At 44.3% G+C, this 60,948-nt stretch overlaps 7 protein-coding genes and 3 pseudogenes across 7 annotated transcripts; all 10 read right to left on the bottom strand.

Annotated features, from left to right (window-relative positions):
- Positions 1 to 2,726: 2,726 nt before the first annotated feature.
- Positions 2,727 to 6,010, bottom strand: LOC123442771 (the record flags this gene model as incomplete). Its single annotated transcript, XM_045118901.1, has 3 exons — positions 4,322 to 6,010; positions 3,954 to 4,207; positions 2,727 to 3,678 (listed from the first exon to the last, which is right to left on the bottom strand). Coding segments are annotated over exons 1-3 (2,895 nt in total), but the record flags the coding sequence as incomplete, so codon positions are not given.
- A 657-nt stretch (positions 6,011 to 6,667) lies between these two features.
- On the bottom strand, positions 6,668 to 7,675 carry LOC123441140 (annotated as a pseudogene).
- A 2,716-nt stretch (positions 7,676 to 10,391) lies between these two features.
- Positions 10,392 to 11,149, bottom strand: LOC123441139 (pathogenesis-related protein PRB1-3-like). The gene has a single exon (XM_045117649.1). It carries the CDS (start codon positions 11,147 to 11,149, stop codon positions 10,649 to 10,651), a length of 501 nt encoding a protein of 166 aa, XP_044973584.1. The 3' UTR covers positions 10,392 to 10,648.
- Positions 11,150 to 14,141: 2,992 nt separating this feature from the next.
- Positions 14,142 to 14,966, bottom strand: LOC123441138 (annotated as a pseudogene).
- A 14,864-nt stretch (positions 14,967 to 29,830) lies between these two features.
- Positions 29,831 to 33,114, bottom strand: LOC123442762 (the record flags this gene model as incomplete). Its single annotated transcript, XM_045118894.1, has 3 exons — positions 31,426 to 33,114; positions 31,058 to 31,311; positions 29,831 to 30,782 (listed from the first exon to the last, which is right to left on the bottom strand). Coding segments are annotated over exons 1-3 (2,895 nt in total), but the record flags the coding sequence as incomplete, so codon positions are not given.
- Positions 33,115 to 33,771: 657 nt separating this feature from the next.
- LOC123441137 lies at positions 33,772 to 34,779 on the bottom strand (annotated as a pseudogene).
- A 2,716-nt stretch (positions 34,780 to 37,495) lies between these two features.
- Positions 37,496 to 38,323, bottom strand: LOC123441136 (pathogenesis-related protein PRB1-3-like). The gene has a single exon (XM_045117648.1). It carries the CDS (start codon positions 38,251 to 38,253, stop codon positions 37,753 to 37,755), a length of 501 nt encoding a protein of 166 aa, XP_044973583.1. The 5' UTR covers positions 38,254 to 38,323; the 3' UTR covers positions 37,496 to 37,752.
- A 2,922-nt stretch (positions 38,324 to 41,245) lies between these two features.
- LOC123441135 (pathogenesis-related protein PRB1-3-like) lies at positions 41,246 to 42,073 on the bottom strand. The gene has a single exon (XM_045117647.1). It carries the CDS (start codon positions 42,001 to 42,003, stop codon positions 41,503 to 41,505), a length of 501 nt encoding a protein of 166 aa, XP_044973582.1. The 5' UTR covers positions 42,004 to 42,073; the 3' UTR covers positions 41,246 to 41,502.
- A 2,922-nt stretch (positions 42,074 to 44,995) lies between these two features.
- On the bottom strand, positions 44,996 to 45,823 carry LOC123441133 (pathogenesis-related protein PRB1-3-like). The gene has a single exon (XM_045117646.1). It carries the CDS (start codon positions 45,751 to 45,753, stop codon positions 45,253 to 45,255), a length of 501 nt encoding a protein of 166 aa, XP_044973581.1. The 5' UTR covers positions 45,754 to 45,823; the 3' UTR covers positions 44,996 to 45,252.
- Positions 45,824 to 58,445: 12,622 nt separating this feature from the next.
- LOC123441132 (pathogenesis-related protein PRB1-3-like) lies at positions 58,446 to 58,948 on the bottom strand. The gene has a single exon (XM_045117644.1). It carries the CDS (start codon positions 58,944 to 58,946, stop codon positions 58,446 to 58,448), a length of 501 nt encoding a protein of 166 aa, XP_044973579.1. The 5' UTR covers positions 58,947 to 58,948.
- Between the last annotated feature and the right edge of the window lie 2,000 nt (positions 58,949 to 60,948).

Here is a 60,948-nt window from a genome sequence, read left to right as displayed (position 1 = left end):
CGTCTCTCTTGCTGGATCAAGAAGGCCGAGATCATCGTCGAGCTGTACGTGTGCTGAACGCGGAGGTGCCGTACGTTCGGCACTAGATCGTGGGACGGATCGCGGGAAGGTTCGTGGGACGGTTCGCGGGGCAGATCGAGGGACGTGAGGACGTTCCACTACATCAACCGCGTTCACTAACGCTTCTGCTGTGCGATCTACAAGGGTACGTAGATCGGAAATCCCCTCTCGTAGATGGACATCACCATGATAGTTCTTCGTAGAATATGTAGGATCCAATATGGGCATCCAGGTCCCGCTGTTGGATATTGACCGAGGAGTCTCTCGGTTCATGTCTACATAGTTCTCGAACCAGCAGGGTCTGCACACTTAAGGTTCGACGTTGTTTTATGCGTATTTGAGTTATATGGTTGGTTACCGAATGTTGTTCGGAGTCCCGGATGAGATCACGGACGTCACGAGGGTTTCCGGAATGGTCCGGAAACGAAGATTGATATATAGGATGACCTCATTTGATTACCGGGAGGTTTTCGGAGTTACCGGGAATGTACCGGGATGACCTCATTATATATAGGATGACCTCATTTGGTTACCGAAAGGTTTTCGTGCATTACCGGAAAAGTTTCGGGCTCATCGATAGTGTACTGGGAGTGCCGGGAGGGGTGCCGGGGACCATCAGGAGGGGTGTCACGCCCCAAGGGGTCTCATGGGCTATGGGAAGAGATAAACCAGCCCCTAGTGGGCTGGAATAAGTTCCCACTAAGGCCCATAAGGTTTGAGAAGGAAAAAACACAAGGTGGAAAGAGTTTCCACGTGGGAAGGTGGAATCCTACTCCAAGTAGGATTGGAGTAGGACTCCTCCACCTCCAATTTCGGCCAAACCTTTAGGTTTTGAGGCTGCCTCCTCCCCTCCCTCCCTCCTATATATAGTGGAGTTTTAGGGCTGATTTGAGAAAACTTTTGCCACGGCAGCCCGACCACATACCTCCACGGTTTTACCTCTAGATCGCGTTTCTGCGGAGCTCGGGCGGAGCCCTGCTGAGATTAGATCACCACCAACCTCCGGAGCGCCGTCATGCTGCCGGAGAACTCATCTACCTCTCCGTCTCTCTTGCTGGATCAAGAAGGCCGAGATCATCGTCGAGCTGTACGTGTGCTGAACGCGGAGGTGCCGTCCGTTCGACACTAGATCGGAGTGGATCGTGGGACGGATCGCGGGACGGTTCGTGGGACGGTTCGCGGGGCAGATCGAGGGACGTGAGGACGTTCCACTACATCAACCGCGTTTCTTAACGCTTCTGCTGTGCGATCTACAAGGGTACGTAGATCGGAAATCCCCTCTCGTAGATCGACATCACCATGATAGGTCTTCGTGCGCGTAGGAAAATTTTTATTTCCCATGCGACGTTCCCCAACAAGTACAATATGACCTGCTGATTTTTGTGGGTGATTGCAACTTCCTTGCTTGTTGCCATCTTGTGGCGATGAAGTCATTTTAAAGGTTTCATTAAAAAACTACATATGGATGTGCATAGACATACTTTAGAACGTAGATTCACTCATTTTGCTTCGTATATACTCATCTAATGAAATCTATAAAAAAAACTTATATTTAGGAACGGAGGGAGTAATACTAAGTGAATCAAGTATCCAACTTTTAAAGGAAAACTATTATTGACGGTGCAAGATTCATAGTGCAATTCTTCAATCCTTCTCGTGTTGCACTTGCACATAGGTTAACCGGGGCATAATTCTACCTTATATTGACAACGGATGATGGGCTCCCGGGGCATGCATGTGAATCGGACAAGAGACGGCCGGCGGCGTTGAGGGCGGGCGAGGGAGGCCGGTGATAGCGGCCGGCGGCGCCGTACGTGGGCGAGACGGGGCGGCATCGAGGGCGAGGGGCGACGGCGGGCGGCGTCGAGGGCGAGGGCGACGGCAGGCGGCGAGGGCGGCGTCGAGGGCGAGGGCGACGGCGGGCGGCGTCGAGGGCGAGGGCGACGGCGGCAGGCCTTCGGCGCGGCAGAGATCGGAGAAGACGAGATGGAGTCGACGGTTCGGGCGTTGTATTTATAGCCCCCCACCTTTAGTCGCGGTTGGGGAGGCGACCCGCGACTAAAGGGTACCCTTTAGTCGCGGTTGGGGAGGCGACCCGCGACTAAAGGGTACCCTTTAGTCGCGGTTCGCCTCCCCAACCGCGACTAAAGGGTTTTTGGCGGGTTTTTCGTTCCCGCGCGCAACGACCTTTAGTCGCGGTTGGCCAGGCCAACCGCGACTAAAGGTATTTTTCAGAATACTTTTCTTTTTCAATATCTTAAAAATACAAATAATATATCAAAAAATTCAGAAAAATAAAACTAATTCAATTCAATATGTTAAAAACACAAAAATTATATCAAAAAATTCAGAAAAATAAAACTAATTCAATTCAAAATGTTAAAAATACAAATAATATATCAAAAAATTAAGAAAAATAAAACTAATTCAATTCAAAACGTTAAAAATACAAATAATATATCAAAAAATTCAGAAAAATAAAACTAATTCAATTCAAAATCTTAAAAATACAAATAATATATCAAAAAATTAAGAAAAATAAAACTAATAATAATATATCAAATAATATATCAATTCACATGATCCATTCAACAAAGTTTGGTACAATAAATTATTACACATCATTTCTTCCCTTGTGTCCCTGCTTGCTTACGATTGTGCCGTATCCATGGAGCATCCTCATCATTTAACTTAATGCTTGGGTCGGTGTTCACTTTGAAGGGCGGAATTTCAGCAAACATATTATAATCTTCTGACATGTCTGTCTTGTCCTCCACTCCCACGATGTTTCTTTTCCCTGAAAGAACAATGTGGCGCTTTGGATCATCGCATGATGTACTGGTCGTTTTCTTATCTTTCCATTTCCTCGGTTTGCTACTCATGTCCTTCACATAGAAAACCTGAGCGACATCTTTCGCTAGGACGAATGGTTCGTCAAGGTAACCAAGATTGTTGAAATCCACCATTGTCATTCCGTATTGTTGGTCCACCTTTACCCCACCTCCTGTTAGCTTGAACCATTTGCACCGGAACAAAGGGACCTTAAAGGAGGGTCCATAGTCAAGTTCCCATATCTCCTCTATGTAACCATAATATGTGACCTTTTGCCCATTCTCGGTTGCTGCATCAAAGCGGACACCACTGTTTTGGTTGGTGCTCTTTTTATCTTGGGCGATCGTGTAAAATGTATTCCCATTTATGTCGTACCCTTGGAAAGTCGTTATAGTCGAAGATGGTGTCTTGGCCAACATGTACAGCTGATCTACAACATCATTGTCATTCATTAAATGTTTTCTCAACCAACTGCCGAAAGTCTCCATGTGGGCCTTCCTAATCCAGGATTCAGGCTTCCCCGGGTTGTCCGAGCGTAAAATATTCTTGTGTTTCTCAAAGTACGGAGCCATCAAGCTGGAATTGTTCAGTACAGTGTGGTGTGCTTCAGTCAGAGAATGGCCGTCCATACATATCGTTGATTTCCTTCCGATCGTGCCTTTTCCACTTAGTCTCCCCTCGTGCCGCGATCGAGGAAGACCAATCGGCTTAAGGTCAGGAACAAAGTCAACACAAAACTCAATTACCTCCTCATTTCCATAGCCCTTGGCGATGCTTCCTTCTGGCCTAGCACGGTTACGAACATATTTCTTTAATACTCCCATGAACCTCTCAAAGGGGAACATATTGTGTAGAAATACAGGACCGAGAATGAAAATCTCTTCGACTAGGTGAACCAAGAGGTGCGTCATAATATTGAAGAAGGATGGCGGGAACACCAACTCGAAACTGACAAGACATTGGATCACATCGTTCTGTAACTGTGGTAGAACTTCTGGATTGATTACCTTCTGAGAGATTGCATTGAGGAATGCACATAGCTTCACAATGGCTACTCGAACATTTTCCGGCAGGAGCCCCTCAAAGCAATCGGAAGCAATTGCGTCATAATCACGTGGCAGTCGTGAGACTTCAGGTTTTGGAACTTTTTCTCCGCCATGTTTATTATTCCCTTTATATTGGACGAGAATCCAGACGGGACCTTCATACTGCTCAGGCATTCAAAAAAGATGACCTTCTCTTCTTTGGTCAGAGCGTAGCTGGCACGACCTTGAAACCATTCCGGATGCCGGTCATCAGGGTCTTTCAAACGTTGCTGGTCCTGCCGTGCTTCCTTTGTATCATTTGTCTTCCCATACACGCCCAAGAAGCTTAGGAGGTTCACGCAAATATTCTTCGTAACGTGCATCACGTCGATTGCAGAGCGGACTTCTAGGACTTTCCAATATTCTAGCTCCCAGAATATAGATTTCTTCTTCCACATGGCTGCGTGCCCGTCAGCTCCCTTCGGAACTGATTGTCCGCCAGGACCCTTTCCAAAGATGACTTTCAAATCCTTGACCATATCAAATACCTCAGCACCAGTGCGTTCCACAGGCTTCGGCCGGTGATCTGCCTTGCCGTTGTAATGCTTGCCTTTCTTTCTTACTGGATGAATTTTCGGAAGAAATCGACGATGCCCAAGGTACACGTTCTTCTTACAATTTGGCAAATGTACACTTTCAGTCTCATGTAAGCAGTGCGTGCATGCATTGTATCCCTTATTTGACAGTCCCGAAAGGTTACTAAGAGCAGGCCAATCGTTGATGGTTACGAAAAGCAACGCTCGTAGGTCAAATTCCTCTTCTTTGTGCTCATCCCACACACGGACACCAGGTCTGCCCCACAGCTGTAAAAGTTCATCAACTAATGGCCTTAGGTACACATCGATGTCGTTGCCGGGTTGCTTCGGACCTTGGATGAGCACTGGCATCATAATGAACTTCCGCTTCATGCACAACCAAGGAGGAAGGTTGTAGATGCATAGAGTCACGGGCCAGGTGCTATGGCTGGAGCTCTGCTCGCCAAAAGGATTCATGCCATCTGTACTTAGACAAAATCTTATGTTCCTTGCGTCAGCTGCAAAATCTTTGAACTCTCTGTCGATCTTTCTCCATTGCGTTCCATCTGTGGTGTGTCTCAACTCCCCGTCCGACTTACGGTCCTCTTTGTGCCATCGCAACAACTTGGCATGCTCTTTGTTCCTGAACAGACGTTTCAACCGTGGTATTATAGGAGCATACCACATCACCTTGGCGGGAACCCTCTTCCTGGGTTTCTCGCCCTCAACATCGTCACCAGGGTCATCGCCTCTGATCTTATAACGCAATGCAGTGCATACCGGGCATTCATTCAAATTCTCGTATTCACCGCGGTAGAGGATGCAGTCGTTGATGCATGCATGTATCTTCAGAACCTCTAAACCTAGAGGGCAGACAACCTTCTTTGCTTCGTACGTACTGGCCGGCAACTCGTTATTCTTTGGAAACATATTCTTCAACATTTTCAGCAAGTTTTCAAATGCCGAGTCAGCTACACCTGCCTGTGCCTTCCATTTCAGCAAATCCAGTGTGCAGCCCAGCTTTTTCAGACCATCGTCGCATCCGGGGTACAACGACTTTCTGTGATCCTCTAACATGCGATCCAAATTCTCCCTCTCCTTTTCAGTTTCGCAGCGTCTCCGTGCATCAGCAATGGTCCGACCAAGATCATCAACGGTCTCATCACGTGCCTCTTCTTCACCTTCACCTTCCCCTTCACCTTCCCCTTCACCTTCAGCATCCTCCATGAAAGTATCACCGAAATGAGCAAGATAGCTTTCATCGATGAAATCATCCCCTTCTTCATCTTCTTCCATTATAACCCCTCTTTCTCCATGCTTGGTCCAACAATTATAGCTTGGCATGAAACCGTGCCGAAGCAGGTGCAGGTGAACTTCTCTTGAGGAAGAGTAACCCTTCTGATTCTTACAGTCAACACATTGACAGATAACAAAACCCTTCTGCTTGTTCGCATTAGCCACTACGAGGAAATCTTTCAAACCCGTAGTGAACTCGCGGGAGAGTCGGTTACCGTACATCCATTGCCGATTCATCTGCATTATTATAATATAAAATATATAATTAACCATCATGCATTTGTTAAACTAACTAGCTATAAACAATAGAAATTAAACAATGAACAACACACATGCATATTTTATCAATGACACACATGCATGAAAGGTTCAAGTTGCTAACCGCGATCGAGGAGGAAAAAATAAATGAGGAAAGTGTGGCTCCAACACTTCATATCATGTTTGTTTCACGCTCTTGGGGCATTTCATCAAACACCTTGTGTGCATAAGAGGAACCAAAAGCAAACCTACACCCCCTTGTGAAGCTTGTGAAGAGAAGTGGCACCCAATGGCTAAGTGAGTGTGCTGAACTGGTATATATAGGGGATGAGATTTAGTCGCGGTTGGCCTGGCCAACCGCGACTAAAGCCCCTCACGTGCACCAGCTGGCCACCGAGCGCCCTGGGCCCAGGACTTTGGTCGCGGTTCGTCTTCCGAACCGCGACTAAAGAATTCATTAGTCGCGGTTTCTACAGTTTCGCGACTTATGGGGCTGGACGGAAGCCTCTTTTTCTACCAGTGAAGCACTGACATTGTTTTTAGCCCTGTGAAATTTAAATCGAAACCTGAGTATTAAGCTTGTACTAGTTCTACTGAGAAGATCTGCTTCTCATGAAGATCTTAACAAACAGCCAACCAACTTGCTGGTATATATAGAAAATTCGGTCAAAATGCAAGAAAGCCACCATTCGTGAATGATTAAATCAGCTATGCACTATTTTGTATGCAAGCCATACGTGCTAATTTCAGAAGACAACCAGAAACAAAACATCGGAACTACACAATATCCCTGTACTAAGTATTTTTTTTGCAAGGTTGTCGCACTCGTACTAATTTCAGAGGTTCAGATATAGAAAACAGAACGACAAAAGTAAGAAAGGAAAATACTGCTTGTTGGAAGACACCTCCAAGCCGTACATGACTTGGTCTCTCGCCTGGCCAGTGTGGGTCGTCTGTTACCCACGTCCCTCGCTAGCATATGGAGATTTCCTTTCATCTTGTAATCACAGCCCCTTTTTCTCATGAACACCAGCAACAATCTTTTCTCCGGTGACGCCCAGGTCAGCACCGAGCCCCCAGCAATCAATATTTTCTCCGGCGACGCCCAGGTCAGCACCGAGCCCCCAGCAATCAATCTTTTCTCCGGCAACGCCCAGGTCAGCACCGAGCCCCCAGCAATCGCCTGCACCATCCTACGTGAATGATTAAATCAGCTATGTACTATTTTGTATGCAAACCACACCATCCAGGTAGGTGAACTTGAATCAATTAAATAAGGAACATAAGTCAGGGAAACAGAGACTTACATTGCCAGGGGCGGACCCAGGAAAAAAATTAAGAGGGGGCAAATAATTATGGCCATATTTACCAAGCAACAAGGCAAAGGCATCCACCTGAACTAAAACACGGGCATAATCACATATTTTTTCACATGATATCAGATTCTGCGCTTTTGCGACTGTTATCAGATTCTGCGCTGCAATGTCAAACATGTTTGGCTCATTAGGGAGGAGACAAGGAGGTTGTTACATCAGTTTCTCAGTGGAAATCAGGGCTCTTCCTTGTTACTACTGCTATATATGAGCTATGTATCCTGCTTTGGATCGAAGACAAGTAAGATCAAATGTAGAGATATATTTCCTTCGGCCTTACGATATCCTAGCTGTAAAGAAGAAAAAGAAGCACGAGTCGGCGTACTGCAGAGTCCTGAAGTGGAGAACAATGCCAACGCATGTCGTCTTATTCCAAACTGCGTTGTGTGAAATGAATATTCTGCCCATCAGTTTTTGTTGTCTAAGTAACTACTTCCTTTGGCATTTCTAGCTTTGCTCAGTCATTACTGAGCAATATACAATTATATGTTCCTCGCTATTCAGCAGGCGTATGCTACAGACTTTGTTCATGTTAGCGTGATCATATTGTGAACTATGTTGCTGTAAATTAAAGACTGCACTTGACGAATTCACGATGAAATGCAGGAGTTGAGCTGTCTTCAGTCCCTGCATATCAGCATTGATGTAAACTGTAAACTGATGGTATTACGGATAAGTAAATCAGTTGCTATTTCAAGCAGTTTATCAGAGAACACCTTGATTGTTTACCTCCTGGATCACATTGCTATGTAGTCGACCCTGCTTGAGATTGTCGGCGCTGCTATGGATCTGTTTCCAGCGAGCATGCTGGGGTTTGATGATCCCCGTCTCTGGTGAGTGACTCGCTGCCGGTGCCCACCACCTGAAAACCACATCTGACCAAGGAGTAGAAAAAAGAGCAGGGAATAGGGCGCCGTCGTGAGGAGCCTTCACACGCGGTCGCCAAGTGAGGCACCACTCCCTGTCGCATGGTTAGTCATATACCCCGCGTGCGGATGCCTGGGAGCCGCACGCCGTGCCTTGGTGAGCAGCTGCGAGCGCACTCCATGGTTTAGGGAGCAGCTGTCGATGCGTGTTGTTGTAGATCACCAAGGTCTCCGGCAGCCATAGAGTGCCGCCACTCCAGATCTGTCGCCACCCCGATTGTGTGCGGGCCAGGACGGATGCCTCACCGGCGTCGAGGTGGAATGAGGAGGCGCCGAAGTGGGGACGGTGGTGGCTGGAATGTGTGGATCGGGATCGGACGGGGTGATTGGGATGACCGGGAGAGATGAAGGCGTCTGCACTGACTTGCTAGGGTTTCGGGATAGAGGCGCCCGGGTGTGGGCTGGTGGACTTATGGGCTGGCTCTAAAATTTTGGTCTCTCCGCGTAAGTTACTCCCAATTTTTCTTCTCCGCGCCCATTGCTTTAGCTAGTTTTGGACTTCATTTTTTTTTTGCCTGTGGGTGGCTGTCAGTGGGCCCTATTTTGGTTTCCTGTGAGAGCAGTTCGTTGTGATTGAAATTATGGAACCTTCACATATTTAAACTAATCTATGAGGCCTTCCGATAATGTCATTATTAATCCATCATGGATTAACAGTTTTTTTTAATGAGACCATGGCATATGTCCCAAACCAACCCCCACATGCGTGAAACACACGTCAAAGAAGCAAATTGAGAATGGTGGGTGCAGAGGGGGCATATTTGAGACGACCGTGGCGAGTGAAGGTAGCGGCAGTTGGAGTATGTCGATTGAGTGGCGTCCGGTGTTTGACCGTGAGTTTTTTATCGCTCTTCTCGTAACCTCGAAAGCTCATTGTGCGCCCAAGATTTGTGTTGTCCAAGGGAAGAAGAAGGGGAAAAGACCGAAATTGACCCTCATCTCTCGAGCGGGGAGGCGCTACCTCCAAGGCTTTATCGTGGGTGAGCCCTACAAGGTAGCACGTCCCGCATGTCGGTTGGCCACAGTGTCATATCTTGGTCCTTCCAAAAACAATTGGACCCCACATATACTCTGTTCGCCCCACGGATAGGTTGATTTGACAAGTATGTGCGACACATAGACAACATTACTACACGCATGCATGACATATGTGAAATTGTAAAGTTGTCTATCCAATCACCCTTATTCAAGCCTATGACCTTATTAATTTGGTCGAGATGGACCCAAAATAATGCAATGGATAGTGTTATATGCTTTATGACCTATTGACATAGATGATACTTTGACCTTTTTGACAGAAATGGTCACAAGGGTGTACAGTTTGGACCCCCTTGGATACCGCATGACTATTTGGTATTTTCTGGTCACAGATCTATGACCAATTTACCACAATCATTATATTTTTGTCATAAACGGGCATATTTCTTGTAGTGTGTGGATTATGGGCTTATTTAATTCAGGTAGATTTTGTAGACAATCAGTAAGAACGTTCCGATTATTCTTCTGTAGGGAGAAGGTGATATGGGTCATGGAGGACTAGGACATCTCGTGCGGCCATGGTCATTCTGGTGTTTGAGTTGTTGTCCTATTCAGGGTTGAAATTATTTTCTTGGTCCAAGCAGAACTTGTAATAGTGTAACCGTCTTATTTTGGGATATTTGATTTTTAACTTGCACCTTGATTAAGTAGAAATTTTCATGAGAGTTGTGCTCTATTAATATAGTAGTATATTGTTATTTGCTATGTTATCCATATTATTGCCCATAAATCAGCGCATTGCATGTGAAAAAATTCGGGCATAGTTGCTAAACAACCTTCGATAAGCATCACTACAAGGCCACTAAAATATTTTCTCAGTTTCGTTGAAGTTTGTTATTTCATTTTGAAAACACATTGCTGAAATCAGATTATTTAAAATATAAGATACATGTAGGTTTTGTTCTCTAGAACACAAACATGTTGCTTGAACTTAAGGTCTACGTGATATTGTGCTTGTTCTTTTCTCGTTCCAACTATACTAGAGACCCATCCAGAGCAAAGCCCGGATACAACCAGAATAAGAAGCTCAAATACAAGAAATCAAAGACGAATCACAAGTTACAAGACAAATACGAAAACAATCAAAGCCCGGAACGATACAGGAGTGAAGGGAGGAGGGTTTCTGGACACACACACATATCGGTGACATCAATCGACCGATAATTAGTTCCCAGCCCTAGAAGTATCCCTTAATTATTTATTTATGCAGCACGGTGCTATGTGCATGCATGCATACATAGCCGCATGCATACTTGATACGTAGCCTAGTATGGAATCTGCCCAACCATGTGCGGTGGACTGTAGCCGCAGATGACAAACACACCGGCATTGCCGTCACAGACGACAGCGCCGCAACCGATGGTCTTCGTGTCCCTCCACACCAAATTCAGGTATTCACCGCACGACTCACCCGTAGGTGCGGAGCAAGTGTTGGTGGCGTGGTCGTAGTACTGCTTCCCGGACGCCCAATAAATCACTGCGTCTATCGCATTCCATTCGGTACCAGGGGCCCGAAAGATGTTCTCTCCGTATGGACCGCCCTCCGGAGAGAGTATTGGCTGGCAGTCGGCGCGGCGCTTCTCCGCGAATGACTGCGCGTACGCCGCCACTATGGGGTCCCACGTCACCGGCCCCACACCGACGGCGGCGCGCACTTCGTTGTGGGCATTCACCATGTAGTCAGCGTCGTCATTCTGGGCGGTGACGATCATGGCGGACGTGAGGGCTAAGAGGAGTGCTGCAGCTAGCTTTGGAGAGTACTCCATCACTAATGCTGCCTTAGGGAATGAAGGAAAGAAGTGCGTGTGTGTAATGATGGATGAGATTTGCTGTCACCGTGAGTTGTGTATTTATACTAGTGCACAAGCTAGCTCGATGGGTTGCTTTAGCTAATCTTAGAGCCATTATTATTCTCCTTTCAGTAGGGAAACAAGAATATCCACTTATACGTACGGGGAAAATTCCAATACATGTGCTTGTGCGAAAAATTCAAGCCACTCAGGAAGCGGAGACCTCAGTTGTTCGAAATAAATAAATAAACGGAGACTTCATCAGTTTGAAAAAAGTAACTAACCTGTCGTGACACCGTGGATTATTATCTTTTCCGGCAGCTGATTTGTTCTGGCGCGCGGTAGGTGTGATAAAACAATATCGACTTTCCCGGTTGAAAACTTAAAGCTAATCAGTAAGCGTAGACTTCACCATGTCGTCAAAAATAAGCCAAGACCTCACCCGGTCATAAAAAAAATAAGTAGAGCCCTCATTAATTTATAAAAAGTAACCAACATGCTATGTCACCCTGAATGCTGCGTCAAGCCCTGCTGTAGAAAAAGCATCGATTCATGGAAGCATAAATAAGCAAAGCAGTGCCTATTACACATGGTATGCCACATAACGATATTCCGAGCAGATGTAGCTTCTCAAGAGGCAGCCTGTATAGCAGCAAATCGTGCCCTATTTGAAGCAGCAATACGTACTAGATTGAATATACCAATCATGTCTGCATCCAATTGAATTAATTAACGATTTCTTTCAAGTCGTAGGGACATTGGAGAAAGAGAGAGCTGGGGTCGCCAAACATGAGAGGTCGATCCTAGGTTTAGTGATACTAGATGACCAGTTTCGTCAATTGGCCCAAATGGCGGAGTTACTCAAAAAGAAATGAATGGTAATCTATTCCCAAGATTATCGACTTCAAAAATAAGAAATTGTGATAATCACAATATACATTTTAGGTGGTGAATTATCGATATATTTATTCCATGTAAGAACTAAAGCCAATCAGTAAGCGGAGACCTCATTAGGTTGTATGAAATAAGCACAGACCTCACCGGATCGCAAAAATCAGCAAAGACATCATCCCTTTGAAAAAGCAAGCAACGTGTTGTGTCACTGTGCATGCCACGCAAAGTTACCAGAATCGCGATTCTGAATTGGATCGGAGCTCCGTTGCTAGGATCGTGAATCATAGAATCTTAACTATTAGGATCGTAGAAACTTAGATTCTATGAGCAAAATCGTAGAATCGGAGGGGCTAGTTTGGATCGTAAGATCGTAAGATTCTAAGACTTGAGTCACGATTCTGACAACCTTGATGCCGCGTGAGGCCCCTGCTATAGGAAAAGCATCGATTCATGGATTCTTACAAAAGAAAATAAGTGCCTATTACACACAGCACACCACACAACGACCTTCCGAGCATATGTGGATTATCTTCTCAAGATGGAGGCTGTGTCGCGGCAGATCATTCCCTTTGTTTGAAGCAGCAGTGCATACTTGAATGACGATACCCATCATTTATACATCCAATTGAATTAATTCACGATTTCGCTCTAGTGGAAGAGACATGGGGGAAAGAGAGTTGCGGTCGCCAAACGTGAGGGCGAGATCCTAGCTTTAATGATACGAAATGACCCGTTGCGCCAATTGGCGCTAATGGTGGAGTTAGGTCAAAGAAATGTATGGTAATCTATTCCTAAAATCATTGACTTCAAAAATAAATAAGCGACGTCGTCGTAATATATGCTCTAGGTGGTGAGGTATTAACATAACTATTCCAAGTAAAACATTGAAGCCATTCACTAAACGGACACCTCACCAGGTCGTATAAAATAAGCGAAGACCTCACCGGATGGTTAACAATAAGCGGAGACCTCATCGGAATGAAAAAAAGTACCCACCTTGTTGTTTCACCATGGATGCCGCGCCAGGCCATGCAGTAGAAAAAACATCGGTTTATGGATGCATAAATGAGCAAACCAATGCATGGTATACACGATACGCCAAACAACGACCTTCCGAGCAGATGTGGATTAGCTTCTCAAGAGGCAGCCAGTGTCGCAACATATCATGTCCTCTGTTTGAAAAAACAATACTTACTAAAACGAATATACCCATCACGTATGCATCGAACTGAATTAACTCTGGATTTCGCTCAAGTGGAAGATACAAGGGAGAAATAGAGTGGGGGTTTCCAAAGATGAGGGGGCGATACCTCGTAGCTTTAGTGATACTAGATGACCAGTTCCGCCAATTATTGCAAATGATGGAGTTACGCTAGAAGAAATGCACGGTAATCTATTCCCAAGATCATTGACTTCAAAAATAAAAAAGCCTGATCATGTAATATACGTTTTAGGTTGTGGATTATGCGCTTATTTAATTCAGGTAAAAATTGTAGACAATCAGTAAGAACGTTCCGGTTATTCTTGTGTAGGAAGGAGAAGGTGATATGGGTCATGGAGGACTAGGACATCTCGTGCATCCATGGTCATTATGGTGTTTGAGTTGTTGTCCTATTCAGGGTTGAAATTATTTTCTTGTTCCAAGCAGAACTTGTAATAGTGTAACCGTCTTATTTTGGGACATTTGATTTTTAACTTGCACCTTGATTAAGTAGAACTTTTTATGAGAGTTGTGCTCTATTAATATAGTAGTATATTATTATTTGCTATGTTATCCATATTATTGCCCATAAATATCAGCGCATTTCATGTGAAAAAATTCGGGCATCGTTGCTAAACAACCTTCGATAAGCATCACTACAAGGCCACTAAAATATTTTCTCAGTTTCGTTGAAGTTTGTTATTTCATTTTGAAAACACATTGCTGAAATCAGATTATTTAAAATATAAGATACATGTAGGTTTTGTTCTCTAGAACACAAACATGTTGCTTGAACTTAAGGTCTACGTGATATTGTGCTTGTTCTTTTCTCGTTCCAACTATACTAGAGACCCATCAAGAGCAAAGCCCGGATACAACCAGAATAAGAAGCTCAAATACAAGAAATCAAAGACGAATCACAAGTTACAAGACAAATACGAAAACAATCAAAGCCCGGAACGATACAGGAGTGAAGGGAGGAGGGTTTCTGGACACACACATATCGGTGACATCAATCGACCGATAATTAGTTCCCAGCCCTAGAAGTATCCCTTAATTATTTATTTATGCAGCACGGTGCTATGTGCATGCATGCATACATAGCCGCATGCATACTTGATACGTAGCCTAGTATGGAATCTGCCCAACCATGTGCGGTGGACTATAGCCGCAGATGACAAACACACCGGCATTGCCGTCACAGACGACAGCGCCGCAACCGATGGTCTTCGTGTCCCTCCACACCAAATTCAGGTATTCACCGCACGACTCACCCGTAGGTGCGGAGCAAGTGTTGGTGGCATGGTCGTAGTACTGCTTCCCGGACGCCCAATAAATCACTGCGTCTATCGCATTCCATTCGGTACCAGGGGCCGAAAGATGTTCTCTCGGTATGGACCGCCCTCCGGAGAGAGTATTGGCTGGCAGTCGGCGCGGCGCTTCTCCGCGAATGACTGCGCGTACGCCGCCACTATGGGGTCCCACGTCACCGGCCCCACACCGACGGCGGCGCGCACTTCGTTGTGGGCATTCACCATGTAGTCAGCGTCGTCATTCTGGGCGGTGACGATCATGGCGGACGTGAGGGCTAAGAGCAGTGCTGCAGCTAGCTTTGGAGAGTACTCCATCACTAATGCTGCCTTAGGGAATGAAGGAAAGAAGTGCGTGTGTGTAATGATGGATGAGATTTGCTGTCACCGTGAGTTGTGTATTTATACTAGTGCACAAGCTAGCTCGATGGGTTGCTTTAGCTAATCTTAGAGCCATTATTATTCTCCTTTCAGTAGGGAAACAAGAATATCCACTTATACGTACGGGGAAAATTCCAATACATGTGCTTGTGCGAAAAATTCAAGCCACTCAGGAAGCGGAGACCTCAGTTGTTCGAAATAAATAAATAAACGGAGACTTCATCAGTTTGAAAAAAGTAACTAACCTGTCGTGACACCGTGGATTATTATCTTTTCCGGCAGCTGATTTGTTCTGGCGCGCGGTAGGTGTGATAAAACAATATCGACTTTCCCGGTTGAAAACTTAAAGCTAATCAGTAAGCGTAGACTTCACCATGTCGTCAAAAATAAGCCAAGACCTCACCCGGTCATAAAAAAAATAAGTAGAGCCCTCATTAATTTATAAAAAGTAACCAACATGCTATGTCACCCTGAATGCTGCGTCAAGCCCTGCTGTAGAAAAAGCATCGATTCATGGAAGCATAAATAAGCAAAGCAGTGCCTATTACACATGGTATGCCACATAACGATATTCCGAGCAGATGTAGCTTCTCAAGAGGCAGCCTGTATAGCAGCAAATCGTGCCCTATTTGAAGCAGCAATACGTACTAGATTGAATATACCAATCATGTCTGCATCCAATTGAATTAATTAACGATTTCTTTCAAGTCGTAGGGACATTGGAGAAAGAGAGAGCTGGGGTCGCCAAACATGAGAGGTCGATCCTAGGTTTAGTGATACTAGATGACCAGTTTCGTCAATTGGCCCAAATGGCGGAGTTACTCAAAAAGAAATGAATGGTAATCTATTCCCAAGATTATCGACTTCAAAAATAAGAAATTGTGATAATCAGAATATACATTTTAAGTGGTGAATTATCGATATATTTATTCCATGTAAGAACTAAAGCCAATCAGTAAGCGGAGACCTCATTAGGTTGTATAAAATAAGCAGAGACCTCACCGGATCGCAAAAATTAGCAAAGACATCATCGCTTTGAAAAAGCAAGCAACATGTTGTGTCACTGTGCATTCTGCGTGATGCCCTGCTGTAGGAAAAGCATCGATTCATGGATGCATACAAAAACAAACAAGTGCCTATTACACACAGCACACCACACAACGACCTTCTGAGCATATGTGGATTATCTTCTCAAGAGGCAGCCTGTGTCGCAGCAGATCATGCCCTCTATTTGAAGCAGCAGTGCATACTTGAATGACTATACCCATCATTTATACATCCAATGGAATTAATTCACATTTCACTCAGGTGGAAGAGACATGGGCGAAAGAGAGTTGGGGTCGCCAAACGTGAGGGCAAGATCCTAGCTTTAATGATACGAAATGACCCGTTGCGCCATTTGGCGCAAATGGTAGAGTTACGTCAGAGAAATTTATGGTAATCTATTCCTAAGATCATTGACTTCAAAAATAAATAAGCGAGATCTTCGTATTATATGCTCTAGGTGGTGAGGTATTAACACTACACCACAACACTAATGCAACGGCATGTAAACTGCCCTGAGAAACCACTTTAAGGGGCACACTATCTGTCGGGGAAGTATTTCTCCCGGCAGGCAGAACCGCCACGAGAACGGCTGCCGGGGATCACTTCTCCCGGCAGATAAAGTATTCCCGGCAGTCCCACTGCCCTAGTACATTTATTTGCCGGCAGTTTCTATTCTCTCGGCAGATTAGGCAAGACACGTGGACTACCAGTTACTGACAGTCTAACTGCCGGCAGAAGAGTGTTGACCCGGTAGTTATTTTGCCAGCATGTACATTTCACTACCTAATTGTTCTGGGCATCCCCAATGTAATATCCATTTAGTATGTTCAGTCAGCAGCACAACCATAATATCAGGCCTATGCCAGCCAGCAGCACAACCATAATATCAGGCCTCATCCAGAAATAATATACATATATGTTTTGCCAGCATGTACATAACACTTCAATCAAAATAATATCAGGCCTCATCAGAACCTTAAAACGTCATTGGATAAACATAACAACCATAATATACATATAAGGAGGTTGTGCCACAAAAGGTACATCACATATATGTTTTAAAATGTGTCACACAACCAACAAAATGAAATAGTGCGACAAATGGAGAAATACATGTTTCTGGGTGTGCCACACAACCAAAATGAGCATATGGCTTATCGACCAGCAAAATGAGCGGAGCAAGTGTGTCTAGGTTTCACAAACTAAACAAGCATATTACATAAAACTATTGTAGTTCTTCCAAATCTTCAGGAGCTTGAAAATCTTCCAAATCTTCATCAACTTGTGCACCTTTGGGAAACCTGCAACAGATAGGATACTCAATAGCAGTGGCGGAGCTTGAAAGGAAAAGTTGGGCGGGCCAAATAAAAGAAGAGCACAAAATATTTCAAATGCTGAAGCATATATATGCTGGACTCATTTGAAGCGATTCTGTCATCAGACTCGAAAACAAATCAATTCTTCTCTGAGTGTCATGGTGCGATTTTTTCATCTAATTAGAAAATTAATTAAGCATATGCATGACTAGCGAGTAGGTGTGGCGCTGCTTTCAAGCTGCTACATGCTCGAGAGCAAGACCTTGGAGGCTTTCAGGCTTTGGATATAATAATATATGAGATGGCTGGTTGTCAGTGGACTATAGATTATTTTTTGGAGGGAAGTCAGTGGACTGTAGATGGGCTGACAACCGAAACATACTAGCAAATCTGTAGAAATCTATAGAAATCCTGGGCAACCAAGAGAAACATGTATATTACCTCCTTAGCCTGCTTGTGGTCGCATTCCTGCTTTTTCCATGGACTTGTCCACTTCCAACTGCATACATGGAAGCAAAGCTTTTTCAGCAATCAACCATCATAGTCATTGGTAGGTTTAATCATAAGAAAATAAGAACAAAATCTCACATGCTTGTATGGCCATGCGATACATCGCCCTTGAGCTTGCCCCATGGTGGTCATGTTCCCAACACCACGAGGTAGTATAGCATCCCTTTTTATTACATAGTTCACGGCAACCTCACAATATTCAGAGCCAAGCTCCTGACCACCTACCTCTTTTCTCCGATCAATTGACAGAATGGTTGCTTTTGCCACTGGGATACTATGATCTCGATAAACATTATACAGGATCACATCCTTTCCTTTCCGAGTAAGCATGAAAAAGAACTCAGATAAGCGAAAGTGTCTTTGTCATCCTAAATAAAAAAGAGCAACAAAATATAATCAAAGTACAATATGACCTGCTGATTTTTGTGTGTGATTGCAACTTCCTTGCTTGTTTCCATCTTGTGGCGATGAAGTACCACATCCTTAGTTTGTTGTGTGAGCCATGTTGCCTTCTTCTTTTGCAAAGTGGTTGCTTCCTTCTCTTGCAGCACCTCATGTTGAGCGGTACTAGAAAGTACAAAGTTTTTCTGAGTGGATGGTCTTAACTTATTTTGCAAGAGTGCTTATTGAGCCTTCTTATGCAAAATGGTTGCTTCTTTCTCTTGCCGCACCTCATGGTTGCGGGTGGCAGATTCTGCACTCTCTTCATGCTCATACTCCCCTTCATGTTCATACCCCCCTTCATATCCATACCCACCTCCATATCCACCTTCATATCCATCTTTATGTTGATATCCACCTCCATATCCATCTTTATGTCGATATCCACCTCCATATCCACTTTCATATCCATCTTCATGTCGATATCCACTTCCATGGGCACCTTCATATCGATAGCCACCACCATGGCCACCTCCATATCCATATCCAGAGTGAGACAAGTCATACTCTTGATTGAACTGAATATTTTGCTGCACTTTTGATTGTAACGGTCTCCTCATTTGTTGAAGTTCATCCTTCAGAGTTGTAACTACTGTTTGGAAATTATTCTCCATTTGATGTTGGACTATAAATATGCTCTACGGGTATTTCCGAAGGTGTTCGTTGAGTTAGTATGGATCGAGGCTGGGATTTGTCACTCCGTGTGACGGAGAGGTATCTAGGGGCCCACTCGGTAATACAACATCACACACAAGCCTTGCAAGCAATGTAACTTAGTGTAAGTTGCAGGATCTGGTATTACGGAACGAGTAAAGAGACTTGCCAGTAAACGAGATTGAAATAGGTATGCGGATACTGATGATCGAATCTCGAGCAAGTAACATACCGAAGGACAAAGGGAATGACATACGGGATTATATGAATCCTTGGCACTGAGGTTCAAACGATAAGATCTTCGTAGAATATGTAGGATCCAATATGGGCATCCAGGTCCCGCTGTTGGATATTGACCGAGGAGTCACTCGGGTCATGTCTACATAGTTCTCGAACCCGCAGGGTCTGCACACTTAAGGTTCGACGTTGTTTTATGCGTATTTGAGTTATATGGTTGGTTACCGAATGTTGTTCGGAGTCCCGAATGAGATCACGGACATCATGAGGGTTTCCGAAATGGTCCGGAAACGAAGATTGATAATAGGATGACCTCATTTGATTACCGGAAGGTGTTCGGAGTTACCGGGAATGACGAATGGGTTCCGGATGTTCACCGGGGGGGGGGGGGGGGGGAGCCCATCCCGGGGAAGCCCATATGCCTTGGGGGTGGCGCACCAGCCCTTGGTGGGCTGGTGGGACAGCCCAAGAAGGCCCTATGCGCCATAGATAGAAAATCAAAGAGAAAAGGAAAAAAGGAGGTGTGAAGGAAGAGAAGGACTCCACCTTCCAATCCTTGTTGGACTAGGATTGGAGGAGGACTCCTCCTCCCCTTGGTGCGCAACCCTTGGGGCTCCTTGAGCCTCGAGGCAAGCCTCCCCTCCCTCCTCCTATATATATGGAGCTATTATGGCTGATTTGAGACAACTTTTTCAAGGCAGCCCGACCACATACCTCCACGGTTTTACCTCTAGATCGCGTTTCTGCGGAGCTCGGACGGAGCCCTGCTGAGATTAGATCACCACCAACCTCCGGAGCGCTGTCACGCTGCCGAAGAACTCATCTACCTCTCCGTCTCTCTTGCTGGATCAAGAAGGCCGAGATCATCGTCGAGCTGTACGTGTGCTGAACGCGGAGGTGCCGTCCGTTCGGCACTAGATCGTGGGACGGATCGCGGGAAGGTTCGTGGGACGGTTCGCGGGGCAGATCGAGGGACGTGAGGACGTTCCACTACATCAACCGCGTTCACTAACGCTTCTGCTGTGCGATCTACAAGGGTACGTAGATCGGAAATCCCCTCTCGTAGATGGACATCACCATGATAGGTCTTCGTGCGCGTAGGAAAATTTTTGTTTCCCATGCGACGTTCCCCAAACAGTGGCATCATGAGCTAGGTTCATGCGTAGATGTAATCTCGATTAGAACACAAAAGTTTTTGTGGGCGGTAATGTGCGTCTTGCTGCCCTCCTTAGTCTTTTCTTGATTCCGCAGTATTGTTGGACCGAAGCGGCTCGGACCGACATTACTCGTACGCTTACGAGAGACTGGTTTCATCGCTACGAGTAACTCCGTTGCTCAAAGATGACTGGCGGGTGTCGGTTTCTCCAACTTTAGTTGAATCGGAATTGACCGAGGAGGTCCTTGGATGAGGTTAAATAGCAATTCATTTATCTCCGTTGTGGTGTTTGCGTAAGTAAGATGCGATCCTACTAGATACCCATGGTCACCACGTAAAACATGCAACAACAATTAGAGGACGTCTAACTTGTTTTTGCAGGGTAAGCTTGTGATGTGATATGGCCAAAGGTATAATGTGATATATTGGATGTGTGAGATGATCATGTTGTAATAGATAATATCGACTTGCACGTCGATGGTACGGCAACCGGCAGGATCCATAGGGTTGTCTTTAAACTAACGTTTGTGCTTGCAGATGCGTTTACTATATTGCTAGGATGTAGCTTTAGTAGTAATAGCATGAGTAGCACGACAACCCCGATGGCGACACGTTGATGGAGATCATGGTGTGGCTCCGGTGACAAAGAAGATCATGCCGGTGCTTTGGTGATGGAGATCAAGAAGCACGTGATGATGGCCATATCATGTCACTTATGAATTGCATGTGATGTTAATCCTTTTATGCACCTTATTTGGCTTAGAACGACGGTAGCATTATGAGCTGATCTCTCACTAAAATTTCATGACAAAATTGTGTTCTCCCCGACTGTGCACCGTTGCTACAGTTCGTCGTTTCGAGACACCACGTGATGATCGGGTGTGATAGACTCAACGTTCACATACAACGGGTGCAAAACAGTTGCACACGCGGAACACTCGGGTTAAGCTTGACGAGCCTAGCATGTGCAGACATGGCCTCGGAACACATGAGACCGAAAGATCGATCATGAATCATATAGTTGATATGATTAGCATAGGGATGCTTACCACTGAAACTATACTCAACTCACGTGATGATCGGAGTTGAGCTAGTGTAAGTGGGTCATGAACCACTCAAATGACTAGAGAGATGTATTTTTTGAGTGGGAGTTTAGCAAGTAATTTGATTAAGTTAAACTCTAATTATCTTGAACATAGTCTAAATCCACTTTGAATATATTTGTGTTGTAGATCATGGCTCACGCGACAGTCACCCTGAATTTTAATATGTTCCTAGAGAAAGCTAAGTTGAAAGATGATGGAAGCAACTTTGTAGACTGGGCTCGTAATCTTAAGTTGATCCTACAAGCTGGGAAGAAGGATTATGTCCTTAATGCTGCGCTAGGAGATGAACCACCCGCTACGGCTGACCAAGATGTTAAGAACGCTTGGTTAACACGTAAGGAGGACTACTCAGTAGTTCAATGTGCAGTCTTGTATGGCTTAGAGCCAGGACTTCAACATCGCTTTGAGCGTCATGGAGCATATGATATGTTCCAGGAGTTGAAGTTTATCTTTCAGAAGAACGCCCGGATCGAGAGGTATGAGACCTCCGATAAATTCTATACTTGCAAGATGGAGGAGATTTCGTCTGTCAGTGAACATGTGCTCAAAATGTCTAGGTACTCAAACCGTCTAGCTGAGCTGGGGATTGAACTCCCGCAAGAGGCTATCACTGACAGAATTCTTCAATCACTGCCGCCAAGCTATAAGGGCTTTGTGTTGAACTACAACATGCAAGGGATGAACAAGTCACCCGGCGAGTTGTTTGCGATGCTGAAAGTCGCAGAGTCTGAACTCCGTAAAGAGCATCAGGAGTTGATGGTGAATAAGACCACTAGTTTCAAGAGAAACGGCAAAGGGAAGAAGGGTAATTTAAAGAAGAGCGGCAAGCCTATTGCCAATCCGACGAAGAAACCCAAAGCTGGACCTAAGCCTGAAACAGAGTGCTACTATTGCAAGGGTATGGGTCACTGGAAGCGCAACTGCCCCAAGTATCTGGCTGATAAGAAGGCGGCCAAAGAAAAATCAGGTATATTTGATATACATGTTATTGATGTGTACTTAACCAGCTCTTGTAGTAGTGCCTGGGTATTCGATACCAGTTCTGTTGCTCATATTTGCAACTCGAAACAGCAACTGCGGAATAAGCGAAGGCTGGCAAAAGATGAAGTGACGATGCGCGTGGGAAATGGTTCCAAGGTTGATGCAATCGCCGTCGGCACAGTTTCACTTCAGTTACCATCAGGATTAGTTATGAACTTGAATAATTGTTATTTAGTGCCAACGTTGAGCATGAACATTATATCTGGATCTTGTTTATTGCGAGACAGTTACTCGTTTAAGTCAGAGAATAATTGTTGTTCTATTTCTATGAGTAATATCTTTTATGGTCATGCACCCAATGTGAGAGGATTGTTCATATTGAATCTTGATAGTGATAACACACATATACATAACACTGAGACCAAAAGAGTAAGAGTTAACAATGATAGCGCCATGTTTTATGGCACTGTCACTTAGGTCATATTGGTGTAAAGCGCATGAAGCAACTCCATACCGATGGACTTTTGGAGTGACTTGACTTTGATTCACTTGACACGTGCGAACCATGCCTCATGGGCAACATGACTAAAACTCCGTTCTCCGGAACAATGGAGCGTGCAAGTGACTTGTTGGAAATCATACATACCGATGTGTGTGGTCCGATGAGCGTGGAGGCACGCGGCGGATATCGTTATGTTTTCACCTTCACTGACGATTTGAGTAGATATGGTTATGTCTACTTAATGAAGCACAAGTCTGAAACATTTGAAAAGTTCAAGCAATTTCAGAGTGAAGTTGAAAATCATCGTAACAAGAAGATCAAGTTCCTACGGTCTGATCGTGGGGGTGAATATCTGAGTTTCGAGTTTGGTGCTCACTTAAGACAATGTGGAATTGTTTCACAGTTGACACCGCTTGGAACACCACAGCGTAATGGTGTGTCCGAACGTTGTAATCGTACTTTATTAGAGATGGTGCGATCTATGATGTCTCTTACCGATTTGCCGTTATCGTTTTGGGGTTATGCATTAGACACAGCTGCATTCACTTTAAATAGGGCACCATCAAAATCCGTTGAGACGACACCATACGAACTGTGGTATGGCAAAAGGCCAAAGTTGTCATTTCTTAAAGTTTCGGGATGTGATGCTTATGTCAAAAAGCTTCAGCCTGAAAAGTTGGAACCCAAAGCGGAAAAGTGCATCTTCATAGGTTACCCAAAAGAGACAGTTGGGTACACCTTCTATCTCAAATCCGAGGGCAAAGTGTTTGTTGCTAAAAACGGAGATTTTCTCGAGAAGGAGTTTCTCTCGAGAGAATTGAGTGGGAGGAAGATAGAACTTGATGAGGTTGTCGAACCTCTCATCCCTCTGGATGGTGGCGCGGGGCAAGGGGAAACCCCTGTCGTTGCGACACCGGTTGAGGAGGAAGTTAATGATGATGATCATGAAACTCCGGTTCAAATTCCTATCGAACCACACAGGTCGACGAGACCACGTGCTGCTCCAGAGTGGTACGGTAATCCCATTTTGTCAATCATGTTGTTAGACAACAATGAACCTGCAAATTATGAAGAAGCAATGGTGGGCCCAGATTCCAACAAATGGCTGGAGGCCATGAAGTCCGAGATAGGATCCATGTATGAAAATAAAGTGTGGACTTTGGAAGTACTACCTGAGGGCCGCAAGACTATTCAGAACAAATGGATCTTTAAGAAGAAGACGGATGCTGACGGTAATGTGACCGTTTATAAAGCTCGACTTGTGGCAAACGGTTTTTCACAAGTTCAAGGAGTTGACTACGATGAGACATTCTCACCCGTAGCGATGCTTAAGTTCATCAGAATCATGTTAGCAATACCTGCTTTTTCGATTATGAAATCTGGCAGATGGATGTCAAAACGGTGTTCCTTAACGATTTCCTTAAGGAAGAGTTGTATATGATGCAACCCGAAGGTTTTGTCGATCCTAAAAATGCTAACAAGGTATGCAAGTTCCAGCGATCCATTTATGGACTGGTGCAAGCATCTCGGAGTTGGAATAAACACTTTGATGAGGTGATCAAAGCATTTGGGTGTATACAAGTGGTTGGAGAATCTTGTATTTACAAGAAAGTGAGTGGGAGCTCTGTGGCGTTTCTAATATTATATGTGGATGACATATTGCTGATTGGAAACAACGTAGAGTTTTTGGAGAGCATAAAGGATTACTTGAATAAAAGTTTCTCTATGAAGGACCTGGGAGAAGCTGCTTACATTCTAGGCATTAAGATCTATAGGGATAGATCGAAACGCCTGATAGGACTTTCACAAAGCACATACCTTGATAAAGTTTTGAAAAGGTTCAAAATGGAACAGTCCAAGAAGGGGTTCTTGCCAGTTTTACAAGGTACGAGATTGAGTAAGACCCAGTGCCCAGCAACTGATAAAGATAGAGAGGATATGAGCACCGTCCCCTATGCTTCAGCCATAGGATCTATCATGTATGCAATGTTGTGCACTAGACCGGACGTTAGCCTGGCCATAAGTATGGCAGGCAGGTTCCAGAGTAATCCAGGAGTGGATCACTGGACGGCGGTCAAGAATATCCTGAAGTACCTGAAAAGGACTAAGGAGATGTTTCTCGTGTATGGAGGTGACGAAGAGCTCGCCGTAAAGGGTTACGTCGATGCAAGCTTTGACACAGATCCGGATGACTCTAAGTCGCAGACCGGATACGTATTTATTCTTAATGGGGGTGCGGTAAGCTGGTGCAGTTCCAAGCAAAGCGTCGTAGCTGATTCTACATGTGAAGCGGAGTACATGGCTGCCTCGGAGGCGGCTAAGGAAGGTGTCTGGATGAAGCAGTTCATGACGGATCTTGGAGTGGTGCCAAGCGCACTGAATCCAATAACCTTGTTCTGTGACAACACGGGTGCCATTGCCTTAGCAAAGGAACCACGGTTTCACAAGAAGACCAGACACATCAAACGACGCTTCAACCTCATCCTCGACTACGTTGAATGGCAGGACATAAATATACGCAAAGTGCACACGGATCTGAATGTAGCGGACCCGCTGACTAAACCTCTTCCATGGCCAAAACATGATCAACACGAGAACTGTATGGGTGTTAGATTTATTACAATGTAATTCGCATGGTGATGTGAGGGCTAGATTATTGACTCTAGTGCAAGTGGGAGACTGTTGGAATTATGCCCTAGAGGCAATAATAAATATAGTTATTATTATAATTCCTGTATCAAGATAATCGTTTATTATCCATGCTATAATTGTATTGAATGAAGACTCATTTACATGTGTGGATACATAGACAAAACACCGTCCCTAGCAAGCCTCTAGTTGGCTAGCCAGTTGATCAAAGATAGTCAGTGTCTTCTGATTATGAACAAGGCGTTGTTGCTTGATAACTGGATCACGTCATTAGGAGAATCACGTGATGGACTAGACCCAAACTAATAGACGTAGCATGTTGATCGTGTCATTTTGTTGCTACTGTTTTCTGCGTGTCAAGTATTTATTCCTATGACCATGAGATCATATAACTCACTGACACCGGAGGAATGCTTTGTGTGTATCAAACGTCGCAACGTAACTGGGTGACTATAAAGATGCTCTACAGGTATCTCCGAAGGTGTTAGTTGAGTTAGTACGGATCAAGACTGGGATTTGTCACTCCGTGTGAACGGAGAGGTATCTCGGGGCCCACTCGGTAATACAACATCACACACAAGCCTTGCAAGCAATGTAACTTAGTGTAAGTTGCGGGATCTTGTATTACGGAACGAGTAAAGAGACTTGCCGGTAAACGAGGTTGAAATAGGTATACGGATACTGACGATCGAATCTCGGGCAAGTAACATACCGAAGGACAAAGGGAATGACATACGGGATTATATGAATCCTTGGCACTGAGGTTCAAACGATAAGATCTTCGTAGAATATGTAGGATCCAATATGGGCATCGAGGTCCCGCTGTTGGATATTGACCGAGGAGTCACTCGGGTCATGTCTACATAGTTCTCGAACCCGCAGGGTCTGCACACTTAAGGTTCGACGTTGTTTTATGCGTATTTGAGTTATATGGTTGGTTACCGAATGTTGTTCGGAGTCCCGAATGAGATCACGGACGTCATGAGGGTTTCCGAAATGGTCCGGAAACGAAGATTGATAATAGGATGACCTCATTTGATTACCGGAAGGTGTTCGGAGTTACCGGGAATGACGAATGGGTTCCGGATGTTCACCGGGGGGGGGGGGGGAAGCCCATCCCGAGGAAGCCCATATGCCTTGGGGGTGGCGCACCAGCCCTTGGTGGGCTGGTGGGACAGCCCAAGAAGGCCCTATGCGACATAGATAGAAAATCAAAGAGAAAAGGAAAAAAGGAGGTGGGAAGGAAGAGAAGGACTCCACCTTCCAATCCTTGTTGGACTAGGATTGGAGGAGGACTCCTCCTCCCCTTGGTGCGCAACCCTTGGGGCTCCTTGAGCCTCGAGGCAAGCCTCCCCTCCCTCCTCCTATATATATGGAGCTATTATGGCTGATTTGAGACAACTTTTTCAAGGCAGCCCGACCACATACCTCCACGGTTTTACCTCTAGATCGCGTTTCTGCGGAGCTCGGGCGGAGCCCTGCTGAGATTAGATCACCACCAACCTCCGGAGCGCTGTCACGCTGCCGGAGAACTCATCTACCTCTCCGTCTCTCTTGCTGGATCAAGAAGGCCGAGATCATCGTCGAGCTGTACGTGTGCTGAACGCGGAGGTGCCGTACGTTCGGCACTAGATCGTGGGACGGATCGCGGGAAGGTTCGTGGGACGGTTCGCGGGGCAGATCGAGGGACGTGAGGACGTTCCACTACATCAACCGCGTTCACTAACGCTTCTGCTGTGCGATCTACAAGGGTACGTAGATCGGAAATCCCCTCTCGTAGATGGACATCACCATGATAGTTCTTCGTAGAATATGTAGGATCCAATATGGGCATCCAGGTCCCGCTGTTGGATATTGACCGAGGAGTCTCTCGGTTCATGTCTACATAGTTCTCGAACCAGCAGGGTCTGCACACTTAAGGTTCGACGTTGTTTTATGCGTATTTGAGTTATATGGTTGGTTACCGAATGTTGTTCGGAGTCCCGGATGAGATCACGGACGTCACGAGGGTTTCCGGAATGGTCCGGAAACGAAGATTGATATATAGGATGACCTCATTTGATTACCGGGAGGTTTTCGGAGTTACCGGGAATGTACCGGGATGACCTCATTATATATAGGATGACCTCATTTGGTTACCGAAAGGTTTTCGTGCATTACCGGAAAAGTTTCGGGCTCATCGATAGTGTACTGGGAGTGCCGGGAGGGGTGCCGGGGACCATCAGGAGGGGTGTCACGCCCCAAGGGGTCTCATGGGCTATGGGAAGAGATAAACCAGCCCCTAGTGGGCTGGAATAAGTTCCCACTAAGGCCCATAAGGTTTGAGAAGGAAAAAACACAAGGTGGAAAGAGTTTCCACGTGGGAAGGTGGAATCCTACTCCAAGTAGGATTGGAGTAGGACTCCTCCACCTCCAATTTCGGCCAAACCTTTAGGTTTTGAGGCTGCCTCCTCCCCTCCCTCCCTCCTATATATAGTGGAGTTTTAGGGCTGATTTGAGAAAACTTTTGCCACGGCAGCCCGACCACATACCTCCACGGTTTTACCTCTAGATCGCGTTTCTGCGGAGCTCGGGCGGAGCCCTGCTGAGATTAGATCACCACCAACCTCCGGAGCGCCGTCATGCTGCCGGAGAACTCATCTACCTCTCCGTCTCTCTTGCTGGATCAAGAAGGCCGAGATCATCGTCGAGCTGTACGTGTGCTGAACGCGGAGGTGCCGTCCGTTCGACACTAGATCGGAGTGGATCGTGGGACGGATCGCGGGACGGTTCGTGGGACGGTTCGCGGGGCAGATCGAGGGACGTGAGGACGTTCCACTACATCAACCGCGTTTCTTAACGCTTCTGCTGTGCGATCTACAAGGGTACGTAGATCGGAAATCCCCTCTCGTAGATCGACATCACCATGATAGGTCTTCGTGCGCGTAGGAAAATTTTTATTTCCCATGCGACGTTCCCCAACAAGTACAATATGACCTGCTGATTTTTGTGGGTGATTGCAACTTCCTTGCTTGTTGCCATCTTGTGGCGATGAAGTCATTTTAAAGGTTTCATTAAAAAACTACATATGGATGTGCATAGACATACTTTAGAACGTAGATTCACTCATTTTGCTTCGTATATACTCATCTAATGAAATCTATAAAAAAAACTTATATTTAGGAACGGAGGGAGTAATACTAAGTGAATCAAGTATCCAACTTTTAAAGGAAAACTATTATTGACGGTGCAAGATTCATAGTGCAATTCTTCAATCCTTCTCGTGTTGCACTTGCACATAGGTTAACCGGGGCATAATTCTACCTTATATTGACAACGGATGATGGGCTCCCGGGGCATGCATGTGAATCGGACAAGAGACGGCCGGCGGCGTTGAGGGCGGGCGAGGGAGGCCGGTGATAGCGGCCGGCGGCGCCGTACGTGGGCGAGACGGGGCGGCATCGAGGGCGAGGGGCGACGGCGGGCGGCGTCGAGGGCGAGGGCGACGGCAGGCGGCGAGGGCGGCGTCGAGGGCGAGGGCGACGGCGGGCGGCGTCGAGGGCGAGGGCGACGGCGGCAGGCCTTCGGCGCGGCAGAGATCGGAGAAGACGAGATGGAGTCGACGGTTCGGGCGTTGTATTTATAGCCCCCCACCTTTAGTCGCGGTTGGGGAGGCGACCCGCGACTAAAGGGTACCCTTTAGTCGCGGTTGGGGAGGCGACCCGCGACTAAAGGGTACCCTTTAGTCGCGGTTCGCCTCCCCAACCGCGACTAAAGGGTTTTTGGCGGGTTTTTCGTTCCCGCGCGCAACGACCTTTAGTCGCGGTTGGCCAGGCCAACCGCGACTAAAGGTATTTTTCAGAATACTTTTCTTTTTCAATATCTTAAAAATACAAATAATATATCAAAAAATTCAGAAAAATAAAACTAATTCAATTCAATATGTTAAAAACACAAAAATTATATCAAAAAATTCAGAAAAATAAAACTAATTCAATTCAAAATGTTAAAAATACAAATAATATATCAAAAAATTAAGAAAAATAAAACTAATTCAATTCAAAACGTTAAAAATACAAATAATATATCAAAAAATTCAGAAAAATAAAACTAATTCAATTCAAAATCTTAAAAATACAAATAATATATCAAAAAATTAAGAAAAATAAAACTAATAATAATATATCAAATAATATATCAATTCACATGATCCATTCAACAAAGTTTGGTACAATAAATTATTACACATCATTTCTTCCCTTGTGTCCCTGCTTGCTTACGATTGTGCCGTATCCATGGAGCATCCTCATCATTTAACTTAATGCTTGGGTCGGTGTTCACTTTGAAGGGCGGAATTTCAGCAAACATATTATAATCTTCTGACATGTCTGTCTTGTCCTCCACTCCCACGATGTTTCTTTTCCCTGAAAGAACAATGTGGCGCTTTGGATCATCGCATGATGTACTGGTCGTTTTCTTATCTTTCCATTTCCTCGGTTTGCTACTCATGTCCTTCACATAGAAAACCTGAGCGACATCTTTCGCTAGGACGAATGGTTCGTCAAGGTAACCAAGATTGTTGAAATCCACCATTGTCATTCCGTATTGTTGGTCCACCTTTACCCCACCTCCTGTTAGCTTGAACCATTTGCACCGGAACAAAGGGACCTTAAAGGAGGGTCCATAGTCAAGTTCCCATATCTCCTCTATGTAACCATAATATGTGACCTTTTGCCCATTCTCGGTTGCTGCATCAAAGCGGACACCACTGTTTTGGTTGGTGCTCTTTTTATCTTGGGCGATCGTGTAAAATGTATTCCCATTTATGTCGTACCCTTGGAAAGTCGTTATAGTCGAAGATGGTGTCTTGGCCAACATGTACAGCTGATCTACAACATCATTGTCATTCATTAAATGTTTTCTCAACCAACTGCCGAAAGTCTCCATGTGGGCCTTCCTAATCCAGGATTCAGGCTTCCCCGGGTTGTCCGAGCGTAAAATATTCTTGTGTTTCTCAAAGTACGGAGCCATCAAGCTGGAATTGTTCAGTACAGTGTGGTGTGCTTCAGTCAGAGAATGGCCGTCCATACATATCGTTGATTTCCTTCCGATCGTGCCTTTTCCACTTAGTCTCCCCTCGTGCCGCGATCGAGGAAGACCAATCGGCTTAAGGTCAGGAACAAAGTCAACACAAAACTCAATTACCTCCTCATTTCCATAGCCCTTGGCGATGCTTCCTTCTGGCCTAGCACGGTTACGAACATATTTCTTTAATACTCCCATGAACCTCTCAAAGGGGAACATATTGTGTAGAAATACAGGACCGAGAATGAAAATCTCTTCGACTAGGTGAACCAAGAGGTGCGTCATAATATTGAAGAAGGATGGCGGGAACACCAACTCGAAACTGACAAGACATTGGATCACATCGTTCTGTAACTGTGGTAGAACTTCTGGATTGATTACCTTCTGAGAGATTGCATTGAGGAATGCACATAGCTTCACAATGGCTACTCGAACATTTTCCGGCAGGAGCCCCTCAAAGCAATCGGAAGCAATTGCGTCATAATCACGTGGCAGTCGTGAGACTTCAGGTTTTGGAACTTTTTCTCCGCCATGTTTATTATTCCCTTTATATTGGACGAGAATCCAGACGGGACCTTCATACTGCTCAGGCATTCAAAAAAGATGACCTTCTCTTCTTTGGTCAGAGCGTAGCTGGCACGACCTTGAAACCATTCCGGATGCCGGTCATCAGGGTCTTTCAAACGTTGCTGGTCCTGCCGTGCTTCCTTTGTATCATTTGTCTTCCCATACACGCCCAAGAAGCTTAGGAGGTTCACGCAAATATTCTTCGTAACGTGCATCACGTCGATTGCAGAGCGGACTTCTAGGACTTTCCAATATTCTAGCTCCCAGAATATAGATTTCTTCTTCCACATGGCTGCGTGCCCGTCAGCTCCCTTCGGAACTGATTGTCCGCCAGGACCCTTTCCAAAGATGACTTTCAAATCCTTGACCATATCAAATACCTCAGCACCAGTGCGTTCCACAGGCTTCGGCCGGTGATCTGCCTTGCCGTTGTAATGCTTGCCTTTCTTTCTTACTGGATGAATTTTCGGAAGAAATCGACGATGCCCAAGGTACACGTTCTTCTTACAATTTGGCAAATGTACACTTTCAGTCTCATGTAAGCAGTGCGTGCATGCATTGTATCCCTTATTTGACAGTCCCGAAAGGTTACTAAGAGCAGGCCAATCGTTGATGGTTACGAAAAGCAACGCTCGTAGGTCAAATTCCTCTTCTTTGTGCTCATCCCACACACGGACACCAGGTCTGCCCCACAGCTGTAAAAGTTCATCAACTAATGGCCTTAGGTACACATCGATGTCGTTGCCGGGTTGCTTCGGACCTTGGATGAGCACTGGCATCATAATGAACTTCCGCTTCATGCACAACCAAGGAGGAAGGTTGTAGATGCATAGAGTCACGGGCCAGGTGCTATGGCTGGAGCTCTGCTCGCCAAAAGGATTCATGCCATCTGTACTTAGACAAAATCTTATGTTCCTTGCGTCAGCTGCAAAATCTTTGAACTCTCTGTCGATCTTTCTCCATTGCGTTCCATCTGTGGTGTGTCTCAACTCCCCGTCCGACTTACGGTCCTCTTTGTGCCATCGCAACAACTTGGCATGCTCTTTGTTCCTGAACAGACGTTTCAACCGTGGTATTATAGGAGCATACCACATCACCTTGGCGGGAACCCTCTTCCTGGGTTTCTCGCCCTCAACATCGTCACCAGGGTCATCGCCTCTGATCTTATAACGCAATGCAGTGCATACCGGGCATTCATTCAAATTCTCGTATTCACCGCGGTAGAGGATGCAGTCGTTGATGCATGCATGTATCTTCAGAACCTCTAAACCTAGAGGGCAGACAACCTTCTTTGCTTCGTACGTACTGGCCGGCAACTCGTTATTCTTTGGAAACATATTCTTCAACATTTTCAGCAAGTTTTCAAATGCCGAGTCAGCTACACCTGCCTGTGCCTTCCATTTCAGCAAATCCAGTGTGCAGCCCAGCTTTTTCAGACCATCGTCGCATCCGGGGTACAACGACTTTCTGTGATCCTCTAACATGCGATCCAAATTCTCCCTCTCCTTTTCAGTTTCGCAGCGTCTCCGTGCATCAGCAATGGTCCGACCAAGATCATCAACGGTCTCATCACGTGCCTCTTCTTCACCTTCACCTTCCCCTTCACCTTCCCCTTCACCTTCAGCATCCTCCATGAAAGTATCACCGAAATGAGCAAGATAGCTTTCATCGATGAAATCATCCCCTTCTTCATCTTCTTCCATTATAACCCCTCTTTCTCCATGCTTGGTCCAACAATTATAGCTTGGCATGAAACCGTGCCGAAGCAGGTGCAGGTGAACTTCTCTTGAGGAAGAGTAACCCTTCTGATTCTTACAGTCAACACATTGACAGATAACAAAACCCTTCTGCTTGTTCGCATTAGCCACTACGAGGAAATCTTTCAAACCCGTAGTGAACTCGCGGGAGAGTCGGTTACCGTACATCCATTGCCGATTCATCTGCATTATTATAATATAAAATATATAATTAACCATCATGCATTTGTTAAACTAACTAGCTATAAACAATAGAAATTAAACAATGAACAACACACATGCATATTTTATCAATGACACACATGCATGAAAGGTTCAAGTTGCTAACCGCGATCGAGGAGGAAAAAATAAATGAGGAAAGTGTGGCTCCAACACTTCATATCATGTTTGTTTCACGCTCTTGGGGCATTTCATCAAACACCTTGTGTGCATAAGAGGAACCAAAAGCAAACCTACACCCCCTTGTGAAGCTTGTGAAGAGAAGTGGCACCCAATGGCTAAGTGAGTGTGCTGAACTGGTATATATAGGGGATGAGATTTAGTCGCGGTTGGCCTGGCCAACCGCGACTAAAGCCCCTCACGTGCACCAGCTGGCCACCGAGCGCCCTGGGCCCAGGACTTTGGTCGCGGTTCGTCTTCCGAACCGCGACTAAAGAATTCATTAGTCGCGGTTTCTACAGTTTCGCGACTTATGGGGCTGGACGGAAGCCTCTTTTTCTACCAGTGAAGCACTGACATTGTTTTTAGCCCTGTGAAATTTAAATCGAAACCTGAGTATTAAGCTTGTACTAGTTCTACTGAGAAGATCTGCTTCTCATGAAGATCTTAACAAACAGCCAACCAACTTGCTGGTATATATAGAAAATTCGGTCAAAATGCAAGAAAGCCACCATTCGTGAATGATTAAATCAGCTATGCACTATTTTGTATGCAAGCCATACGTGCTAATTTCAGAAGACAACCAGAAACAAAACATCGGAACTACACAATATCCCTGTACTAAGTATTTTTTTTGCAAGGTTGTCGCACTCGTACTAATTTCAGAGGTTCAGATATAGAAAACAGAACGACAAAAGTAAGAAAGGAAAATACTGCTTGTTGGAAGACACCTCCAAGCCGTACATGACTTGGTCTCTCGCCTGGCCAGTGTGGGTCGTCTGTTACCCACGTCCCTCGCTAGCATATGGAGATTTCCTTTCATCTTGTAATCACAGCCCCTTTTTCTCATGAACACCAGCAACAATCTTTTCTCCGGTGACGCCCAGGTCAGCACCGAGCCCCCAGCAATCAATATTTTCTCCGGCGACGCCCAGGTCAGCACCGAGCCCCCAGCAATCAATCTTTTCTCCGGCAACGCCCAGGTCAGCACCGAGCCCCCAGCAATCGCCTGCACCATCCTACGTGAATGATTAAATCAGCTATGTACTATTTTGTATGCAAACCACACCATCCAGGTAGGTGAACTTGAATCAATTAAATAAGGAACATAAGTCAGGGAAACAGAGACTTACATTGCCAGGGGCGGACCCAGGAAAAAAATTAAGAGGGGGCAAATAATTATGGCCATATTTACCAAGCAACAAGGCAAAGGCATCCACCTGAACTAAAACACGGGCATAATCACATATTTTTTCACATGATATCAGATTCTGCGCTTTTGCGACTGTTATCAGATTCTGCGCTGCAATGTCAAACATGTTTGGCTCATTAGGGAGGAGACAAGGAGGTTGTTACATCAGTTTCTCAGTGGAAATCAGGGCTCTTCCTTGTTACTACTGCTATATATGAGCTATGTATCCTGCTTTGGATCGAAGACAAGTAAGATCAAATGTAGAGATATATTTCCTTCGGCCTTACGATATCCTAGCTGTAAAGAAGAAAAAGAAGCACGAGTCGGCGTACTGCAGAGTCCTGAAGTGGAGAACAATGCCAACGCATGTCGTCTTATTCCAAACTGCGTTGTGTGAAATGAATATTCTGCCCATCAGTTTTTGTTGTCTAAGTAACTACTTCCTTTGGCATTTCTAGCTTTGCTCAGTCATTACTGAGCAATATACAATTATATGTTCCTCGCTATTCAGCAGGCGTATGCTACAGACTTTGTTCATGTTAGCGTGATCATATTGTGAACTATGTTGCTGTAAATTAAAGACTGCACTTGACGAATTCACGATGAAATGCAGGAGTTGAGCTGTCTTCAGTCCCTGCATATCAGCATTGATGTAAACTGTAAACTGATGGTATTACGGATAAGTAAATCAGTTGCTATTTCAAGCAGTTTATCAGAGAACACCTTGATTGTTTACCTCCTGGATCACATTGCTATGTAGTCGACCCTGCTTGAGATTGTCGGCGCTGCTATGGATCTGTTTCCAGCGAGCATGCTGGGGTTTGATGATCCCCGTCTCTGGTGAGTGACTCGCTGCCGGTGCCCACCACCTGAAAACCACATCTGACCAAGGAGTAGAAAAAAGAGCAGGGAATAGGGCGCCGTCGTGAGGAGCCTTCACACGCGGTCGCCAAGTGAGGCACCACTCCCTGTCGCATGGTTAGTCATATACCCCGCGTGCGGATGCCTGGGAGCCGCACGCCGTGCCTTGGTGAGCAGCTGCGAGCGCACTCCATGGTTTAGGGAGCAGCTGTCGATGCGTGTTGTTGTAGATCACCAAGGTCTCCGGCAGCCATAGAGTGCCGCCACTCCAGATCTGTCGCCACCCCGATTGTGTGCGGGCCAGGACGGATGCCTCACCGGCGTCGAGGTGGAATGAGGAGGCGCCGAAGTGGGGACGGTGGTGGCTGGAATGTGTGGATCGGGATCGGACGGGGTGATTGGGATGACCGGGAGAGATGAAGGCGTCTGCACTGACTTGCTAGGGTTTCGGGATAGAGGCGCCCGGGTGTGGGCTGGTGGACTTATGGGCTGGCTCTAAAATTTTGGTCTCTCCGCGTAAGTTACTCCCAATTTTTCTTCTCCGCGCCCATTGCTTTAGCTAGTTTTGGACTTCATTTTTTTTTTGCCTGTGGGTGGCTGTCAGTGGGCCCTATTTTGGTTTCCTGTGAGAGCAGTTCGTTGTGATTGAAATTATGGAACCTTCACATATTTAAACTAATCTATGAGGCCTTCCGATAATGTCATTATTAATCCATCATGGATTAACAGTTTTTTTTAATGAGACCATGGCATATGTCCCAAACCAACCCCCACATGCGTGAAACACACGTCAAAGAAGCAAATTGAGAATGGTGGGTGCAGAGGGGGCATATTTGAGACGACCGTGGCGAGTGAAGGTAGCGGCAGTTGGAGTATGTCGATTGAGTGGCGTCCGGTGTTTGACCGTGAGTTTTTTATCGCTCTTCTCGTAACCTCGAAAGCTCATTGTGCGCCCAAGATTTGTGTTGTCCAAGGGAAGAAGAAGGGGAAAAGACCGAAATTGACCCTCATCTCTCGAGCGGGGAGGCGCTACCTCCAAGGCTTTATCGTGGGTGAGCCCTACAAGGTAGCACGTCCCGCATGTCGGTTGGCCACAGTGTCATATCTTGGTCCTTCCAAAAACAATTGGACCCCACATATACTCTGTTCGCCCCACGGATAGGTTGATTTGACAAGTATGTGCGACACATAGACAACATTACTACACGCATGCATGACATATGTGAAATTGTAAAGTTGTCTATCCAATCACCCTTATTCAAGCCTATGACCTTATTAATTTGGTCGAGATGGACCCAAAATAATGCAATGGATAGTGTTATATGCTTTATGACCTATTGACATAGATGATACTTTGACCTTTTTGACAGAAATGGTCACAAGGGTGTACAGTTTGGACCCCCTTGGATACCGCATGACTATTTGGTATTTTCTGGTCACAGATCTATGACCAATTTACCACAATCATTATATTTTTGTCATAAACGGGCATATTTCTTGTAGTGTGTGGATTATGGGCTTATTTAATTCAGGTAGATTTTGTAGACAATCAGTAAGAACGTTCCGATTATTCTTCTGTAGGGAGAAGGTGATATGGGTCATGGAGGACTAGGACATCTCGTGCGGCCATGGTCATTCTGGTGTTTGAGTTGTTGTCCTATTCAGGGTTGAAATTATTTTCTTGGTCCAAGCAGAACTTGTAATAGTGTAACCGTCTTATTTTGGGATATTTGATTTTTAACTTGCACCTTGATTAAGTAGAAATTTTCATGAGAGTTGTGCTCTATTAATATAGTAGTATATTGTTATTTGCTATGTTATCCATATTATTGCCCATAAATCAGCGCATTGCATGTGAAAAAATTCGGGCATAGTTGCTAAACAACCTTCGATAAGCATCACTACAAGGCCACTAAAATATTTTCTCAGTTTCGTTGAAGTTTGTTATTTCATTTTGAAAACACATTGCTGAAATCAGATTATTTAAAATATAAGATACATGTAGGTTTTGTTCTCTAGAACACAAACATGTTGCTTGAACTTAAGGTCTACGTGATATTGTGCTTGTTCTTTTCTCGTTCCAACTATACTAGAGACCCATCCAGAGCAAAGCCCGGATACAACCAGAATAAGAAGCTCAAATACAAGAAATCAAAGACGAATCACAAGTTACAAGACAAATACGAAAACAATCAAAGCCCGGAACGATACAGGAGTGAAGGGAGGAGGGTTTCTGGACACACACACATATCGGTGACATCAATCGACCGATAATTAGTTCCCAGCCCTAGAAGTATCCCTTAATTATTTATTTATGCAGCACGGTGCTATGTGCATGCATGCATACATAGCCGCATGCATACTTGATACGTAGCCTAGTATGGAATCTGCCCAACCATGTGCGGTGGACTGTAGCCGCAGATGACAAACACACCGGCATTGCCGTCACAGACGACAGCGCCGCAACCGATGGTCTTCGTGTCCCTCCACACCAAATTCAGGTATTCACCGCACGACTCACCCGTAGGTGCGGAGCAAGTGTTGGTGGCGTGGTCGTAGTACTGCTTCCCGGACGCCCAATAAATCACTGCGTCTATCGCATTCCATTCGGTACCAGGGGCTCGAAAGATGTTCTCTCCGTATGGACCGCCCTCCGGAGAGAGTATTGGCTGGCAGTCGGCGCGGCGCTTCTCCGCGAATGACTGCGCGTACGCCGCCACTATGGGGTCCCACGTCACCGGCCCCACACCGACGGCGGCGCGCACTTCGTTGTGGGCATTCACCATGTAGTCAGCGTCGTCATTCTGGGCGGTGACGATCATGGCGGACGTGAGGGCTAAGAGCAGTGCTGCAGCTAGCTTTGGAGAGTACTCCATCACTAATGCTGCCTTAGGGAATGAAGGAAAGAAGTGCGTGTGTGTAATGATGGATGAGATTTGCTGTCACCGTGAGTTGTGTATTTATACTAGTGCACAAGCTAGCTCGATGGGTTGCTTTAGCTAATCTTAGAGCCATTATTATTCTCCTTTCAGTAGGGAAACAAGAATATCCACTTATACGTACGGGGAAAATTCCAATACATGTGCTTGTGCGAAAAATTCAAGCCACTCAGGAAGCGGAGACCTCAGTTGTTCGAAATAAATAAATAAACGGAGACTTCATCAGTTTGAAAAAAGTAACTAACCTGTCGTGACACCGTGGATTATTATCTTTTCCGGCAGCTGATTTGTTCTGGCGCGCGGTAGGTGTGATAAAACAATATCGACTTTCCCGGTTGAAAACTTAAAGCTAATCAGTAAGCGTAGACTTCACCATGTCGTCAAAAATAAGCCAAGACCTCACCCGGTCATAAAAAAAATAAGTAGAGCCCTCATTAATTTATAAAAAGTAACCAACATGCTATGTCACCCTGAATGCTGCGTCAAGCCCTGCTGTAGAAAAAGCATCGATTCATGGAAGCATAAATAAGCAAAGCAGTGCCTATTACACATGGTATGCCACATAACGATATTCCGAGCAGATGTAGCTTCTCAAGAGGCAGCCTGTATAGCAGCAAATCGTGCCCTATTTGAAGCAGCAATACGTACTAGATTGAATATACCAATCATGTCTGCATCCAATTGAATTAATTAACGATTTCTTTCAAGTCGTAGGGACATTGGAGAAAGAGAGAGCTGGGGTCGCCAAACATGAGAGGTCGATCCTAGGTTTAGTGATACTAGATGACCAGTTTCGTCAATTGGCCCAAATGGCGGAGTTACTCAAAAAGAAATGAATGGTAATCTATTCCCAAGATTATCGACTTCAAAAATAAGAAATTGTGATAATCACAATATACATTTTAGGTGGTGAATTATCGATATATTTATTCCATGTAAGAACTAAAGCCAATCAGTAAGCGGAGACCTCATTAGGTTGTATGAAATAAGCACAGACCTCACCGGATCGCAAAAATCAGCAAAGACATCATCCCTTTGAAAAAGCAAGCAACATGTTGTGTCACTGTGCATGCCACGCAAAGTTACCAGAATCGCGATTCTGAATCGGATCGGAGCTCCGTTGCTAGGATCGTGAATCATAGAATCTTAACTATTAGGATCGTAGAAACTTAGATTCTATGAGCAAAATCGTAGAATCGGAGGGGCTAGTTTGGATCGTAAGATCGTAAGATTCTAAGACTTGAGTCACGATTCTGACAACCTTGATGCCGCGTGAGGCCCCTGCTATAGGAAAAGCATCGATTCATGGATTCATACAAAAGAAAATAAGTGCCTATTACACACAGCACACCACACAACGACCTTCCGAGCATATGTGGATTATCTTCTCAAGATGGAGGCTATGTCGCGGCAGATCATTCCCTTTGTTTGAAGCAGCAGTGCATACTTGAATGACGATACCCATCATTTATACATCCAATTGAATTAATTCACGATTTCGCTCTAGTGGAAGAGACATGGGGGAAAGAGAGTTGGGGTCGCCAAACGTGAGGGCGAGATCCTAGCTTTAATGATACGAAATGACCCGTTGCGCCAATTGGCGCTAATGGTGGAGTTAGGTCAAAGAAATGTATGGTAATCTATTCCTAAAATCATTGACTTCAAAAATAAATAAGCGACGTCGTCGTAATATATGCTCTAGGTGGTGAGGTATTAACATAACTATTCCAAGTAAAACATTGAAGCCATTCACTAAACGGACACCTCACCAGGTCGTATAAAATAAGCGAAGACCTCACCGGATGGTTAACAATAAGCGGAGACCTCATCGGAATGAAAAAAAGTACCCACCTTGTTGTTTCACCATGGATGCCGCGCCAGGCCATGCAGTAGAAAAAACATCGGTTTATGGATGCATAAATGAGCAAACCAATGCATGGTATACACGATACGCCAAACAACGACCTTCCGAGCAGATGTGGATTAGCTTCTCAAGAGGCAGCCAGTGTCGCAACATATCATGTCCTCTGTTTGAAAAAACAATACTTACTAAAACGAATATACCCATCACGTATGCATCGAACTGAATTAACTCTGGATTTCGCTCAAGTGGAAGATACAAGGGAGAAATAGAGTGGGGGTTTCCAAAGATGAGGGGGCGATACCTCGTAGCTTTAGTGATACTAGATGACCAGTTCCGCCAATTATTGCAAATGATGGAGTTACGCTAGAAGAAATGCACGGTAATCTATTCCCAAGATCATTGACTTCAAAAATAAAAAAGCCTGATCATGTAATATACGTTTTAGGTTGTGGATTATGCGCTTATTTAATTCAGGTAAAAATTGTAGACAATCAGTAAGAACGTTCCGGTTATTCTTGTGTAGGAAGGAGAAGGTGATATGGGTCATGGAGGACTAGGACATCTCGTGCATCCATGGTCATTATGGTGTTTGAGTTGTTGTCCTATTCAGGGTTGAAATTATTTTCTTGTTCCAAGCAGAACTTGTAATAGTGTAACCGTCTTATTTTGGGACATTTGATTTTTAACTTGCACCTTGATTAAGTAGAACTTTTTATGAGAGTTGTGCTCTATTAATATAGTAGTATATTATTATTTGCTATGTTATCCATATTATTGCCCATAAATATCAGCGCATTTCATGTGAAAAAATTCGGGCATCGTTGCTAAACAACCTTCGATAAGCATCACTACAAGGCCACTAAAATATTTTCTCAGTTTCGTTGAAGTTTGTTATTTCATTTTGAAAACATATTGCTGAAATCATATTATTTAAAATATAAGATACATGTAGGTTTTGTTCTCTAGAACACAAACATGTTGCTTGAACTTAAGGTCTACGTGATATTGTGCTTGTTCTTTTCTCGTTCCAACTATACTAGAGACCCATCAAGAGCAAAGCCCGGATACAACCAGAATAAGAAGCTCAAATACAAGAAATCAAAGACGAATCACAAGTTACAAGACAAATACGAAAACAATCAAAGCCCGGAACGATACAGGAGTGAAGGGAGGAGGGTTTCTGGACACACACACATATCGGTGACATCAATCGACCGATAATTAGTTCCCAGCCCTAGAAGTATCCCTTAATTATTTATTTATGCAGCACGGTGCTATGTGCATGCATGCATACATAGCCGCATGCATACTTGATACGTAGCCTAGTATGGAATCTGCCCAACCATGTGCGGCGGACTGTAGCCGCAGATGACAAACACACCGGCATTGCCGTCACAGACGACAGCGCCGCAACCGATGGTCTTCGTGTCCCTCCACACCAAATTCAGGTATTCACCGCACGACTCACCCGTAGGTGCGGAGCAAGTGTTGGTGGCGTGGTCGTAGTACTGCTTCCCGGACGCCCAATAAATCACTGCGTCTATCGCATTCCATTCGGTACCAGGGGCCCGAAAGATGTTCTCTCCGTATGGACCGCCCTCCGGAGAGAGTATTGGCTGGCAGTCGGCGCGGCGCTTCTCCGCGAATGACTGCGCGTACGCCGCCACTATGGGGTCCCACGTCACCGGCCCCACACCGACGGCGGCGCGCACTTCGTTGTGGGCATTCACCATGTAGTCAGCGTCGTCATTCTGGGCGGTGACGATCATGGCGGACGTGAGGGCTAAGAGCAGTGCTGCAGCTAGCTTTGGAGAGTACTCCATCACTAATGCTGCCTTAGGGAATGAAGGAAAGAAGTGCGTGTGTGTAATGATGGATGAGATTTGCTGTCACCGTGAGTTGTGTATTTATACTAGTGCACAAGCTAGCTCGATGGGTTGCTTTAGCTAATCTTAGAGCCATTATTATTCTCCTTTCAGTAGGGAAACAAGAATATCCACTTATACGTACGGGGAAAATTCCAATACATGTGCTTGTGCGAAAAATTCAAGCCACTCAGGAAGCGGAGACCTCAGTTGTTCGAAATAAATAAATAAACGGAGACTTCATCAGTTTGAAAAAAGTAACTAACCTGTCGTGACACCGTGGATTATTATCTTTTCCGGCAGCTGATTTGTTCTGGCGCGCGGTAGGTGTGATAAAACAATATCGACTTTCCCGGTTGAAAACTTAAAGCTAATCAGTAAGCGTAGACTTCACCATGTCGTCAAAAATAAGCCAAGACCTCACCCGGTCATAAAAAAAATAAGTAGAGCCCTCATTAATTTATAAAAAGTAACCAACATGCTATGTCACCCTGAATGCTGCGTCAAGCCCTGCTGTAGAAAAAGCATCGATTCATGGAAGCATAAATAAGCAAAGCAGTGCCTATTACACATGGTATGCCACATAACGATATTCCGAGCAGATGTAGCTTCTCAAGAGGCAGCCTGTATAGCAGCAAATCGTGCCCTATTTGAAGCAGCAATACGTACTAGATTGAATATACCAATCATGTCTGCATCCAATTGAATTAATTAACGATTTCTTTCAAGTCGTAGGGACATTGGAGAAAGAGAGAGCTGGGGTCGCCAAACATGAGAGGTCGATCCTAGGTTTAGTGATACTAGATGACCAGTTTCGTCAATTGGCCCAAATGGCGGAGTTACTCAAAAAGAAATGAATGGTAATCTATTCCCAAGATTATCGACTTCAAAAATAAGAAATTGTGATAATCACAATATACATTTTAGGTGGTGAATTATCGATATATTTATTCCATGTAAGAACTAAAGCCAATCAGTAAGCGGAGACCTCATTAGGTTGTATGAAATAAGCACAGACCTCACCGGATCGCAAAAATCAGCAAAGACATCATCCCTTTGAAAAAGCAAGCAACATGTTGTGTCACTGTGCATGCCACGCAAAGTTACCAGAATCGCGATTCTGAATCGGATCGGAGCTCCGTTGCTAGGATCGTGAATCATAGAATCTTAACTATTAGGATCGTAGAAACTTAGATTCTATGAGCAAAATCGTAGAATCGGAGGGGCTAGTTTGGATCGTAAGATCGTAAGATTCTAAGACTTGAGTCACGATTCTGACAACCTTGATGCCGCGTGAGGCCCCTGCTATAGGAAAAGCATCGATTCATGGATTCATACAAAAGAAAATAAGTGCCTATTACACACAGCACACCACACAACGACCTTCCGAGCATATGTGGATTATCTTCTCAAGATGGAGGCTATGTCGCGGCAGATCATTCCCTTTGTTTGAAGCAGCAGTGCATACTTGAATGACGATACCCATCATTTATACATCCAATTGAATTAATTCACGATTTCGCTCTAGTGGAAGAGACATGGGGGAAAGAGAGTTGGGGTCGCCAAACGTGAGGGCGAGATCCTAGCTTTAATGATACGAAATGACCCGTTGCGCCAATTGGCGCTAATGGTGGAGTTAGGTCAAAGAAATGTATGGTAATCTATTCCTAAAATCATTGACTTCAAAAATAAATAAGCGACGTCGTCGTAATATATGCTCTAGGTGGTGAGGTATTAACATAACTATTCCAAGTAAAACATTGAAGCCATTCACTAAACGGACACCTCACCAGGTCGTATAAAATAAGCGAAGACCTCACCGGATGGTTAACAATAAGCGGAGACCTCATCGGAATGAAAAAAAGTACCCACCTTGTTGTTTCACCATGGATGCCGCGCCAGGCCATGCAGTAGAAAAAACATCGGTTTATGGATGCATAAATGAGCAAACCAATGCATGGTATACACGATACGCCAAACAACGACCTTCCGAGCAGATGTGGATTAGCTTCTCAAGAGGCAGCCAGTGTCGCAACATATCATGTCCTCTGTTTGAAAAAACAATACTTACTAAAACGAATATACCCATCACGTATGCATCGAACTGAATTAACTCTGGATTTCGCTCAAGTGGAAGATACAAGGGAGAAATAGAGTGGGGGTTTCCAAAGATGAGGGGGCGATACCTCGTAGCTTTAGTGATACTAGATGACCAGTTCCGCCAATTATTGCAAATGATGGAGTTACGCTAGAAGAAATGCACGGTAATCTATTCCCAAGATCATTGACTTCAAAAATAAAAAAGCCTGATCATGTAATATACGTTTTAGGTTGTGGATTATGCGCTTATTTAATTCAGGTAAAAATTGTAGACAATCAGTAAGAACGTTCCGGTTATTCTTGTGTAGGAAGGAGAAGGTGATATGGGTCATGGAGGACTAGGACATCTCGTGCATCCATGGTCATTATGGTGTTTGAGTTGTTGTCCTATTCAGGGTTGAAATTATTTTCTTGTTCCAAGCAGAACTTGTAATAGTGTAACCGTCTTATTTTGGGACATTTGATTTTTAACTTGCACCTTGATTAAGTAGAACTTTTTATGAGAGTTGTGCTCTATTAATATAGTAGTATATTATTATTTGCTATGTTATCCATATTATTGCCCATAAATATCAGCGCATTTCATGTGAAAAAATTCGGGCATCGTTGCTAAACAACCTTCGATAAGCATCACTACAAGGCCACTAAAATATTTTCTCAGTTTCGTTGAAGTTTGTTATTTCATTTTGAAAACACATTGCTGAAATCAGATTATTTAAAATATAAGATACATGTAGGTTTTGTTCTCTAGAACACAAACATGTTGCTTGAACTTAAGGTCTACGTGATATTGTGCTTGTTCTTTTCTCGTTCCAACTATACTAGAGACCCATCCAGAGCAAAGCCCGGATACAACCAGAATAAGAAGCTCAAATACAAGAAATCAAAGACGAATCACAAGTTACAAGACAAATACGAAAACAATCAAAGCCCGGAACGATACAGGAGTGAAGGGAGGAGGGTTTCCGGACACACACACATATCGGTGACATCAATCGACCGATAATTAGTTCCCAGCCCTAGAAGTATCCCTTAATTATTTATTTATGCAGCACGGTGCTATGTGCATGCATGCATACATAGCCGCATGCATACTTGATACGTAGCCTAGTATGGAATCTGCCCAACCATGTGAGGCGGACTGTAGCCGCAGATGACAAACACACCGGCATTGCCGTCACAGACGACAGCGCCGCAACCGATGGTCTTCGTGTCCCTCCACACCAAATTCAGGTATTCACCGCACGACTCACCCGTAGGTGCGGAGCAAGTGTTGGTGGCGTGGTCGTAGTACTGCTTCCCGGACGCCCAATAAATCACTGCGTCTATCGCATTCCATTCGGTACCAGGGGCCCGAAAGATGTTCTCTCGGTATGGACCGCCCTCCGGAGAGAGTATTGGCTGGCAGTCGGCGCGGCGCTTCTCCGCGAATGACTGCGCGTACGCCGCCACTATGGGGTCCCACGTCACCGGCCCCACACCGACGGCGGCGCGCACTTCGTTGTGGGCATTCACCATGTAGTCAGCGTCGTCATTCTGGGCGGTGACGATCATGGCGGACGTGAGGGCTAAGAGCAGTGCTGCAGCTAGCTTTGGAGAGTACTCCATCACTAATGCTGCCTTAGGGAATGAAGGAAAGAAGTGCGTGTGTGTAATGATGGATGAGATTTGCTGTCACCGTGAGTTGTGTATTTATACTAGTGCACAAGCTAGCTCGATGGGTTGCTTTAGCTAATCTTAGAGCCATTATTATTCTCCTTTCAGTAGGGAAACAAGAATATCCACTTATACGTACGGGGAAAATTCCAATACATGTGCTTGTGCGAAAAATTCAAGCCACTCAGGAAGCGGAGACCTCAGTTGTTCGAAATAAATAAATAAACGGAGACTTCATCAGTTTGAAAAAAGTAACTAACCTGTCGTGACACCGTGGATTATTATCTTTTCCGGCAGCTGATTTGTTCTGGCGCGCGGTAGGTGTGATAAAACAATATCGACTTTCCCGGTTGAAAACTTAAAGCTAATCAGTAAGCGTAGACTTCACCATGTCGTCAAAAATAAGCCAAGACCTCACCCGGTCATAAAAAAAATAAGTAGAGCCCTCATTAATTTATAAAAAGTAACCAACATGCTATGTCACCCTGAATGCTGCGTCAAGCCCTGCTGTAGAAAAAGCATCGATTCATGGAAGCATAAATAAGCAAAGCAGTGCCTATTACACATGGTATGCCACATAACGATATTCCGAGCAGATGTAGCTTCTCAAGAGGCAGCCTGTATAGCAGCAAATCGTGCCCTATTTGAAGCAGCAATACGTACTAGATTGAATATACCAATCATGTCTGCATCCAATTGAATTAATTAACGATTTCTTTCAAGTCGTAGGGACATTGGAGAAAGAGAGAGCTGGGGTCGCCAAACATGAGAGGTCGATCCTAGGTTTAGTGATACTAGATGACCAGTTTCGTCAATTGGCCCAAATGGCGGAGTTACTCAAAAAGAAATGAATGGTAATCTATTCCCAAGATTATCGACTTCAAAAATAAGAAATTGTGATAATCACAATATACATTTTAGGTGGTGAATTATCGATATATTTATTCCATGTAAGAACTAAAGCCAATCAGTAAGCGGAGACCTCATTAGGTTGTATGAAATAAGCACAGACCTCACCGGATCGCAAAAATCAGCAAAGACATCATCCCTTTGAAAAAGCAAGCAACATGTTGTGTCACTGTGCATTCTGCGTGATGCCCTGCTGTAGGAAAAGCATCGATTCATGGATGCATACAATGACCTTCTGAGCACACCACACAATGACCTTCTGAGCATATCTGGATTATCTTCTCAAGAGGCAGCCTGTGTCGCAGCAGATCATGCCCTCTATTTGAAGCAGTAGTGCATACTTGAATGACTATACCCATCATTTATACATCCAATGGAATTAATTCACATTTCACTCAGGTGGAAGAGACATGGGCGAAAGAGAGTTGGGGTCACCAAACGTGAGGGCAAGATCCTAGCTTTAATGATACGAAATGACCCGTTGCGCCAATTGGCGCAAATGGTAGAGTTACGTCAGAGAAATTTATGGTAATCTATTCCTAAGATCATTGACTTCAAAAATAAATAAGCGAGATCTTCGTAATATATGCTCTAGGTGGTGAGGTATTAACACTACACCACAACACTAATGCAACGGCATGTAAACTGCCCTGAGAAACCACTTTATGTGGCACACTATCTGCCGGGGAAGTATTTCTCCCGGCAGGCAGAACCGCCACGAGAACGGCTGCCGGGGATCACTTCTCCCGGCAGATAAAATATTCCCGGCAGTCCCACTGCCCTAGTACATTTATTTGTCGGCAGTTTCTATTCTCCCTGCAGATTAGGCAAGACATGTGGACTACCAGTTACTGGCAATCTAACTGCCGGCAGAAGAGTGTTGACCCGGTAGTTATTTTGCCAGCATGTACATTTCACTACCTCATTGTTCTGGGCATCCCTTATGTAATATCCATTTAGTATGTTCAGTCAGCAGCACAACCATAATATCAGGCCTATGCCACCCAGCAGCACAACCATAATATCAGGCCTCATTCAGAAATAATATACATATATGTTTTGCCAGCATGTACATAACACTTCAATCAAAATAATATCAGGCCTCATCCAGAACCTTAAAACGTCATTGGATAAACATAACAACCATAATATACATATAAGGAGGTTGTGCCAGAAAAGGTACATCACATATATGTTTTAAAATGTGTCACACAACCAACAAAATAAAATAGTGCGACAAATGGAGAAATACATGTTTCTGGGTGTGCCACACAACCAAAATGAGCATATGGCTTATCGACCAGCAAAATGAGCGGAGCAAGTGTGTCTAGGTTTCACAAACTAAACAAGCATATTACATAAAACTATTGTAGGTCTTCCAAATCTTCAGGAGCTTGAAAATCTTTCAAATCTTCATCAACTTGTGCACCTTTGGGAAACCTGCAACAGATAGGATACTCAATAGCAGTGGCGGAGCTTGAAAGGAAAAGTTGGGCGGGCCAAATAAAAGAAGAGCACAAAATATTTCAAATTCTGAAGCATATATATGCTTGACTCATTTGAAGCGATTCTGTCATCAGACTCGAAAACAAATCAATTCTTCTCTGAGTGTCATGGTGCGATTTTTTCATCTGATTAGAAAATTAATTAAGCATATGCATGACTAGTGAGTAGCTGTGGCGCTCCTTGCAAGCTGCTACATGCTCGAGAGCAAGACCTTGGAGGCTTTCAGGCTTTGGATATAATAATATATGAGATGGCTGGTTGTCAGTGGACTGTAGATTATTTTTTGAGGGAAGTCAGTGGACTGTAGATGGGCTGACAACCGAAACATACTAGCAAATCTGTAGAAATCTATAGAAATCCTGGGCAACCAAGAGAAACATGTATATTACCTCCTTAGCCTGCTTGTGGTCGCATTCCTGCTTTTTCCATGGACTTGTCCACTTCCAACTGCATACATAGAAGCAAAGCTTTTTCAGCAATCAACCATCATAGTCATTGGTAGGTTTAATCATAAGAAAATAAGAACAAAATCTCACATGCTTGTATGGCCATGCGATACATCGCCCTTTAGCTTGCCCCATGATGGTCATGTTCCCAACACCACGAGGTAGTATAGCATCCCTTTTTATTACATAGTTCACAGCAACCTCACAATATTCAGAGCCAAGCTCCTGACCACCTACCTCTTTTCTCCGATCAATTGACAGAATGGTTGCTTTTGCCACTGGGATATTATGATCTCGATAAACATTATACAGGATCACATCCTTTCCTTTCCGAGTAAGCATGAAAAAGAACTCAGATAAGCGAAAGTGTCTTTGTCATCCTAAATAAAAAAGAGCAACAAAATATAAACAAAGCACAATCTGACCTGCTGATTTTTGTGTGTGATTGCAACTTCCTTGCTTGTTTCCATCTTGTGGCGATGAAGTGCCACATCCTTACTTTGTTGTGTGAGCCATGTTGCCTTCTTCATTTGCAAAATGGTTGCTTCCTTCTCTTGCAGCACCTCATGTTGAGCGGTACTAGAAAGTACAAAGTTTTTCTGAGTGGATGGTGTTAACTTATTTTGCAAGAGTGCTTATTGAGCCTTCTTTTGCAAAATGGTTGCTTCTTTCTCTTGCCGCACCTCATGGTTGCGGGTGGCAGATTCTGCACTCTCTTCATGCTCATACTCCCCTTCATGTTCATACCCCCCTTCATGTCCATACCCACCTCCATATCCACCTTCATATCCATCTTTATGTTGATATCCACCTCCATATCCATCTTTATGTCGATATCCACCTCCATATCCACTTTCATATCCATCTTCATGTCGATATCCACTTCCATGGGCACCTTCATATCGATAGCCACCACCATGGCCACCTCCATATCCATATCCAGAGTGAGACAAGTCATACTCTTGATTGAACTGAATATTTTGCAGCACTTTTGATTGTAACGGTCTCCTCATTTGTTGAAGTTCATCCTTCAGAGTTGTAACTACTGTTTGGAAATTATTCTCCATTTGATCTACACGCTCGACAAGAATTGCATTTGATTGCCAAGCTTCTTTTTCTTCTTCCTCAGCCATTTGAAGCTTCGTGGATTTCAGCTTTCTAGTACCCGGCATGCCCAAACCTGCAGCACTTGGTCCTAGACCTATACACCTCACATACCCATTCCTCTCCTTTCCTGCGACATGCGAGAAGAGGTCACCTTGCTTGATGCTTTTTTCTAAAAGTTCTGGACGCTCATTTGACTTCTCTTCTATCTTTTTCTACAAGACAGAACATATGATCCATGAACACATCACCAACATAGTGTCTACTTAAGACTATAACTCCAATGTTCTAGAAAAAAAAATAACAAGTACAAAGTATAAAGATTGTTGCAACTCAAAATACTTACAAACATAGTTGCTGCAGCCACACTTGAAGGGGCACCAGTATTCTTGCACGTGTGTGTTTCTATAAATAGTTCATGTCTCTGAGGGGGATATCCATTCTTCTTATGCTACATTCATTTTCTTATAATTAGTTCATAACAATCAAGAAATGGTAAAATAGAGTTATATAAGATAATTATATACCATTTCATGACAAACACGAGCATGACTTTTGCTGCCTGATGTATGCAATAATTCCATCTCCATTCGATTATTTCTTCCTTGCTCGCTATGTTGCTACAAATATTGATTCAATGAATTGTAAATTAGGCAAAACTACAGGAAAGTGCACATGTATTTTCTTGCAACGTACCTTCCCTGCTTCAGTTTTCCAAAAAGCAACAAGCTCTTTCCAATCAGTTGGGCTAACTCTGTTATCTGGGACAACTTGAAGTTCCTCATCGGTCATCTTCTCATCAAAATACAAAGTCTTCAACTCAGATTTGAAATCCCTCCATTTCTTCGCAGCGCTTCCCATTACCCAATCCTTCAGTTTGTCATCCACAACATAGTACATCCTATTTCAAGCAAGTGTAAATGGAGAGTGTAAGGATGATGTATTAGATAAAGGGGAAAGTTATACTACAAGTCATCTAGAGATAAAGGGGCAAGTTATACCAAAAACCATAGAGTATACCTTTAAGGTTTTCCACAAATGATTTTTTTGCTCAACATCAACCTTTCTCCAATCATTATGCCCAAGAGATATTTTACTTTTCACAAGTGTTGAGATGAAGTTTGAAAACTCCGAGGCATTGTCCCCAATTGGTTGTCCATCACCATTGTACTCCACACGAATTGGTGGGACTGTCCCCAATCTATCATACACATTGTGCATTCTAGTGCGTTTTCCCCTTCTTCCCCTTTGTTTCTTGATCCAACTCATGGTCTAAACATGCAAAATAGTTAGTAGGCTATCATCATTTAACTAGCAGTCTGTATACATAGATTTTTGAGCTACATACCTTCGTGCCCTTCGTGCTCTTCAATGTTATCACTTGGCATGTTATCAACATCTCTAGTCGTTTGGGACCTAAGAACTCGAGTTACTTCAACAATAGGCTTTTCTACGCTGCTCTACACATAACAAAACAAGATATGTAAAACTGAAGTAATAGATGCAATAACCAAATAGAAGCATGTTATATCACCTTCTTTCTTTTAGTTTGCCGTTGACTGGCTTTGCCTCCAGAAATTTCTTTAGCATCTGCAAATCTGAAAGACCCAAATCATGCAAAATCCTCACTATTTCTTGCTTTAAGATTCGCTAGCCTCTCTTCCTCTCGTGCTTCAGCATTGTCTTCGTCTCTTCCTTTTTCCATCTTTTTTCCTGAAAAGAAAATTTATACCACATTAGAATTGACACATTGGATATCAAGTATATAAGCATGTAACTGAAAAACGAAAGGAAAAGGCACACGCTTTGGTTGCTGAACTGCAGGAATAAGTGTTCCATCTATATATGTCCTACAACGAGGTATATTTCTAATATCAACACTAAGATCTACATTGGCATCCAGATCAGCAATTGACACAGTAGGTGCATCATGGTGGTCAAAATCTTCATCTCCAACTCCACACATATGATACAGGTCTCGTGGATGAGGAAAGCTTCTAACAAAATACCAATCTTTATCAAGCTTATCTTGCACATAGTACACTTGGGTTGCTTGAGATGCCAAAATGAAAGGTTCATCAGACTTGAGTAAATGCTTGAAGTTCACTTGTGTGACACCAAGATCATCGACTTGAACCCACTTGTCTTGTGCACTGTTGTCAACCCAATCACATTTGAAAAGCACAATACTTCCTTTGGTGTTATAATTTAACTCAAGGATTTCAGTTATCACACCATAATATATTTTATTCCTGACCATAAGATTTTCATTATCTTCACTTGTGGAAGACAAAATCTGAGATACCAGAGCAACCCCGCTGCTTTGGGAAGGTCTACCCTGATCATACGAATTTGTGTGGAAATTGTACCCATCTATGGTATAGCTATTACACTTCCTTGCAGCTAAGAAGGGCCCGTTAGCTAAAGTTTGAATCTCTTCAGAAATATCTTCACCATTCGCAATTAGTTGTGCCACATGGAGCTTAAACCACTCATGGAATTTCTCATGGCGAATGCGACTAATCTCTAACTTATTCCCGTGGCCAGTCGAAGTTAAATAGGCATCATACTTGCTGCAGGAGTTAAGTATGCAAATTCAGCAATATGACAAATATCGTTCATAGGCTCAAATGAAAGAAATTCTTAGAAATAAAATACCTCAAATATGAATCTATGTTATCATAATTAAACAAAACATATCGATGTGCTTGCAGCCATGACTTGTGATCTAAGGTCACTATATGCTTTCCAGCCAAAAATCGACCCTTGTTGGTAAAAAATGGCATAGTAGATACATTGGTCTCAGGGGCGTCATTTCTGCATTTTCTGTTAAATCTAGTCTCACATCCATGTAAATAACGGGAGCAGAATGTAAGGCTCTCATCAAACACATAGCCCTCTGCAATTGACCCCTCGGGGTGGCTCTTGGTACGTACAAACCCCTTTAGCTTCATATTATACCTATATAGTATATACGTAAGATATATCAGATTATTTTGGGGGAAGCAAGAAACCATACGATACCAAGAAAATAGGTTTATAGGGATGACCTTTCTACTGGGTACATGCTGCTGTACTTTATTGGCCCCCCTAGCCTCACTTGGGTTGGAAGGTGAACCATCAAGTGAACCATAAGATCAAAAAATGATGGCAGAAATATGGCCTCAAGAATGCTCAAGGTCTCAGCTATTTCTCCCTCTAGCTTCTCCATGTCACTTATGCTAATGACAGGAGAATATATTTGGTTGAAGAATCTGCTGACACGAACCAAGGCAATACCGACTTCCTTTGGCAATGTGTTCCGAACAGCTAGTGGAAGCAATTGTTGCAAAAGAATGATTGTCATGGCTCTTCAGCCCAACGATCTTTTTCTGCTTCAGGACATTCCGGCATATATCAGATGCACAACCATCAGGGAACCTAGCTTCCTTCAAAATTTCACAAAACAGTTTCTTCGTTTCATTGTCCATTGCATAGGGTGCAGCATGCAAATCAAATTGTTCACCTACTAGGACAGGTTGGAGAGCTTTTCTTATTCCGAGATGCTCTAGATCTCTACGAGAGCTATAATTATATTTTGATTTTTTATCCATGCATAGAAGTGTGTTAATTATATTTTCACATACATTCTTTTCAATGTGCATTGCATCAAGATTATGAGGCGCAAGCAAGTCTTTCAAGTATCTCAACCTAAACCATATGGATTTTTTTTTCCGAACCATTGGTGGTTCGCCAACCTTGCACTTCTTCGTGGTTGTTTTCCCGGAAGGGTCCTTTCCAAAAACAGTCTTCATATTTTCAGTGAGGGCCAAAACTTCCTCTCCAGTAAGCGGTACAGGTGTTGTCCCTAATTCCACACCATCAAAGGATTCTTCATCAAATCTGTATTCATGCTTAGGATCAAGAGACCTTCGATGTCCCATATAGAAAAATTTCTTGCCTTCCTTCAACCGAAGAGAGCAAGTATGTGAGCCACACAATGGACAACCAAATTCACCAGAGGTTACAATCCCTGATAGAGTGCATAAGCCTGGGAGGTCTGATGTAGTTGACAATACAGCAGCATGCAGGTTGAAGGGTTTACCGGTCGAGGCATCATAGGTTCTAACACCCTCCTCAAAAAGCGAGTTCAAATCATCAATAAGTGGTTCAAGAAATACATCTATATCTCTCCCAGGTGACCTTGGACCAGGAATTAGCAAAGAGAGGATGAAATTATGCTGCTTCATGCACAACCAAGGAGGAAGATTCAATGGAATTACTAAAACAGGCCAGACACTATAGGATAACTTCATTGTCCTAAATGGATTAAAACCACCAGATGCTACAAGCATCCTCATGTTGCGACTATCTTTAGCAAAATCTAGATATTTGCCATCAAAGTCCTTCAAAGCAGGTGCATCCGTTGTATGCCTTATTAGTCCATCTCTTGTACGTTCTTCAGCATGCCATCTGCAGTCCGCTGCACTCTTTGCGGACACAAAAAGGCGTTGTAGCCTCTTCTTTATTGGAAAATAACGAAGAACCTTCCTTGGGACCTTGTGTACATGTTTCCCATCAAGACTATTCTTTTCAGATTTCCACCGAGAAGTTTTGCATGTAGGACAAATATCCTTATTTGCATGTTCCTTCCACAACAAAATGCAATCATTCTCACATGCATGAATTTTTATATAACCAAGCTCAAGGCATTTTATCATCTTCTTAGCTTCATAAAAGTTTTTGGGTAGCTTTGCTGTTGGAAAGGCCTCTTTTAGCAACTCTAGCAGTATGTCAAAACTTTTATCACTCCAACCTCCAAGAGATTTTGTATGGAGTAACCTAACAACAAAACGTAGCTTTGAGAAGGTTGTGCACCCTGGATAAAGCTCCTCCCTATCATCAGCTATGAATTGTCGGAAAGCATCTTCATCCTTATTCTTTTTCTTCTCTAGAAGAGGGTCGACGCCCTCAGGCTCTGCATCCTGGCGACTTGGATCCTCCCCGCTAGTACCACCACTAAAATCCCCATTTTGATGTGTTATATCTTGAATCATTTCAAGCATCTCATCATAGTCATCTAAGTCAGTCTCCTCTTGAAAATCATCAGGTTGAACCTCAACATGGTCACTCTCAGATGCAAGAGATGATGATGCCTCCCCATGATATATCCATCGTTTGTACCCATTAATAAACTCATCGCATAACAAGTGCTCATAGACAACATTAGCTTCAAACCAACAACAGTTCAAGCAAATTCTACAAGGACATAGTATAGTGTTCCCTCTTGCTGAATGCGTAAAAGCAAAATCTATGAATTTCTCTACCCCGTCTATATATGCTTGTGTATTTCTAGCTTTATCCATCCAACTCTTGTCCATTCTTGACCAGTTTCACTAAAATTGCCTAACATGCGAGAAAGTATACTTCTATTAAGGAAAAAATCTAGTAACAAAGTGCAGATCAACAATATCTAGTACAAGCAACAAGAAATACAATACGAGAAGAAATGTCATCACACAACAAAATATAATTAACTGAAACATGTCATTTCAGAAAATACAAATACCAAAATAGCAATAAGAATGCCATCATCTATATCATAAAAGCATAGCACATGTTCTGTACACATCTCGTATTTGGCAAAACTCAAACAAACATGGTACTACCTTGGGGCATTAACTAAACAAACAAAGAACTTAAATAACTAGCTTTCTTTCATCTCAAATTAAAGTGAACTCCAAAGCTCAACTATACAACTTAGTCAGGTGTCAAAAAATCTAATGAAGGTATGCACTTGTTAATCAGCAATGGTCCCTGTCCTTTGATCTGAAGGGCTACTAACAGTAGCAGTGTTCAGTTTTAGACAAGCAAATAACCTTCAAACGTGTTTGACTCATGGTTCTTTTGTTGTTATTATATCAAAGCAATTAAAACTTGATGCTTTGTTCTAACTGACGGAATAGTTTAGTGCTGCTACTTTTCAACATTATTTTGAGCACAAGCTTCAAAGGGCGGGAGGTGTTCTAGCCATCGGCAAGGAAGAACAAACGAATTCATTGGGATCAAACTAGCAATGTAGTCTTCGGGGCTTTGATCTCAAGATCCATAGCTGCACATTCAGAACAAAAGATGGCAAAAAATTGTTATGAAACCTCACGAGCTGTCAAATGAAGTACAGTAAACTCGATGTTCAGTAGTCAGAGCTGCTCGCCGGAGAGGAGGGCCAACTCGCGGAGACTGCTGCATCAGGGGCTTGTCGACGAGGTGCCTGCTCGCTGGAGAGGAGGGCCAACGCGCGGTCTGCTGCTTCAGGGGCTTGTGGAGGAAGGAGAAGTAGGTGCTACAAAAATAGTTACTGTAAATAAAACCGTCTCGCGCCGTGAATAGTGAATAGACTTGCTTATGTTCAGTTCACTGATAACGATAGTGAAGCGAGCGGAATGACAAGGATGCCCAGCGCTCACACGGACGGACGGCTACAAACTCCACAGGAATCCATTCCAGCACAACGCCTACGCTCTGTACCACCGAAAGGTAAAGGGCCAGAAACCGAAATTGAAATTTGGAGCACTCACGGCGGCGCCTGCTCGGTGAAGCCTGCTCGGGGAGGAAACAGAGCTCGATCTGGAGTGCGGCGACGACGACAGTGGCTGACAGCGGCTTGGTGGCGGGCGGAAACAGAGCTCGGGGAGGAAAGAGCTCGGTCTGGTGGAGGGCGGTGGATGGATGGTGGCGGCGGCGGCAGTGGATGGTCGGTTGGGGGCGGCGGCAGTGGTTGGTTGGGAGCGGCGGCGCCGGCGATGGATGGATGGTTAGGGGCGGCGGCGGCAGTGGATGGTTGCTTGGGAGCGGCGGCGCCGGCGATGGATGGATGGTTGGGGCGGCGGCGGCTTGCGGTGGTGAGGGGTGGAGGAGCTGCGGTGGTGAGGGGTTACGCCGGCAGCGGGGGTGGGGGGCCAAACTGGAGCAGGAGCTGCGGTGGTGAGGGGTTATGCCGGCGGTGAGCTAGGTTTTGGGGGCGGCGGCGGTCGATTTGGTGGAGGCGCAGGGTGGGGATCGATTTGGTCGCGGGAGGGCCGGCGCTTCTATTTTCACAATGGGCCAAAATTTTCGTCAAGTCGCGCACTTTTTTCCTAGCTGGCGCGCGCTACCATACTGTTTCGCGCCAAAGACGGTCTCCGGCATGGGCCGGCAGACAGTGGGCCATGATTTAGTTCCTCCGGCAGATTATTTGTCGTAAAGATGTCGGCAGTGCACGTGCCGTTGTTGCTGTAGTTCTCCCGACAGTAAGGCCGCCCTAAGATTCTTATAGCGGCAGTAACAGATGTCCCGGCAGATATATTGCCCTTAGGCAGATTTTTTCCTGGCTGTTAGCTGCCCCCAATTAAGTGTTGTGGTGTAGTGTAACATAACTATTCCAAGTAAAACATTGAAGCCATTCACTAAACGGACACCTCACCAAGTCGTATAAAATAAGCGAAGACCTCACCGGATGGTTAACAATAGGCGGAGACCTCATCCGAATGAAAAAAAGTACCCAACATGTTTTTTCACCATGGATGCTGCGCCAGGCCATGCAGTAGAAAAAACATCGGTTTATGGATGCATAAATGAGCAAACCAGTGCATGATATACACGACACGCCAAACAACGACCTTCCGAGAAGATGTGGATTAGCTTCTCAAGAGGCAGCCAGTGTCGCAACATATCATGTCCTCTGTTTGAAATAACAGTACTTACTAAAACGAATATACCCATCATGTATGCATCGAACTGAATTAACTCACGATTTCGCTCAAGTGGAAGATACAAGGGAGAAATAGAGTGGGGGTTTCCAAAGATGAGGGGGCGATACCAGTTGCGCCAATTAGCGCAAATGACGGAGTTACGCTAGAAGAAACGCACGGTAATCTACTCCCAAGATCATTGACTAGGACATCTCGTGCGGCCATGGTCATTCTGGTGTTTGAGTTCTTGTCCTATTCAGGGTTGAAATTATTTTCTTGTTCCAAGCAGAACTTGTAATAGTGTAACGGTCTTATTTTGGGACATTTGATTTTTAACTTGCACCTTGATTAAGTAGAACTTTTCATGAGAGTTGTGCTCTATTAATATGGTAGTATATTATTATTTGCTATGTTATCCATATTATTGCTCATAAATCAGCGCATTTCATGTGAAAAAATTCGGGCATAGTTGCTAAACAACCTTCGATAAGCATCACTACAAGGCCACTAAAATATTTTATCAGTTTCGTTGAAGTTTGTTATTTCATTTTGAAAACACATTGCTGAAATCAGATTATTTAAAATATAAGAGACATGTATGTTTTGTTCTCTAGAACACAAACATGTTGCTTGAACTTAAGGTCTACGTGATATTGTGCTTGTTCTTTTCTCGTTCCAACTATACTAGAGACCCATCCAGAGCAAAGCCCGGATACAACCAGAATAAGAAGCTCAAATACAACAAATCAAAGATGAATCACAAGTTACAAGACAAATACCAAAACAATCAAAGCCCGGAACGATACAGGGGTGAAGGCAGGAGGGTTTCTGGACACACACACATATCGGTGACATCAATCGACCGATAATTACTTTCCAGCCCTAGAAGTATCCCTTAATTATTTATTTATGCAGCACGGTGCTATGTGCATGCATGCATACATAGCCTCATGCATACTTGGTACGTAGCCTAGTATGGAATCTGCCCAACCATGTGCGGCGGGCTGTAGCTGCAAATGACAAACACACCGGCATTGCCGTCACAGACGACAGCGCCGCAACCGATGGTCTTCGTGTCCCTCCACACCAAATTCAAGTATTCATCGCACGACTCACCCGTAGGTGCGGAGCAAGTGTTGGTGGCGTGGTCGTAGTACTGCTTCCCGGACGCCCAATAAATCACTGCGTCTATCGCATTCCATTCGGTACCAGGGGCCCGAAAGATGTTCTCTCCGTATGGACCGCCCTCCGGAGAGAGTATTGGCTGGCAGTCGGCGCGGCGCTTCTCCGCGAATGACTGCGCGTACGCCGCCACTATGGGGTCCCACGTCACCGGCCCCACACCGATGGCGGCGCGCACTTCGTTGTGGGCATTCACCATGTAGTCAGCGTCGTCATTCTGGGCGGTGACGATCATGGCGGACGTGAGGGCTAAGAGCAGTGCTGCAGCTAGCTTTGGAGAGTACTCCATCACTAATGCTACCTTAGGGAATGAAGGAAAGAAGTGCGTGTGTGTAATGATGGATGAGATTTGCTGTCACCGTGAGTTGTGTATTTATGCTAGCTCGATGGGTTGCTTTAGCTAATCTTAGAGCCATTATTATCCTCCTATCAGTAGGGAAACAAGAATATCCACTTGTACGTACGGGGAAAATTCCATAAGCGGAGACCTCAGTTGTTCGAAAAAATAAAATAAACGGAGACTTCATCAGTTTGAAAACTTAACCTGTCTTAACCTGATTTGTTCTGGCGCGCGGTAGGTGTGATAAAACAATATCGACTTTCCATTTTGAAAACTTAAAGCCAATCAGTACGCGAAGACTTCACCATGTCGTCAAAAATAAGCCAAGACCTCACCCGGTCATAAAAAAAATAAGTAGAGCCCTCATTAATTTATAAAAAGTAACCAACATGCTATGTCACCCTGAATGCTGCGTCAAGCCCTGCTGTAGAAAAAGCATCGATTCATGGAAGCATAAATAAGCAAAGCATTGCCTATTACACATGGTATGCCACATAATAATATTCCGAGCAGATGTGGATTAGCTTCTCAAGAAGCAACCTGTGTACAGCAAATCGTGCCCTATTTGAAGCAGCAATACGTACTAGGTTGAATATACCAACCATGTATGCATCCAATTGAATTAATTAACGATTTTTTCAAGTGGAAGGGACATTGGAGAAAGGGAGAGCTGGATCCCCAAACATGAGAGGTCGATCCTAGCTTTAGTGATACTAGATGACCAGTTTCGTCAATTGGCGCAAATGGCGGAGTTACTCAAAAAGAAATGAATGGTAATCTATTCCCAAGATTATCGACTTCAAAAATAAGAAATTGTGATAATCAGAATATACATTTTAGGTGGTGAATTATCGATATATTTATTCCATGTAAGAACTAAAGCCACTCAGTAAGCGAAGACCTCATTAGGTTGTATAAAATAAGCAGAGACCTCACCGAATCGCAAAAATCAGCAAAGACATCATCCCTTTGAAAAAGCAAGCAACATGTTGTGTCACTGTGCATGCTGCGTGATGCCCTGCTGTAGGAAAAGCATCGATTCATGGATGCATACAAAAACAAACAAGTGCCTATTACACACAGCACACCACACAACGACCTTCTGAGCATATGTGGATTATCTTCTCAAGGGGCAGCCTGTGTCGCAGCAGATCATGCCCTCTATTTGAAGCAGCAGTGCATACTTGAATGACTATACCCATCATTTATACATCCAATGGAATTAATTCACATTTCACTCAGGTGGAAGAGACATGGGCGAAAGAGAGTTGGGGTCGCCAAACGTGAGGGCAAGATCCTAGCTTTAATGATACAAAATGACCCGTTGCGTCAATTGGCGCAAATGGTAGAGTTACGTGAGAGAAATTTATGGTAATCTATTCCTAAGATCATTGACTTCAAAAATAAATAAGCGAGATCTTCGTAATATATGCTCTAGGTGGTGAGGTATTAACACTACACCACAACACTAATGCAACGGCATGTAAACTGCCCTGAGAAACCACTTTAAGCGGCACACTATCTGCCGGGGAAGTATTTCTCCTCGCAGGCAGAACCGCCACGAGAACCGCTGCCGGGGATCACTTCTCCCGGCAGATAAAATATTCCCAGCAGTCCCACTGCCCTAGTACATTTATTTGCCGGCAGTTTCTATTCTCCCGGCAGATCAGGCAAGACACGTGGACTACCAGTTACTGGCAGTCTAACTGCCGGCAGAAGATTGTTGACCCGGCAGTTATTTTGCCAGCATGTACATTTCACTACCTAATTGTTCTGGGCATCCCCTATGTAATATCCATCTAGTATGTTCAGTCAGCAGCACAACCATAATATCAGGCCTATGCCAGCCAGCAGCACAACCATAATATCAGCCAACAGCACAACCATAATATCAGGCCTCATCCAGAAATAATATACATATATGTTTTGCCAGCATGTACATAACACTTCA

Source organism: Hordeum vulgare, chromosome 3H (assembly GCF_904849725.1).
Source record: "Hordeum vulgare subsp. vulgare chromosome 3H, MorexV3_pseudomolecules_assembly, whole genome shotgun sequence".
NCBI classification, from domain to species: domain Eukaryota; kingdom Viridiplantae; phylum Streptophyta; class Magnoliopsida; order Poales; family Poaceae; genus Hordeum; species Hordeum vulgare.
This window is presented reverse-complemented; position numbering and strand designations above follow the sequence as displayed.

Coding starts and splice junctions, on each gene's coding strand:
- LOC123441139 (XM_045117649.1), bottom strand. CDS start 11,149: ATGGAGTACTCTCCAAAGCTAGCTGCAGCACTCCTCTTAGCCCTCACG.
- LOC123441136 (XM_045117648.1), bottom strand. CDS start 38,253: ATGGAGTACTCTCCAAAGCTAGCTGCAGCACTGCTCTTAGCCCTCACG.
- LOC123441135 (XM_045117647.1), bottom strand. CDS start 42,003: ATGGAGTACTCTCCAAAGCTAGCTGCAGCACTGCTCTTAGCCCTCACG.
- LOC123441133 (XM_045117646.1), bottom strand. CDS start 45,753: ATGGAGTACTCTCCAAAGCTAGCTGCAGCACTGCTCTTAGCCCTCACG.
- LOC123441132 (XM_045117644.1), bottom strand. CDS start 58,946: ATGGAGTACTCTCCAAAGCTAGCTGCAGCACTGCTCTTAGCCCTCACG.